The sequence below is a fragment of the Astatotilapia calliptera genome, chromosome 12 (assembly GCF_900246225.1).
Source record: "Astatotilapia calliptera chromosome 12, fAstCal1.2, whole genome shotgun sequence".
Lineage (NCBI taxonomy): Eukaryota > Metazoa > Chordata > Actinopteri > Cichliformes > Cichlidae > Astatotilapia > Astatotilapia calliptera.
Genome location: NC_039313.1, coordinates 2,698,909 through 2,769,271, shown reverse-complemented (window position 1 = coordinate 2,769,271; position 70,363 = coordinate 2,698,909). Strand labels below are relative to the sequence as shown.

The 70,363-nt window shown below is 40.1% G+C and overlaps 5 protein-coding genes and 1 long non-coding RNA gene across 10 annotated transcripts; 2 read left to right on the top strand and 4 right to left on the bottom strand.

The window, feature by feature from the left end:
• Positions 1–4,620: 4,620 nt before the first annotated feature.
• Positions 4,621–5,414, bottom strand: LOC113034378 (transcription factor Adf-1-like). Its single transcript, XM_026188885.1, has 2 exons — positions 5,226–5,414; positions 4,621–5,084 (listed from the first exon to the last, which is right to left on the bottom strand). The coding sequence occupies exons 1-2, from the start codon at positions 5,353–5,355 to the stop codon at positions 4,816–4,818; spliced, it is 399 nt and encodes a 132-aa protein (XP_026044670.1). The 5' UTR covers positions 5,356–5,414; the 3' UTR covers positions 4,621–4,815.
• Positions 5,415–10,920: 5,506 nt separating this feature from the next.
• Positions 10,921–15,428, top strand: trmt2a (tRNA methyltransferase 2A). 3 transcript variants are annotated; one of them, XM_026187158.1, is made up of 12 exons: positions 10,921–11,017; positions 11,394–12,021; positions 12,127–12,235; positions 12,474–12,655; positions 12,871–12,985; positions 13,071–13,186; positions 13,306–13,417; positions 14,140–14,262; positions 14,392–14,467; positions 14,607–14,723; positions 14,807–14,903; positions 14,988–15,428. In XM_026187158.1, exons 2-12 carry the CDS (start codon positions 11,408–11,410, stop codon positions 15,133–15,135), a joined length of 1,809 nt encoding a protein of 602 aa, XP_026042943.1. In that variant the 5' UTR covers positions 10,921–11,017; positions 11,394–11,407; the 3' UTR covers positions 15,136–15,428. The 3 variants fall into 3 exon arrangements, with proteins under 3 accessions (XP_026042943.1, XP_026042942.1, XP_026042944.1); XM_026187157.1 differs by having other exon boundaries at positions 10,921–11,027; XM_026187159.1 differs by lacking the exon at positions 10,921–11,017 and adding an exon at positions 11,034–11,200.
• Positions 15,429–15,481: 53 nt separating this feature from the next.
• Positions 15,482–27,516, bottom strand: dgcr8 (DGCR8 microprocessor complex subunit). Its single transcript, XM_026187156.1, has 14 exons — positions 27,375–27,516; positions 26,089–27,055; positions 25,153–25,315; positions 23,919–24,061; positions 23,025–23,364; positions 22,718–22,915; positions 22,503–22,604; positions 21,988–22,086; positions 21,091–21,173; positions 20,781–20,881; positions 20,044–20,150; positions 18,700–18,827; positions 17,881–17,994; positions 15,482–17,657 (listed from the first exon to the last, which is right to left on the bottom strand). Exons 2-14 carry the CDS (start codon positions 26,773–26,775, stop codon positions 17,574–17,576), a joined length of 2,349 nt encoding a protein of 782 aa, XP_026042941.1. The 5' UTR covers positions 26,776–27,055; positions 27,375–27,516; the 3' UTR covers positions 15,482–17,573.
• Positions 27,517–30,349: 2,833 nt separating this feature from the next.
• LOC113034229 (uncharacterized) lies at positions 30,350–40,239 on the bottom strand. 2 transcript variants are annotated; one of them, XR_003274136.1, is made up of 3 exons: positions 40,176–40,239; positions 39,767–39,809; positions 30,350–31,331 (listed from the first exon to the last, which is right to left on the bottom strand). It is a non-coding gene; the product is annotated as an uncharacterized LOC113034229 (long non-coding RNA). The 2 variants fall into 2 exon arrangements; XR_003274135.1 differs by having other exon boundaries at positions 40,180–40,215.
• On the top strand, positions 35,712–48,934 carry LOC113034227 (glutathione hydrolase 5 proenzyme-like). 2 transcript variants are annotated; one of them, XM_026188627.1, is made up of 12 exons: positions 35,712–36,492; positions 39,390–39,517; positions 39,592–39,699; positions 44,465–44,642; positions 45,029–45,189; positions 45,415–45,561; positions 45,675–45,805; positions 46,260–46,444; positions 46,549–46,640; positions 48,200–48,306; positions 48,483–48,593; positions 48,680–48,934. In XM_026188627.1, exons 1-12 carry the CDS (start codon positions 36,116–36,118, stop codon positions 48,815–48,817), a joined length of 1,863 nt encoding a protein of 620 aa, XP_026044412.1. In that variant the 5' UTR covers positions 35,712–36,115; the 3' UTR covers positions 48,818–48,934. The 2 variants fall into 2 exon arrangements, with proteins under 2 accessions (XP_026044412.1, XP_026044411.1); XM_026188626.1 differs by lacking the exons at positions 48,200–48,306; positions 48,483–48,593; positions 48,680–48,934 and adding an exon at positions 47,516–47,573.
• An 8,981-nt stretch (positions 48,935–57,915) lies between these two features.
• On the bottom strand, positions 57,916–68,376 carry arrdc1a (arrestin domain containing 1a). The gene is made up of 8 exons (XM_026188540.1): positions 68,178–68,376; positions 65,156–65,266; positions 64,855–64,905; positions 62,104–62,258; positions 61,410–61,592; positions 60,675–60,851; positions 59,720–60,254; positions 57,916–58,593 (listed from the first exon to the last, which is right to left on the bottom strand). The coding sequence occupies exons 1-8, from the start codon at positions 68,293–68,295 to the stop codon at positions 58,556–58,558; spliced, it is 1,368 nt and encodes a 455-aa protein (XP_026044325.1). The 5' UTR covers positions 68,296–68,376; the 3' UTR covers positions 57,916–58,555.
• Positions 68,377–70,363: the final 1,987 nt, after the last annotated feature.

Sequence of the window (70,363 nt, the reverse complement as noted above, 5' to 3'; positions counted from 1 at the left end):
GTGTTTGCAATGATAGCATGGCTGTGGTGTCACATCAATGTATGCGCTCGGTGTTTGCTGATATCAAACTGTAGCATTAGGACCACTGAGTTAACCTTTGTAGTGATACTCACTCCTTTATATTTAGACTAGAGATGGACCGATCCGATATTACGTATCGGTATCGGTCCGATACTGACCTAAATTACTGGATCGGATATCGGAGAAAAATAAAAAATGTAATCCGATCCATTAAATATCACGAAAGCACCTCACAAAACTTGCAACACGCCGTAACTCGCCTCAGAACGTCGGAGCAGTATGCATCACGTGATAGAGCAGCTGTGGCATGCGGGACCTGTCGGTGGTCTGGATAGCATTTGGAGCTTCGCTAGCAACCTGGCATTTCATCTCCGACAAAGTTATCCCCGAGAGAAGTAAAGCAAGTGTGTAAGTCCATCTCTGAATGTTTGTAAAGCATTCCCACGTTAAGCTTAACGAGCGACTGCCTCTCGCTCTCCGGCTGCTACTTCAATCGTGAAACTGCTAATGATCAGCTGATCGGCTTTTCTGTTGTGAGTCTCTCTTGTTTGTTTTTGGTCCACTTTGCACCAGAAAGAGCAAACCAGCGGCTGAACAACAGCAGCACGTTTAAGCTTGATAAGCTGTTGTTACAATTTATTTAATATTACTTTCTACACCAGGATCTTTTTCTACGTAGCTGACGGCTGGTAACTGTGCAGGGGCGGATCTAGCAAAGTTTAGCCAGGGGGGCCAATAGGGCATTAACTGGGAAAAGGGGGCACAAAGACATACTTTTCTTTCTTATTCTCATTTAAAATGTCTAGCTTTTAATAAATAATTATCTGACACCCAAAGTTTTAATTTGATGTAAAATGAATAGAAGTCAATTACTGTATATAGTGACTATTAAGTCTAATATATATACCCTAGTAAGCTATAGTACATTTTCCTTTGGGAAGGTACCATCTGTGCAGTCTGCAATTTTGTTGAAGAAAGATGTTGAATCTATTTAATATTTCTTGAAAAATTAATTGATTTCTGTGCATTTTTTTCACACTTCATCAAATTAAGGTTGATTACGTTGATTAAGCATCATGAGGTGGAGCGTGAGGGGTGGTTCCCTATTTTTTATTTATTTATTTTTGTTGTTGCTGGGAGTTGGAACCCTATTAGTTAGGTTGCTTAATATTTACGCTAAGTACTCTTTAAAATACCAGAATAGGGAGGATGGTGTAGGTCTAAGTTTATTAGATTGATCAGTATTGCTGAACTATGAAATATTTTTTTTGTATACAGGTATAACAGAATAGCTTTAGTGTAGTTGTTGTTTTAAACTTGAGTATGAACTTGCAGACTTGCAAAATGCAGCAAGATATTTTAAAAAACAGTTTTGTTGATTAAAAAACACTATATCGGATTCATATCGGTATCGGCAGATATCCAAATTTATGATATCGGTATCGGTATCGGACATAAAAAAGTGGTATCGTGCCATCTCTAATTTAGACCTGGTTTAATTCTGGGATAGTTGAATATTTGTATATAATCCCTGCAACTGTCAGACTCTATAGCAGGGGTCACCAGCCTTTATTAAAACAGAGTTAGATAAAACTGAACAGTTTGGTTCATCTTTAGTTACATGGTTCTATCTTGATAAGCTGTCTTATCACAGATTAATTTTTCAAAAATATTAATGATTTAAGCAAGGAAAGGGCTACATGTCAACATACAACTCTTTATTTCTATTAATGTCTTACTTCATTCCTACCTGATTGACATGTTTAGGGATTATGAGTGATTGGCTCACTGTAGTGGCAAAAGTTGCTACCAATCAAATTATGATATGTTAAAGTTAAAACAAAACACAACTGTTTTAGATATGATCTAATATACATTTTGTAATTATCCTTATAATTACAAAATGTTTTATGTAAGATTTAAGTTTTGTGATTTAAATCTGACATCACAAAAGTATTTTGGAATTTGAATAATGTATTTTGTAACTGCAGTACACATAATACTAATTTTGAACAATTTTGTCCAGGTTCCTTGTCACCGGGGACTCCTTCAGGACCATCGCGTTCAGTTACAGAGTCGGTGTGTCCACGGTGAGCCAGATCACCCCCCAGGCAGCGATGTCCATCTGGGACTGTCTAGTGGACGACTTCATGGCTGTGCCTTCACCTGGAGACTGGCGGTCCATCACAGAGGGATTCCAGGAGCGCTGGAACTTTCCTCTGTGCTGTGCAGCTCTGGATGAGAAGCACGTCCAGACAAAGGCACCCCATATATCATATAGGAGACACACACATTGATATACACTAAATATTTATTTCATTTCTTTTTTCTGGTGCCCAAATTTATGCACCTGCTTGATTTTGTTTAAACAATTATTGCACACTTTCTGTAAATCCAGTAAACTTCTTTTCACTTCTCAAATATCACTGTGTGTGTCTCCTGTATGATATTTAACTGACATTTTTTATTGTAACAACCAACGATTTATACAGGAAAATAATGTCTATTAACAAGGTTGCCCAAACTTCTGCATCCCACTGTATTAGTATATTTGTCATTAGTATAATATGAAATAAATTCTACATGTGTCAAGTCGGGTGCCAATATTTGCTGTGTAGTAGAACAGAGACATTTGTCATTATAAATGTTTATTTGATAAAATATATAAATTCAGTAACAAAAACATAAATATATGAAATTTAACTATTTACAGAGAGACAGGAATAAAAAGGACCCAGCTTGGAGTGGAAGAGCCTCAGGGAGAAGGAGGAGAAGAATAAGAACATTGTTTCTGCCCTGGAGAGCTGCTGCCTCATCAGAAAACTACTGATCATTAGGGTCCAATGTTTCCAAATTTAACACAGCTGTGCTGTTTTCAAAAACTAATTTATAAATTTGAAATTTCACGAATTCTCGTGTCTGAGGCGGCATGCTCTCCAGAGCAGGAACAAGGCTGAGGAGGAAATGCTCTGTTGGAGACGGGCGTGGCCTCTTTAGGGACTCCAGGATAGCCAGCTCCACCACAAAGTAATGAGAAGGCTGCTACTAGATTTTCATTTTCAAAATTGAAAAAAAAAACAGGATATGAACAGATTGGTTGTAGATATTTAGTAAAGGTGATCACAAGGGGATTCAAGCAAGTAACAAGCTATCAGTGCTTGATGTTCATACCTGTGGGTGCAGCAGCAGGAGCTGAGGGACCAGGGACTGGGGAGCCAGGAGAAGCAACAGGGGAGGACTCTGCTGCATGATTACTTGACTCTATCAGGAGAATATTAAATGTTAACAGGCTGAAGACAATAGTCATAGAGAATATTATATACTTATTATTATATACAGTGGTCTCTCATTTATTGCAGCACATGAACAGTAGTCACAGTCAGAGATGGGCAGTAACGCGTTACTGTAATCTGATTACTTTTTTCGAGTAACGAGTAAAGTAAGGGATTACTATTGCAAAAACGGTAATTAGATTACCGTTATTTTCCCGTAGGAACGCTGCGTTACTGCGTTACTAAAACCGTGATTTTTTGCGAGAATGTCTCACGACAGTGACGTAAGCGAGTGCGCCGTTAGTGACAACAGCTGTGTGCAGATCAACAATGGATCACATATCGATTGTGGGAGAGAGTATGAGCGTGCAGCGTGGAAGTACTGACCTTACTTTGAGTTTGATTCCATAAAAAGTGACAAAAACATTAGTGTCCGTTGTGCGTGGGAAGAAAACTTCTTTTTACAGCGAAAAAAACCCTAAACTTCCAACAAGCACCGAGTAGCTACGACGTAATGGGAAACTCACAGAGAAACTGCCGTATCCTTCCACTGACCGCGGCACACCTGCACCAGGGTAAACCTCCGCCTACCGCAGTCCTGCTTTACAGGTGAAAATAGAGCAACAGGACTGCTGAGTCTTTGACTTTATTTATTTTCTGCTGTGTTTTACTTGCATCTATTTGAAAGAGTGAGTGTAAACACAAAAATATTTTATTTTATGTGCTGGAATGTGCAGAAAATAGGTTTAAATGTTAAACTAATTTATTCAACTCAGAGAATGTTGCATATAATTAAAGTTTTGCTTGATGCATAAAGTTAAAAGATTAAAACTGATAAAACAAGTTAAAAAAAGAGACTTTTCCATTTGATTACATTTTGTATGATGGATTATGCAGAAAAAGTAGAATTGGGCTGAAAGATCTATCGCTTTATCACCTCTTCAGGTTGTAAATCGTGTTTTTAAAAAGTAACTAAGTAACTAAGTAATTAATTACTTTTGAAAATAAGTAATCAGTAAAGTAACGGGATTACTTTTTTGGGGAAGTAATCAGTAATTAGTTACTGATTACTTTTTTCAAGTAACTTGACCAACACTGGTCACAGTTCTCACAAGTTGATTCTCAAAGTGCAAACCTTTGTCGATTTTAAAACGTAAAAGTATTATGCTGCGCTTTTTCTCCGTCTGCGGCGCCACTTTTGTGCGCCTTTTTCGCTCCCGGTGCAGGTGTCTATTTCCGAATGAGGGTCATAGTTAAGTGCTGTTTTTTCTATTGGACATGATGGTTATCAAAACCAAACATGATAAGTTTGGCAAGCGCAGGAGACACGACACGGAGGAGATTTGTCATTTGGGCTGCAGAATGCAATGCGCATTGTTGAAAGCTGTACGGTGCAATAAAAAAAAATCAGCGAAAAGGCGAGGCGGTGACGGATGAACAGTGGGACTACTGTATACTGTTTATTAATAAACAAAATATATTCCTGTATGACAACACGCATAAATTAACTGCCTACATTAATTCATTGTAAACATACACCTTCTGACTGACACTCCCCTGCTGCCTCTTTGGGCTGTCCCTGGTCCTCGGGGGAGAAGTTCCCCACGGTCCGCACCATATTTCCGCTAGTCTCCCGCGGGGTGAGGAAGGGGTCCAGAAACCCTATGACCGCGAAGAACTTCCATCTCCTCCCCGATCCTGCTGCAGACCCACTCCTCTTCTCCTTCTCTGTCCTCTTCTCCTTATTATAGGTGTCCCTGAGGCTCTTCCACTTTCTCCTGCAGATGTCCTCTGAATAAACGCATTATCTGGTTAGCGGAAAGGTATTTGTACAACAGTGGGAAAATCGCGGGACAGTAGGTGGGCTTGCTAGCTTTTGTGCGGCTTCATCGGGTCAGTCTGAAAATTAAAAAGAAGAAGGAATGGACTTACCAGGTTGCCCGATCTCCTCACTTATGTGCCTCCAAGCTAGGTCCTTTTTATTCCTGTCTTGGTAGAAATAGTAGCTGGCATCATACAGCTCGGGGTAATTAGCCACAGCACTGATTAGCTTTTCCTCCATACTGAATGAAGAATGAATGGCTTTGGCTGGATCTGCCCCTTTGACCTAGGTCAGAGCCACGTCACCAGGCTCCTGATTGGTTGTCGCGGCGCGATTTGATGCTGGAGTTCAGATTTTCCAACTCGAGCAGTAGACGCGAAACGCGCGTATGCACAAAATGCAACACAAAAACTCACGCGCGTGGTTTTATTCGCGCGTCAAACGCGCCAGATGCGCTACACTGACGCTCGTTTCACGCGTTTTGGCGACGCAAATCTCCTTCCGAATTTTCGCGGGACCCGCAATCGCGCGTCACTGCGCCTTTCCATTGACTTTACATGTAAACCTGACGCTCTATTCGCGTCCATCGCGTTCGGTGTGAACAAACATGCTGTTGACAGCCCCAGTTCACTTGCTGCTGCTGTGTGTGTGTGTGTGTGTGTGTGTGTGTGTGTGTGTGTGTGTGTGTGTGTGTGTGTGTGTGTGTGTCAGACAGAGAGAGAGAGAGAGAGAGAGAGCCTTTTAATGTGATGATCTCATTGTAAGATTCAAATTCAATATATTTAGACTGGTTGACTGAATTGGATCCTGTGTGTGTGTCTCTCTGTGCATGTGTTTCCATATGTGTCCATATTTGTGATTGTGTGGCTGTTATATATTTTTTTGCAGATTTTTGTCATTTAACAAGTATATTTGAGGGACCCTCAGCATGTTCAGCATTTTTTCAGCTGTCCATTTTGCTTTTCCAATTTTTCTGTTTAACTTATTACTATTGTGCTAAATCACACTATTTCTGCTATTTTATAAGATTTGTGCTAAATATAGTATTTCTGCCGAATATAGTATTTCTGATTAATTATAGTTTTTCTACCAAATCATAGTACAGTATTTTTGCTTTTTATAGTATTTGTGCTAAAACATAGTATTTCTACTAAATGTAGTATTTATGCTTAATCATACTATTTCCATATATTACTGCCAGGTCCCCTGGCAGCCAATCCTCTGTGAGGATTGAGACATTCAAATTTACAAATCAGGGCCTGCACGGCTTCACAGCCAGCCAATCATATCTGAGGGCTGAGGCATTCAAATTTGCATATTGAGGCCTTCACGGCTTGTAAGCCAACCAGTCATCCATGTCATATATCTCTAAAAATTCACATTTTTATTTTAAATAGACAACACTTACTTACACTTATTTGTGTGTGTGTGTCTGTGTGTGTGTGAGAGAGAGAGAGCGCCTTTTTATGGGATGATCTCATTGTAAGATTCCAATTCAATATATTTAGACTGGTTGACTGAATTGGATCCTGTGTGTGTGTCTCTCTGTGCATGTGTTTCCATATGTGTCCATATTTGTGATTGTGTGGCTGTTATATATATATATTTTTTCATTTAACAAGTATATTTGAGGGACCCTCAGCATGTTCAGCATTTTTTCAGCTGTCCATTTTGCTTTTCCAATTTTTCTGTTTAAGTTATTACTATTGTGCTAAAATCACACTATTTCTGCTATTTTATAAGATTTGTGCCAAATATAGTATTTCTGTTAAATTGTAGTTTTTCTACCAAATCATAGTACAGTATTTTTGCTTTTTATAGGATTTTTATAGGATATTTATATTGCTTAATATAGTATTTATGCTTTTTAAAGGATTTGTGCTTAATATAGTATTTCTGCTAAATTATAGTATTTCTGCCATTTTATAGTATTTGTGCTAAAACATAGTCTTAATTTAAAATTACAATATTCATAGTTCATCACAGGGTCTCTGGTAAAACACAGTATTTCTGCTCTGTTGTACTATTTTTCTAAATCATAGTGTTTCCATAATGTTTAAGTATTTCTGGCTAAATATATTCTTTCTGTTATCTTATACTATTTCTCCTAAAGTCTTGTATTTTTGAGAAGTTATCATGTTTCTGGTAAGTTACAATATTTCTGCTACGTTCTGCTATGCTATTGTATTTCTGCCAAGTATTATGTTTCCTCTAAGATATTGCAGTTCTGCTAAGTTATTCCATTTTAGCATAGTTCCTTTGCTTCTGCAAAGTTTTTACAATTTCTGCAACTTTTCAGCTTTTTCAGCTAGTTTTTGCATGCAGCTTCAGCTTAAAGCATCCACACTGCATTTTCGCAGGAAATGCAAATTTTTCTAGTTGTTATTGTTTTTTTGGTTTGTGGCCCATGCTGGCGAAATGAGTCGGAATGCACGCAGGCTGATTATCAGAATCGGCGAAAGACAAAAATGTGAGACAGCGAATTGGCCGCAGGAGAAATGTTAACAAGGATAATGCACCACCTGCTAAACGTAGCCGTCGTGGACACTATTACAACATTGTTAAAGTGCTTGCAAAAGCAAAATGACAATGAACTCTTGATTTGTCAAATTTAATGTGTTTCATCCTATTTGAACGCTGTTTTTACACATAATGCTTCTCCAGCTTGATCTTATAGATCAAAGTTATGCCATCTAATGACTAGAAAGCAGTGCACCAGTAAAGGTGCCATCAGCTATGGCTGTTTAAACGTTATTTTTTCCAGCCATCATGATTACTGCATATCATAAGTTCAACATTGGGGATTATTATTAACCTCTTACTGTTATGCTATGAAAGCACATGGCATAACAGTATGTGTGTATCTATCTATCTATCTATCTATCTATCTATCTATCTATCTATCTATACCAGATCCTTATCAAATTATTTTGATATTATGCTTTCCATATAATTATTTAGTAATTATTCGAATTCATCTGTGTGCTGTGTGTGGTTTATGATTTCAGGAATAAACAGAAAAGTCTGGAGGACTACTGTCAGAGAAGAAGTACACCATGCACCCCCCAGGAGGTGGCTGTACTTACTGAGAGCGTCTTAGCTATGATTTTAAAAGACAAGAGACCACTTGCTGTGGGTGAGGGATTCAAAGAAATGCTGACCACCTTCCAACCAGGTTACACTCTGCCGTCTAAGCGTCATTTTACAAGCATGATGGAGAGAAAGTATGAAACTTCAGTGCAGAGACTAAGGAATGAACTAAAAAAAGCCACATCCAAAATCTCCCTTACCACTTATGCTTGGACAAGTCTGGTCACAGAGTCCTACTTAGGGGTAACTTGTCATTTCATTATTTGTTCAAAGACGCCATTGCTACTGTTTGTATATTATTAATTTTTTGCTATGATTTCCTTTATATTTGTTTTGCAAAACATTTAATTTTTTGTTAAAAACAGAAGATTGTAGTACAATGTTATTGTGGATCAGGGCCGTGCAGAGAGGTTTAAAGGGGCGGGTGCTCAAAGCTAAAAAGGGGCACATTGAACCAGGCTGAATAACAACAACACACATTCATCAAGAATCTAATATGGGCAACAAGGCAAACCAAACGTAGCCGATGTTTTACCTGATGGGTACAATGTTGCTGTTGAGGGGTTGCTGTGGATAGTGCTGGAGGGCAGGGCTGTGTTGATCTGAGACTGTAGACATTAAAAAGTCCACAGGAGAGATGGTAGCTGATTAATTAAACAAGTGTCATGAGATAATAACAAAATGCAAAGATTGGTGACAGCGCTTGGAACCATAAGGCAACAAAAAACTGTGAGAAATAAATTAGGCTCTGCCTGTGAATCACTCTTTGCTTCTCTTCTTCCTTCCATCCCATCTTTTCATATATCACTCTCCACTTGCTGTCCATCTGAGAACAAGGCACAACTTGCTATTGCAATAAACTATAATTTAATTATCCACACCTAACAACTCCTGCACTTAATCTATAATAAAATGATGACAGAAAAATGTTATAGCCCTGCTTTTAGTAGCCTCACACAGCTCCTACTGTTTCCTCCTCATGTCCTTACCAGCCATGTCTGCACAATGTTATATCATGAGTAATATTTTTTTTAAAAATCCATCTAAATAAAACACACACATGCACGCACTTATTACATTTTTAAACTGTAGAGATACAATCATTTTACTGCTGTAAAATCCAACTTTTGTCTTATTTAAAATATAAATCTAATATAATCTGCTTCTTAATGTATGTTCTTTAAATTACAGCTTGTGTTTTTAATATATTATAATTATAATAATGCACAATTATGTGGACATGCGTATTAGATCGTTTTTAGTGAAATATAATCCCTCCAGAAAGGCAGGAAAAGCCCGGAAACTTACTTTAAAACTAAATATGTTCCCTAAAACGGTGACAGAGCTACAGATCCATGACAGCCTTACACAGGTAGCCAGCAGCTGTGACCAGCACTACCTGTGCAGTTAATAAAAGGACAGGTAATGTTTGTCGCGCTGTTGCACACACAGCACGCTCGTTTGTTTCAGTTCGTCAGTTGCAACAAGACAACTTACCAACGTGTACGTAATAAGCTAATACTCCTGTGTGCTACACACTACAGTGCACGCTGTGCACCTACTTACTGGGTTTGTCGCATCAGTCTGTGTCTCTGAGTTAACTTGTGTTTCTCCTACAGCTCCGGACTACAAAAAATGCGCGTGCTCTTTGTGAGCTCGTTCCCAGCTCCTAACCAGCGCGTTCTGCCGTCAAGGGCGATCATTGGTTAAATGTGATCATGTGACTGATGCAAGCCAGATCCTTTTATTTGGCAAAACTGTGATTAATAGTTAAATATTATTGTTGAGGGGCACAGACAGGACTCCGCACGCACACACACAAAGAAAATTAAAAAAAAAAAAAAAAAAAAAGTTGCCTCAACAAAAGGGCACTTCAGGCACCCATCAGGAAAGGGGCGGGTGCCCAAGCCCCTCTAGCCCCCCCCCCCCTTCTGCACGTGCCTGGTAGGAGAGCCTGCACTGTAGATACTGGGTTTTATTAAGAGAATGCAATTGCAACAATAACAAATTGAAAAGATTTTTTCATTCCCTGTAATGTATGGCTGCTGAGCAGCCATACCAGACATGCACACAGGGTGACCAGATCACAATAAGCCGCATGTCGGACTTTTCAACTCTTGCTAGGTAAACACCATAAGAATAAAGGGAAGCTTTCACTCTCCCTTGTTATTTCAGCTGCGATTCTGTCTGGTAACAGTCTATAGGTTTGAGTAAGGATGTATCCATAGGTCTTTTTGGAGCACTAGCTGACAATTTATGAATCTTTAGCCAAATATACTGTGTGGCTTCACACCATTTTTTCTCTCATGTGAAACTGAAAAATAACTCTATTTCTCAGTATATCTGTCATCTGCTTTGTGGTATTTTCCACTATATTGCACAGAATGATATATTTGTTCATGATAAAAGCATGACCTAAATATGTACTAAGGAAAATCCAGTGTTTAGAAAGGTGGATGTCCTGCAGAGCCTGTAAAATGTGGGACATTGGTTCAAGATGTGGGAGAGGGGGGAAAGCATAAAAATGCTGTGCAGTCCCCCTTATAGAGGGACATCTGATCCCCCTCCCTGCACAACATGAAGTATGAAGTAACACCAGTAACACAACACCTTAAGGACGTAAACCAATGTGTAGACAGTGATGTGCAAAGCTTTTCTTAACCCTCCTATCTATGAAAGTGACCAAGGTACACAAAGTTAAAGCCGCTGGGATGCCTGTCACTTTAACAAAGTTCATAGTTCAAGCTGCACGTGCTTGAATCAACATGGCGTCGCCTGCTCAATAGAAGTGGAGCAGAAAGTAAATACAGAGGTACGGGAAGGTAAGGAGCTCTCGTGGAATGTTACCGCTAGTCAAAAACAGCGCACTACACAAAGTGTTCCGTTAAGATACCGACGTACTTCCTCTGAAACTGCAAAGAATGTAACTTCCTGCTCGAGCTAACATCAAGTCTTTCAGTTTGCCATATAACCAAAACATAATTACTGAAAAGCAGTAAGTGCATGTACTGTTATGTAGAGTAACAGCATTGTTTTACATAGTCACGGTGACACATTAATTGTAGCAGTTATTTGAAAGTTGCACAATACCCTAAACCAGGCTTGAGAGTAGAGTATGAGACTTTTTTCACGTTTTAACTCCGTGAATGCGAGCTCCTGATAGGCCTACTTATTGTTTGGTGCTTTAGGAATCAGCACAGTGATGGCAGATATCAGCAGCAGCCCAGCGGCCATCACTCCAGCCTCGCTCTCCCTGGAGGAGAAGCCTGATGACCTCTCCAAAAATGATGTTGCCAAGCCTGATGTTCAGGCTGAAGGAGAAAGCCAGGGGGCTCCTGACCCCGGCGTGTACCGCTACATCAAAGAGGACCTGTTCACGTCGGAGATCTACAAAGTGGAGATCAGGAATCTGCCCAGGTTCATAGGCTTCAATGACCTGAAGAAGTTCTTGGCCAAGCATGGCCTCAACCCGCACAAAATCAAGCTGTTTGGCAGGCAGACGTTTGCTTTCGTCACCTTCAAGAACGAGGAGGAGCGCGACAAGGCCATGAAGATGGTGCATGGCATGCAGTGGAAGGGCCAGGTGCTTAGTGTCAAGCTGGCCAAACCCAAGGCAGACCCCATCTTGAGAAAGAGGAAGGAGAATGAGGGGGAGAGCGCGCCCCCATGCAAACGAACAGATGATGGGGACGAGGATGAGGAGCCGCTCAGTGTCCAGATCGCCAACGTCGTGACACCTCTGTGGAACATCTCTTATGACGAGCAGCTGAAGAGGAAGGAACAGGAGGTGGTGGTGGTTCTGCAGAAGCTGGCCAAGTAAGTGTAATATAATACAGATTTGGGGTTATTTATAGGTCATGTTGTACTTTTTATGGGACTTGCTGACATGTCCGTACAAGTTAAACCTTTGTTTTCTTTCAGAGAGATCGGCAGCACCAACAAAGCCATGGTGCCGTGGCTGTTTGCACAGAAAGGGAAATACAACAACATGTGTTGTCCTCTGGAAGCCCTCCGACCGTCTCCTACACAGGTATACTTTGAATAGTTGCTTTTATTTGTCCATAAAAGGCAGGTGGTTATGCAACAGTTAAAAAAAAAAAAACAGGATGGAAAAAAGGCAAAGCACAAAATAAAAAGTAACTAATTAGAGATGGAAAATGACGTACATAAGTTTATTCTGTTTCACGATCTCTCGGCTGTTTTCATGTCTCTAAATATTGTATATAATTTAATATTCATCCTTCTGACCCGGTTTCCGATCGTGACAGACAGAGTACAGAAACAAGTGCGAGTTCCTCATATCGGTGGGTGCAGATGGCGAGGATAAAACCATCGGTTTCCGCCTGGGGAAATACAAGGGAGGGTCCTGTGCTGTGGTGGGGCCGGCTGACACGTGCCACGTGCCGCCAGAGGCCAAGAAGATGGTCAGCGAGTTTCAAAAGTTCATCAGGTATTATTATGTGTGCTCGTGAGGATCTAGGAACAGTTTAGTTTGGGGAACTAAAGCTGCTTGGAAAAAGTAGTTGAACCTAAATAAAAAAATATCAAATTCATAATGTACATGTCATGTTATTTGAGAAATATGATACAAATAAGTGGAAAAAAACAAAGCAAGTTGTCTAAAAGTGACTAATCGCTCAGTCTGGCTGTGATTTTTGCAAACAGAACAACTCCATACTCTGTGTACAGCCCAGAGACATATGAAGGACACTGGAAGCAGCTGACTGTACGTACTACGAGGACCAAACATGCCATGGCCATGGTGTTCTTCAACCCACAGGTGATGAAATGTTGAAACTGAACTAGCGCCCCATGCTGTTAAAGGTCTCCCTTTTGATTCGCTTCATTTGTTTAATGACTCTTAGAAACTTGAAGAAGAGGAACTTGGTGCTTTAAAGAACTCCATGAAGGAGTACTTCACAGAAGGAGAGGGGAAAGACAGCGGCGTGACCTCTCTGTACTTTGTTAGAGAGGGCCAAAGGTAAAACTAAACTACATGCTCAGTAAGTCATAATCTGTATGAATTTAATGACTGAATGTCATCTTAATAATACTCTGACTATTTATGTAACTTCTTGTATTTTTTTTTTGCCTGTTAAGGAAATCTCCAAACCCAGAGGATCTCCCCTGTGAGCTGGTGGTTGGAGAGACCTGCATTCAAGAAGAAATGCTTGGTTTGAAATTCAGGATTTCTCCGCATTCATTCTTCCAGGTGAGGAAGAGCAGAAGCTGCATGTTGTGGAAGTTATGAGGTCTGGTTTGCAACTAGAATATTTCAGGATTTCTTTCTGTGAGGATGAGTGAACACATGTTATCGCAGGCATGGTAATCCTTTTCTGAAGTTCTGATCTCACCATGTTATCCTTCTGCAGATGGGGTGAAATGGTACTCCTCTGGCCAGGGGTGGGCAACTCTTGGCCTCGAGGGCCAGTGTCCTGCAGGTTTTAGATGTGTCCTTGATCCAACACAGCTGATTCAAGTGGCTAAATGACCTCCACAACATGTCTTGTAGTTCTCCAGAGGCCTGGTAATGAACTAATCATTTGATTCAGGTGTGTTGACCCAGGGTGAGATCTAAAACCTGCAGGAGACAGGCCCTCGTGGCCTGGAGTTCCCCACCCCCTAGCTAGGCTCTTCTAAGGCTCATCACAGAGCCTAACAAACAGAAGTAGATCACTGTACTTCACCATGCTTTACCTTTTTTTTGCAGGCATTCCTAAAATGTGGAAACCTCTCCAAATACAGGGCTTAACTCAAAAATATCCCACAAGGCTGGAGTGACTGTGAATTTAATACATTCATCTTATGTTTGTTTGTTTTGTTATTAATCTGTGGCTAGGACACTCGGGTATGGTAGACGATGGTCCCAGTTGTGTTTGCCAGCTTTAACATCAGGTGCTCAGCCTCCATTAACAATCTGTTTCTGTGTGCTAGGTGAATACAGGAGCTGCAGAGGTGCTGTACTCTGCTGTGGGGGAATTGGCCCAGCTGGATCAGGACAGCATAGTACTGGATGTGTGCTGCGGGACAGGAACCATTGGCATCTCTTTGGCTAAGGTAATGGTTTTTTTTTTTTTTGTCAATGTATAGGTGTTGTGTGCATTTTCTCATTAGTCATGAAGCAGGACAAATGCACACTGACTCGGTTTCATGTTGCCTTTTTTTGCCACCCACTTTTATATCTAGAGGGTGAAAAAGGTGATAGGGATTGAGATGTGCCAGGAAGCAGTGGAGGACGCCAAAGTTAATGCAAAGCTGAATGGTAGGCACCACGAACATCATCACTTTTATCTTTTTGTAGCATTTAGTTTGGGTAAAGCGCATAAGTTGTGGTATTGATGTGATTAACTTTAGTAATTGTATGCATGCTGCATCCCTCTCTTATTTTTTGTGTTTTTAAGGTCTCAGTAATGTTGAGTTTCACTGTGGAAAAGCTGAGGATGTGTTCCCCAACATCCTCAATGCTGTCGTTTCATCCAGTGCGACTGCTATCGTAGATCCACCACGAGCAGGCCTACGTGAGTGCACGTTATGATCAAAAGATCTACTCAGGTTAAGATGGTTGTAGTAAGAGATGATTATTTTTTCTTTGTTTCCTTAGACTCAAAGGTGATACTCGCAATCAGGAGAGCAGAGCATTTAAAGAGGCTGGTTTATGTATCATGTAATGCCAAGGCAGCAATGACCAACTTCATTGAGTAAGTGAATTTTGTAGTAGAAAATAAGCCAAAATTAAAAAAATTAAAATGTGACTCCAACTGTGGAATTGTTTTTTCCTTCAGTCTGTGCAGAGCTCCATCAAACAGAGTTCATGGAGCCCCATTCCGTCCAGTGCGATCCATAGCCGTGGATCTGTTCCCTCAAACCATGCATGTTGAGATGATTCTGCTGCTGGAGAGAGTGGACTACAGCGAAGACTCAGTTTTATAGCTGGAGAAATGGGTCTCTGTGCAGTTTGATTGGCAAATTGGGCTTCCTCCTCTATAAATGTATCCACACAGTACTCTGAAGAATTAACATTGTCATTTACATATTTGTAAAGCCAAAAAGTAACACAAGTTAAATCCCAGTTTTCACAGTGAGCGATAACTGTAGTGTCTTTTTGCATGAACCTTTGTTAGCTTTGACCTAAAGTTTAATTTTCAAACTAATACTGTGTTTTCTGTTATTCCAAACAGTATTGCTAAAAGCTTAACCAATAAATTACCACCTCAGCTCACTTCCCCCTTTTTAGTTTTGATCCTTCAATCACTGAATAAACAAAAGCTCTTGTAGCTATTAGTCAAGACATTTTTATTTTGCATAACAAATATCACCAAAGTCATGGAGCTCAGGTTGCAATACATACTTCATAATCTAGGCAGCAACACTTCAAACAAGTCATTGGTACAACTTAACAGCAACGCATGGAAGCAGTATCCCCCCCTCCCCCGACACTTATGGGCTTTGCATGAAAACACATACACAAAGGGAAAGCACATTCGTAAAGTGATCTGTACTATCACAGGAGCCTTGGGTAAACAGATGTGTCCTCTTGTAGAAAAACCGCGGGGCAAACACTTGAGTGCACAGCAGTTTCCATTTTGTTCCAGCAAGTGACGGGTCTATGCATTTTCCTGTTAGTCCATATTCTCTTCAGTTCACAGCAACATTGAGTTTTCTATAAAATGCATAAGACTATAAGCTTTGGTATACACAGTTTCATCAGCTTGTTGGACTGAATGACTTTATCGCTGTTGTTTACATCAGTGCCAACTAAATTTTACAAGTTTGCCTTGAAAGAAAAAAAAAAACAATTTATGGCAAACGTACACAAAATAGTCCATTCAGGTGAATCCTACAAATCTGGATGAGTTGTAGGCATATTTTCTTGAGACGTTTCTTGGCCATTTTTAACTGAAAACACTATCTTAAATTCTTTATCAAGTAAATAGAGATTGGTCTTTCCACTTCCTGCTGAAGGGTGTTTTAGGTCCAATGTACAATATATACTCTTGAGCCCTTCATGAAATGGATTAACTAAGGCAACATGTAACCAACATGATTTTTTTTAAAATAAGAATATAAATGAAAAGCAACTGAAATGCGCTTTGTGGTTAGCAACTGTGCATGGCATTAGCATATGAATAAAAATCCAAGTGCGAACTAAGCGCATAAGTGAAATGATCCCCAACATGTTACAGTACTGTGTCCCTGTGCTTGGGGTATACTGCAGTGTCACCATGTAGCAGGAAGCTCTTGTAGAACCTGACCTTCACCGGCTTAGGCCTAATGTCAGATATTTGTATGGGCACATGTGTGTGCCCTTTTATACTAAAGATAATTTAGAAGTAGTAGCTTGGTATCATTCAGAGATGGTGTCACAGTTTTTTTCCAAACAGTACCTCCAGCTTCACAGCTGGGTTAGTAGTCGGTGAAATTCATTACTTATTAAATGAAGGAGTCCCTTTTTAATAGTCGTATTTAACAAACATGCATTTTTGTTAAGAATATCGACTGACATCACTGAAGTTTCGTATTCCATAAAACAATCTGTACTGGTATCAGCGATGAAGACATCAGGTGGGCTCTAGCTTATGTCTTTTACTGAAACAAATGAAAAAGGCAAGACCCTCAAGAAAAAGTCAGCCCAAATATTCCACTAGGAATTATTCCAGGAATAAAAGCAACAGTCAACAAAAACATCTGACAGGACACGAGTGTGTAACAACAGTGAGCACTTCACACCGCATGTTGCCAACGTGCAAACCAAAGACAGCATCTGTCAATTCTGGGGACAAACAAGACCGCACACAGCTGTAATCATCACTCACCACATCCATAACACCTACCATTAAAATAACAAATAAAATAGGAACTTTGCTTCCAATTAAATGAACGGTATAAATACAAGTATTAGTAGTCCCTTTCAAATACTTTTAGCACAGAGAAAACTATCAGCTGCTGGTACTATGCGCTCATGACTGGTGAAAACAAGCCTTCAAAAATAAAACCAGTGTGTGCAGTGGCTTTCTCCACTTTAAGAGGCATGCAAATCTATTTTGATGTGGTTCATCTTATCAAGTAATGGTCACTTCTCTGGACACTGGGGGGGAGGGGGGTTCTCCTACTGCTGTAATTAGGATGCATCTAGAGAGGTAGACGATATTCGCTCTACAGTCTGTTCAGTCCAACACTTACTTCTACCAGCTTAACCAATTAAAACAAGTGAAGGAAGTAAGCAGTAATATCAGCCTGGTCAACCCTTTACTATATTGCCATTTAGATCTCAGTGATGCATAATTAAGTGGTGGATGGTGGGGTGTGCATGTGTGTGATGTCTGACAGTGACTGGTTTTCAGTGCTGTGGTTCATCAGTGATTTGAGATTTAAACGTCGACAGTGCAGAGGGGTTCACTCCCCGGCTGGGCAGATTCCATTATGGTCATCTTGGGTTTCTTCCTCGTTTCCTCCTGGTAGAGAAAATAATTAAAGTACAACAAGCAAGATAACAAAAACAATTATTCTCAAGTACAAGATTTTGGGTAGTGTACATGCAGTCTGGCCAACCAAAGACTGGAAGTTACACTCCTTTGTTTTGTCTTTTTTATTTACAAAAAAATAAAGCTAAACATTACCCCCCCCCTTTCTTTTTTTTTTTTTTAGAACTAAAATCCCAGTAAGAACCATTCCTACCCTCTGTGCAGCCAGTTTAATCATCTCTTCTTGCAGTTTGTTCAAGATATGAAGGTTTGGCTTGTTCTTTTTGGCATACTGCTGGAGCTCGATCACGCTCTTGTCGGAGCTCTCCTGAGAAGTAAGATCATTTTATAACGACATAGCACATGACACTTCATGATAACACGCTATTCAGCTCATCAACACATGGCAGTACCATTTCAATATGTGCAGAAAACTGGTTCAATTCTACATCCCAGTCATTGGTTTAAAACCCAAAATCAATGACGTAGCAGCCCATCCGCTGTTGACCAACACTCTAGGAGCAGAGCTTTGTCATCACATAAGCTCATTTATTTTATTATGCATAGTAGTGACTTTGGGCTTACGACTGTAATTAACAAAGGATCCAGCTTTATTTAGCTGGACACTTCAAATGTTCCAGCACTGACCCACTCACATCTTTTTTCCTGTCATAGACACCCAGTTCCTAAATAAATTAATAGAAAGCAGCATCTTAAAACGGCATCTTCTTGCTCTTCATCCTGTTTTCAGACCCAAAATGAACTGTGGTTTGAAAAAGATTGACTGCCACTTGCTCCAATTCAGTAGAGCATCCACTGTTTATCAGTGTACTTGAACAGGCGCCCTCTGTATCGGTCACAAAAACTATGATGCACAATGCTGAGTTAAAGCTGGAGATTGCGACTCTGTGGAAAACGGTATCTTCTTATCTAAAGACACTTAAAACCCACAGGAACTATATTAGAGACCAAAACAATTTTCTTCATCTTCAATGCTTTCTCTTAAGACTTTACAGCAGCTGTCAGTCCTTACCTTCTTGACCATCTTATTGCTCTCTCTGCCGTACATGCGCAGCAGTGAGCCCCAGTTCTTGACGTGAGGATGTAGCATCTGCAAGATCTTCTGAGATGCTAGCTGTTTGCCAACCCTCTTGTTCTTGCCTAGTTACAAAGATGACAAATACAAATAACCTGTCACTGAAACTCACATGTTAGTGTCACAGTGAAAATTTGTATTTATCACTTATATTGGTTTTATTCTGATTTTTAGTGTTTTTATTTGCATGATTTTATTCTGTTTGTATTGCATGTTTTTAGTGTGTTATTTGACATTGTTTTAATCCACTGTGGAATGGCTGAAAATGGGATAAATTAGTTGATAGGGATCACCCGCTGAGGTATGGGTGTCTCCAGAGGTGCTGTGTAAAGACCTTTTAAAAGCAGGCTAGCTGAGCCCTGGGAGGACAGAGGCCCCAGATATGAGCAGGCCAGGTGAAAAGAGGGACCCGCTGCCTGACCGTGGGGTGCAACACCTAATCAGGAGACGTGGCGGCGCAGTCCTGACAGCAAGGAACGGCGACAGTGGGAGACAAACGCGTGTGATTAGCAGCAGGGCAGAAGTATACCTCCTGCATTTGTGAGTAGTGTCTCCACTTGTTCGCCAGATGCAGCCGGGTTGGGAGAGGGACGCCATGGCTATAAGCCAGGGACACTTCTGGGACGATTGTTCTGGCCCCTATTTGTTATTTTACAGGGCGCTGATGCGAGGGGAGCCGTGGTGGCATTGCATGATGGACTCCGGTGCAGAACGCAAGCTGGGCTGGGATGCGATGGGCCTAGTGAAGGGATAGGAGGAGGATAGGAGGCTCCTCCTTGTCTGTTGGAGACTAGACTGTTGTGGACTCCGCTCTGGAGAAAGAATTCCTGGCCTGCTGGTGGACCCATAATGAACATGTGGCATGATTACATCAGGGGATTTTAGTGGATGTAGAAAATTGTATTTTTATGGGTTTTAGAATTGTTTTACTATATAGACAACATTTTATTCTGTAGGTTTTTTTATGCTCCCTGGCCTGGTAATAAACTGCTTCCGATCAGACCTGCTTCATCTTTGTGCGCTTGGTGTCTGACTCGCTTGCTCGCCCCCTTGTATTTAAAAGAATCCTTCTCTTCAGCATGAAGTTCTGGCACATCAGCTTTAGTGTCTGCGTTACATTAGCAAAACAGGTCCACTAAAAAAACTAAATAAAAGGAAAATAATTGTAATAATATGGACTTCATTTACAAAGCAATTCTGACAGCTGCTTTGAACTTATCTATAAATAACACCCAGCTATGCTCTCGCCAGATAGAAATGCAAAGATTAGGGTCTACTTACACCAGCCACGCACAGTATGTTTCCCACATGTCATCACATATTCACTCTTCTGGTTCTTCCCCGGGATCACCTCAAATTTAATGCTGGTGTCCCCCATCCCGTGGTTTCTGCAGTAAGGAACAAACATTTGTTTTCACATGGATATTTGAAATCTGTCTGCGTTTTGCACAGACACCCCAATGTCCAATCAGCAGCTGTGAACTTCATTCTCTCATCTTGATGACGAGCAGCTCCACCTTATCATTTGAGTTAAATGCCTTTCCTTGTTTTCTGTCATATATATGTGATAAAGGCTTATATTAAACAGTTACCGATAATAAAACCAGTGTCTGTACAAATAAGCCAAATGATCCATTTCAAACTGATTTTCCCACTTATGTTTCTGGATGATATCCTGAACACTGGCATCTCGGGCACACAGCCAATCAGTTGTTTCAATCCATGTACAAGGAGCAGTCAGTCAGAAGAAAGATGGTGAGGAGGGACTCTAACAGCTTGTTTCAAATAGAGGATGAAATCAAAGACTGCAATAAGGCCAGTAAAAGATAGTAAGGATCATTTTGAAAAGTTAATCATGCAGAGCTGCTCTATTAACAATATGGACGCAGTCGTAGTATAAATCCCACAACAGGTGACATAAAGAGGCCTGAGAGAGAGAGACAGAAGAAAAAAGGACACACACATCGCTTTAACAATAACAGTTTAACAATATTAATAAATACTCAAATCTACTTTACCTTTTAAGGCACTCATGAAGAATCTGATATGGCGATAGTAGTCCTGCTTTGTTGGTCAGCTCATATACTCTTGAATCTTCTATACTGATATGATTAAAATACTGCAGGAGAGAATGCACTGAATGTCACCACTGCTGTGTCATCTTCAACTCTAAAAATATGTGTTTTACATTTGAAGGAAGTATTATATGAAAATCTTGGCTTCAGAATCAGGATTTAGCTTTGCTTCAAGAGTAAACCAAAAAAAAAAAAAAAAAAAGACAAAAAAAGAAATACACACAGAAAAAAATGTCAAAAAACGAAAAAGTACCTCCAGTTCATCGCCTTCGACGGGTTTCTCCTCCGAGGTCTGCTTCACAAAGTCAGGTATGAGGATTTCCAGTGTTGCTCGAGCTGCAAACACCCAGTGAGATTTTACAGCAGGTGAATGTGCAAATATTTACCACATGTAATACAGTGTACTGTTATCTTGCTCCATTGTGGGGAGGTGCAACAAAGAGATTGTTCTTGGAGCTGCAGTGTGTAAGAAAGTGTAACCCCTTGACTTTTCAGAAGACCTCTCTCTCACAAAGCAGATACATCCAACTAAAGCCCCTTTACTATCAGTACCTACTCGAATCGACTCACCACGTTTTCAGGGTTTTCCATTAGGTCATATTACCTGGTACCACGTACTTTTTTAGTACCTTCTCGGCCGGGTCTGAGCAGGTACTAAAATGTGATGTCGTCAGACTCCACTGCCACTGATTGGCTGGTCAATTGCGTCACTTGATGAGTGATGAGAGCCTCTCTCATTCACGAAAATCAAAACCATCATTTTTAAAAAACCCGGCAACGAATGACAGGACCACAAAGAACAACGCCGGGGTCCCCCGAGTCTGCCTCAACGTCCACCTTTGTTGTAGCGTTTGTGGTGCTTTCTAATAACATGCGATGTATTGCTATAACAACGAAAACACACATTAGGTGGCGCTCATTTGCAATGGAAAACCAGTGAATTGGAGTCAAGTCGTGGCTACGTGATGTAGGTACTAATGGAAAAGGGGCTTGACATGTTTTTTAAGGTCATTATGCTGATTTTTTTTTTAATTTATACCAACTCCAAAGGACAACCTCTAATACAACACCATAATTTTTTTATATATTAAGCTGTGACCAATATCAACCACATGATCAAATGTCCAATATTGTAAAGAAGAAGAATTACCAGCTTTATTCTTGGCAAGTTTTTTACTGCTTGCAGTCCCTGTGCCGTATGTGACTCCATCTATAATGACTGACGCTCCAAAGGGTTCACTTGGGTTCTCTGTGGAAAGAATGGCAAATTAAAATGGATATTCCAAAAAGGTCAACATCAAAAACAGGCAAAACACAAAAAAACAAAAACACTTTTACTAGTTTATGCACAAAAAATCCTGATAGAAAATGAGTGGAAGAAGTAATAGCGTACTATGAATTTGACTGTCTGTGCATTAGCTGCTTGATAAAACCAAATCAGAGATCATATATCGGGCTTTCACATTGCTTAATAGCAGTTTTATATGTTAACCCGGTGTTTTTGCTCCAGATCCAACACCAGGTTACAGCTCAGTTGTTGTGTCTATTTAAGATAAGGTAAAAAGAGAGCTACTGACATAGGTAGCTAACCTGCTAATATTGCTTCGTAGTACATCCTTGTAAATTACTGTATTACCTTTGGCCGCTTAAGAAAGAGGAACTTACCACAATCAAAAAAGTTGTAAACAGGGCGAACCTTGAGGATACGCTGCATATATTCATGTAAGATGCAAACTTCAGACTTTCCATTAGGATTTATAACAAATTCTGTGGAAACAAACAATTCATTGCATCAACAAACAAAAACTTAACAGGATATGTTTAATATCTACACCCAAACTGTATGAAATGTACACAGTATGAATCACAGGTACTGGCACCTTTCTTAGTAGGAGCGTCCTGGACTGACAGTGTGATGAGCTTCTGGTTGGCAGGCAGGATAGGTCTTTCCGACTCTGCCTGTTTCCTCTTCATGTCTCTGTTGAACTGTCTTCGCTCAGCCCAGGTGCGAAACTTCTTGACAGTCACTTGTTCAAAGTCAAAGCATTTCTCCAGGTACAGGCGAAATTCTTCAAGTTCTGCAAGGAAGTTTCAAGATGTCAGATGATGTCTTTTACTGTAGCAAAACACAAGCAAACAAACAAAAGAACATTTCAAAAGTCACTGCTAGTGTGGGAAGCTATTTACCGATGGACTCATCCTTGCACACCTCCACTTTGGCCTTGACCTGCCCTAAGGCTCCTTGTGCAGAGTCACAGGGAAGAGACTCTTTATTTTGGATGCTGTTGTCAGTGGTACCTTCTCCATCCCGACCTTCACCAGGGAGACTGGAGGGTGGCATGACATCCTGGTCCTCAGCTGTAGCATCTGATGTGCCTACTTGCTCTCCCCCGTTGGCCTCCTCAGCAGGCTTGACAACAGACTCCTCTGCATCAGGCACCACTTCCCCATTCAGCTCCCTTTCCTCCTGTTCCTTCATTTTCTTGTAGTGTAGGCAGGGGATGCTGCTTACAGGTGGGTCGTGTTTCTGTTTGAACAATATGTTAACAGTGCTGTAAGTTTGAGACTAATTTTAAAATGACCTGGAAAGTGTCCATAGGCTTTAAATAAATAAGGTAAAATCTCTCAAAGTGATGTTTACCCAGCTGTAAAATGTTCAAGATGTAGCTCATCCAGTGCCGATATGCGTTTTGGGGAAAACAGTGTCGTTATGGTTTTCTTTAGGCAAAAACATTTGAGCCTTTGTTTCCTCAAACACTGTCAGTATTGGCAGGGTTCCCAAGCCCTTTAAATCACTAATTTCACACTAACTTGAACAACAAAAATAACACCACATCAAATGTTGTTACTTTTGTATTATGTGAATTAACTCAGATTAATCAGGAACAAACAGACGAGGAACAGTGCAGAGTTTAGGCTTTTGGTGGCAGACTACTTTAGTCCAAACTGAGAGCAGAAGCAAAATCTGTCACTAATCTGTTTAGAGTGTTGACACAGCCAGACGTTTAATGTAAGCAAAGCTAAATTTTATTCCACCAGTTTCATAAACAGAAACAGTTGTGAAATTTATGCCGTTCTTACCCTAATGCTTCCAGTGCCAAGGAAGTACGGTCTGGACCAAGTGACCACTCTGGTCTCTCTGTGCAGGTAGACTGGAATGCCTGAATTATGGAATGTCATTATCCATCCATCAGGGAGAGGCTCAGTGGGCGGACGTCCCCGACCTAGTACATAAGAAAATGCAAATGTAAATGTAAATATAAGTACTACATAGTACACTTTGTGGTATACCTCATTAGTAATACTAAATACTGACATTTCTAGGAGTTGTAATAATCATTCATTCAAAAAACATCGAAGGCATTTTTATTCATTTGCTTCATTTTCCATGTAAATATAATCCAAAACAAATCAAAAAAGCCAGAACAGCAACCATTACTAAGACTTTAACACGTGTGAGGTTTTTGTCAGATATTCAAGGCAAATTAGAAGAATTTATTTTTCTGTAAATATTTTGCTACTTTGAAAAGAAAAGTTCTTTACAGTCTCAGTGTAGGTGCATGATATCCCTCTCACTCTTAGCAGTAATCATTACACTTTAGGTCACCTTGTTGTAAATAAGCACCTTGCTAAAAATCTATGGGAGTTTGTCCCCTGTGAAAAAGACATCGCTTTTTAACTTTGAGACCGAATCATGTTCAGCTCATGGGTATGGGGTGAAGACTGAGAGACTATTTGCTATTCATTACATCAAAACCATCATTAACAGGCCTAAATGCTTCTTAGCTGGGAAAGTGAAGTCTTTTCATTAATTTGCCTTTAAAATGCGACCAATGCAACCACATTAATTTAAAGTTTGGTAAAAGAAAAAGTGAGACACGGTTCTGAAGTTGAAATTAGAAACTTCAAACAATGATTTCTGAAGGAACTTTAAGGAATTTGGAAAATATTTCTGCTTTGTCTTTTAGGATTTCAGACCAGACTTGTTTAGTAGGTCATTCTGTGTAATGCAACAACAACACTCAAAGACAGCAATGACCATGTGCTGTTAGACTGTGTGATCCTTTCAGAGGACTTCTTAGTTGTCTAGTGTATTTATAGAGAGCACATCTACCAAGCAGTGTCTCAAAGGAGAGCAGGTTATTTCCATAGGTCACACACAAAAATATAATATACAAAAGATAAAATAAATTTCCTACAATTTCAGATGGTTTATTTAAACAAAAAAACAAAAGTAACTAATAAGACAAATATGTGGCACATACAAGACAGTATTTGCAGTATACTTCAGACTACAGGCCCCTCCCCAACTCACTCTTCAGGACAGTCTTAATTTTGGTCATCATGGGTTGAACACCTCCTTCACCATCTGACTGATGATCACTGTCCCCACCATATTTATCCTCTGCCGGGCGCATCTTCTTTGGGACTGGCATGCCCTCCTCCAACAGAGCATCGACATCATTGTCAAATTCCTCCTAGAAGAGTGAAGGGTTAAGGCCAGCAGATGATGATTGTTGGGCAGTTCTAGAGAGTACTGAATTCTTTGTAGTCTTTTCTCAGACTGTGTGTTTGTGTGTGTGTAACTCTGTAGAAATATAGAAAAAAACATTACAGCTGCAAAATGGTGCATAAAAGCAATTATGAGTTTAGAAAGAGAGGATATGCCCCTCTGTTAACTAGCCAGGTTTCAAAAAAAAAAAAAAAAATTACCTTGAAAATAGGAAAAGGGCAGGCACGTTAAAAAATGACCAAAGCTCCACAGCTGTGATTTTACTGGCCAATATTTCCTCAAAAGTACCAGCTGGTCCGACCAACCACAGTGAGCTTAAAGCCTGTCAAAATGGATTCTCTAAGGATCTCACCAGAATTCATCCGTCTAACAGTAACTTCTCCTACTAGAAAATCATATGAAGATCTTTTGGGTCAAATGCAGACTCCGCTATTGAAGGTAAAAATTAAAACACTGACCTCTTCCAGCTTCACACTTCACATTTTCAGTGATTTAAAACAAAACAAAAAAACATTGGTTATCAAACATTTACTTAAACATTTGGTCCTGTTTTTATAAATAAAAGCTTGATGCAGAAGAGTGATGAAATATGACATTAAGAAGTGTACTGTACTTGCAGTGACTGTAGTGTTTGTGGTCTGCATTAGTCCTGCATTATTATGTATTTCACAACGAAGGACAAACTCAGTGCAAAGTTGTCACTAAAAGGGGATACTGCAAATAAAAGTCCAGTCATACCTCATAAGAATAAGCCGTGACTTCGTCATATGCCTGTTCCTGCTGAACTATGACGTCAGACTTAAAGCCTCCATGCTCTCCATCGTCGGGCTCCAGGAAGTTCTCGTAGAGGTCATCCAACTCATCCAGGACAGCAAACTCAACCTTATTCTCTAGATCTACCTCTGTGTCCTCTGACTTTCTGCCTGCAGCATTTGCTGCTCCACCAGTCACCTCGGCTACCTCCTGCTCACTAGCCATGTCGTGCAACTCACCATTGAGACTTTCTAAGCCATCCTCGCTCCCTGCCTCCTGCCTCTCACCTGTATATAAAACCTTCCTCTCTTTGCTATTACTGCTTTCAGTGAAGCTCACACTAATCTTAACATCTCTGAGCAGCTTGAGATCTGGCAGAAACTTGGTGACCGGGGGAGCATGGCGGGCTGTTCTGGGGCACGGTGGGGCGGGACTGGCCTCATCTGAGAGATGACTACAGAAAGTCAGTGAGCCCCTGCTGAGGGGCTGCTGTGTCTTGGTTTCCCCGTCCCCTGGGGTGTATGTGTATCCATCACCACCAGAGCTAACGTCCATTACCTCTGCGTCACTGGACGTTTGCAGGGGAGGTGGTGGAGGTGCTCTTCCCTCATCTAGGCCAAAATCATCAGGTGGCTCCAAGGGGAGAGGGGGTAGAACATCATCTATCTCCATTTCCTTATAAATATATAGCTAACTTAAATAGACTGAAATTTTAATTTTAAATTCTTTACTTAGTGAGAGGCTATCTTCTTATCTAAACACAGAATGCATGCAGAAGCACATCCCTGCATAGGCCACGTACCAGAGGTGAATATGCTAAGCTGACTACATTGTTCTTTTCATTAATGTAGACAGCTTTCAGAATCACTGTCTCAATTATTGGAAATCACAATGCATTCAGCTTAATATGGGATCTAGGCACTGATCATCCTCCACTGCGATCTTGTGGAAGCTAGAAAAAAGGGACCAGTGAGAATAATGTCAGAAAGCACAACTTTATTACTATTACAATACGATATTTAACGTAAAAATAGCTTCGACAAATAGACGTGTTTTGGCTTTGAATTTGAATATGTTGTATGCAAACTATACATTTGAATAAAATGGGGAACAACCACTCTTTAGCGCATCTGTTCAGCCCGAAGCTTCACAGTGGGCCCCTGCTAAGGTTAGCATCAATGCTAATGAGCTGAGCTACAGCTCACCGAGCAAACCCGCAAAGGTCAGCAACCCATAAAACAGCCAGATATTTGGGATACAGGCGTACTCACTGATAAATATGACACGGGTATCTCCTCTTGGGCAACTATCTACCTTTCTAAATTAACACAATTCTCGTCGCGCCGCCATCTTGAAGAAAATCCTAGCCGCGGCTCCCAAACTCATGCCCCGCCTTCCTCTACCGGCTTTTTCAGAACCGGATGTTCACATGGCCAATCACTGCATTCTTCAACCGCCATTATTCGGCCAATCAACACGACAGCGTCACACCTCGTGGCCTATCAGCAACATGGCAATGCTTCGTGCTTTTCCCTAAAGCAGGGGACACGGTCCAAATTCGAATGAAACCAACAGTAATTGTAACAACGTCTCCAGCACTCTCATTCCTTTCAGTGGAAATAAATATATTTGGAAAAACCTTTATATTCAAGCATCACCCACCTAAAACAAATGATGGGCATATCCTGAGAAAAGTAAAAGTTCAGTATTTCTCAGTATATATGAATTACAAGAGCTATAAAGGCACATGTAATATTTTGGAAGCTAAAAAAAAGTATTTTACTTCATCATCCAAACAATATGTTGACATCTACCAACACTCTACACAGAGTACTATGGGGGCGCGGTTTGTAAACTGAAACATTAACAGCAACATTTTTCCACATTTAGCTCCAAACCTTGTAAAAACCTGTTGTTGTTTTTTTAGAACATTTATGAAAATATTTGTAACGTTTTTTAATCAAGGTCTTTTCATTGAAAGAAATCATATAATCACAACAATAGCATACTGCTTATAAACTGAAACCCCACTCTCCTGTCTGCCAAAGGAAGGGGGGGGGGGGGGTCAAATTAGGCAGTGTGATGGAAAATTGACATTTATGGACATTTCCACAAATTGTACAGAGGCAACTATCCATCTTTCCATTTGTCAGTAAATGTCAGAGATGGTTGCCAGGTAGTGTAGAAGCTGGACGTAGATCCTTTGAGGGAGCATCTTATCTTTTCCTGTTTAAAATACTGCATAACCTCTATGATCCAATGTGAACATGAAAGGAGTGAGGAGTCTTTCCAATGCAACAGCACCTGTCTCCTGGCTAACAGAGTATAAAAGGCTATCGTTTTCAACTTTATTTGTGTTCAGATGCCTACCCTGTGGGACGGTACCAACTAGTCCAACAAAGGGACATGGCTCAAATGGCTCTCCTAAAACTTTAGAAAGAGTAGAGAAGACTACTTGCCAGAACTGATGATGCACTGAACAAACCCAGAACATATGTAGAAGGGTGGCTGAAGCCTGCTGACATTTATCACAGGTAGGACCCAGATCTGGTCTAAATCTGGACAATTTAGTCATTGACCAGTGTAGTCCATGTACAATTTGTATTTTTCCAACCTTTATTTGATTTGTACATAGCACTGTGCATATACATATATATATATATATATATATATATATATATATATATATATATATATATATATATATATACTGTATATGCATTCAAGTGGCTCCAAAGTGTTTTCTTGAAACAGGACATCTAACAGTTAGGTCCATAGACATATTTGGTCACTGACACAAGTTTAGGTTTGTTTTTGTCGTTGTTGTTTTTTTCCTTGTTTACTGAAACATCTCTTTTTAAAGGGACCAAAGGTAATTGGACAGTTGGCTCAAAGGCTATTCCAGGGGGAAATTTGGGTAATTCCTTCATTCTGTTATTATTGAATGGTCAACCTGATCTTAACCCAACTGAGTGTGAATTTCATATGTTGAAGACTATAGGTCCACAAACAAACAGCAACTAAAAGTCGCTGCAGTAAAGGAGGAAACCAGCATCTGGTGATGTCCATGAGTTCAAGACTTCAGCCTGTCGTTGCAGCGAAGGGTTTTCAACCAAGTATTAGAAATTAAGATTTTATTTTCACTTATTTAATTTGTCCAATTACTTTCTGGCTACCTGAAATGAAGGCTTGTTTTAAAAATGCTTTAGTTGCTCACATTTTTATGCAATCTTTTTGTTCAACCCACTGAATTAAAGCTAAAAATCTGCACTAAACTCCACCTTAGTTGTTTATTTTAAATTCATTGTGGAAATTTACCGAACCAAAATCAGTGAAAAGTTGTCTCTGTCTAAATATTTATGGACTGTATTTGCACATTTAACAATATCCAGAGTATCTTTAAGCTAGAATCACTGCTATGGTTGTTTTGACTCAGCCAAACAGTTCAGTTGTGGTTTACATCCATGTCTGTCCACTCATGATACAGTCAGTTATGGCAAAAACCCACCTTTGGTTATCGACTTGCATTCACTTCATGAATGAATCTGAGTGAACATTTGTCCTAGATTAACACTGTACACCTACAACCTTACAATATAACGTGCTTTGAGACAAGAATTGTTGATTGTTAAGTGGTGCTATATGAATAAAACTGAACAGATCTAAAGAAGGGTTCCTGACATTTAAGTTTATTAGAACAGGACACATGGATGACTGCAGCCCGCTCAGATCAAGGCTTTGACGTTTCAAATATTCCAGTTCATCCAAGAACCTCAGCAGTTTCTGTTAACATGTTGTTGTTTTGCTCCCCCATCTCAACCACTGAGCCTGGTGATTTCTTTAGAGGAAAAGGACAAAAGGGAACAAAAAGACACCGACTGCAGAGATGCTGATCTTCTACACTTTGAAATCACAAAATCACAAATTGACATTTTCTAGAAATCTTAATGTGTTGAGCTGAGCTGTTTAACTTGAACAGTGAACAGTGGTGGAAGAAGTATTTAGATCTGACTGGAGTAAAAATGGCAACATTTCAGCACAAAATACTAAATATAGATAAAATATTTAAGTGAAGCTCCTGGTTTCAAAAAAATAATAATAATTATTATTATTATTGTTATTATTTTTACTAAATTGATGTCAAACTGCAATGGAAAAAGGCATAATATTTGAAACAAATATGTATCAGAGGTTTTTGAACTCAAATCTCTTTAAGATTCAGCTTTAATTTGTTTTTTCTCTTGATATTCCTGTATTCTCTCTAAAGCTTTTGTTTGATCAGCAGCGACAAGACTCACGATCTCCAGTATTACGGCATCACCTCGAATCTGGAGAGCATGGGTACCACGCATGTGTCTGTGCTGACCGAAGATGGATCCGCTGTGTCTGTCACCAGCAGCATCAACCACATGTCAGTGTCTGGATGAAACTGTTTCACTGTTAGGAAGCAGCTATCAAAAATGTGTCTTCCTTTGAAACTGAAAGATTGAAAAGGTTTAAGAGATTATTTTTAGAAGCTGCTTTGCAAAATTTCTGTACTCGTACGTGTTGTCATTCATTTACCGTTTTCTACTTGCAGATTTGCCTCCAAATTCCTGCCTCCAAGCACTGGAATCATCCTTAATGATGTGCTGTTTGACTTCTGCACAATATCTAATTTTGGTAAGGGATCAGCTGGATACATTTTACACTCATTATTAATGAAATACAAGCACAGGGAAGAGCATTGTGGAGATCAGGATGCACAGTGAGGATTGTTCCAAAACTAATGACACAGAGTTTATTTTATTTCCTGCAGTTATTTTCTTAGGGAATGAATAAAGTCTATTTAGAATTAACTCATAAGCAAGGTTTTTGTTACATTCCAACACACATTTCTCAGAGGAAAAAAGTAAAACAAACAACAAACAACATTTCCTTCAGCATTCATCAGTGTCTGATGTAAATGGCACGTGTCCGGGTTGAATAAATGCATCATGATCTGATTCACATCATTCAGAAGCAATTTATATGTGATCATTTTTCTCTTAACAGTGATGAGTGTGGATTGTAGTTTTGTGCTGTCACTCAAGGCTTTTGTTGTATTTCTCAGGAGAGCAGCCTCCCTCCTCTATGGCTCCAGTTCTGCTGAAGTCTCAGTTGAAGACACTGGTGGTTGGATCGACTGGTGGGAGTATGACCAGTACTGGAATGGCTTTGGTACGTGTCCATGGCAATCACACAAATTGCTAAGGAGAGAAAATAATACAGATCCTCTTTAGTGTAAGAGTAAACACTGTAGTCACAGAAGTTTTCACCCTAATCCATCCTCTAATCATCACTTTCCCATCTGAAAGACTGCAATGTATTCTAATATTTCTCTTCAAGGCGCTCATGAACCACCTTTGGTTTGGAAAGAGCCTTAAGGACGCAATTAATGCTCCAGTTGTTTATGTCGACTCTGAAAATGCAGTAAAGTTTGAACCCAACTTTGAAAAAGTACGTGTAAATATTCAGTGTATTTAAATGATGCCACAATAAGAAATTCTGCTTTTGTTCCATCTGAATCTCTTCTCCTCTTTGTACTTCGGGATGTAATTGAGGCTCTTAAGAAAAAGGGACACAATCATCAACCAGCAACAAGATTCTACAACGTAGTTAACGCTGTGGAAAAGGAGGAGAGCTGTATCTCTGCATGGTCTGATGAAAGGAAAAAAGGCAAAGCAGCTGGTTACTGAGGCCAAAAGCCAGGGGTGTTAGTTTAATAGCCTGGCTTTAAGGTTATAGATACTCCCGCAGCCACAAAATCACAAAATTGTAGCCAATAGTGTGCATAGTACTTAAAGATCATTAAACAAGATGCTGATTATTCTCACAGTAAACACTGTCCTAATAAGTTTATAGTTCCAGTTCATAATTTTAACTCTTACTAAATGCATGTTTATTTTGGTCATTTTAACCCCACAATAGTCCAAAAGGATCATAAAGTAGAGTACGCTTAGGGTGGCCTGTCTATATCTGGACTTCTGGTTTCAAAAGAAAGAAAACAAAAACAGTTTTAAAACACATAACAAGATGGCCACAGTCACAATGCTCAGGTTAACACATGTAGTATATGTGAAACACACAATCACAGTTAATTAGGATGAATCCAAAACACCAGGGCTGATGTCGCTGTTACAGCCATGTCACTACAGCAAAGCTTACACACTGTAGAGATTTATTCATAACATTATCTTAAATGGTGATACCACAAGGATGTGTGACATCATCTGTGAGACATCAACCTTAAGATTCAGTGACCTTATATTGTTTTTAGAGAACAAAACTTTTCAGTTTTAATATCTGATTTGTTGTGGTTGTGTGTCTAATAACCTAATCTGGCTTAATTATGGTTGAAATAATATTTTTTTATGACATAACTTTTAGTATCTGAGATATAAACATGAAATCATTCGATTTTATGTTGTAAGATGTGAAAGATTTTGTGCTTTCTGTGCTGTGGTGTTTTTTTCTTCTTCTCTGTTCTCAAACTAGGAGCTCAGCCTGGGAGGGGCTCTTTTTTTCTCCTTCTCTTTCCTCATGTGTTGTGTATTTACAGGTTTTTTTCGTACCTCTCTGTCTTCCCACTGTTATGTTGGCACTTATCCGGCACTATCATGAGCACATGCCGGTTGTCTGGCAGCCTTTAAAACAATTTCCCTCGGGAGAAATAAAGTATCATCAATCAATCAATGATGCCAGTTGTCTACAGTAACTGGCAGTACTTACAATTTTAACTAAAGAAGCATGTTGAAATTCCAAATTTTAACTAGCTTGACCACAGAACAGTTTTCCATTTTGCCTCAGTCCATTTTAAATGATCTGTGGCACAGAGAAGATGCAAGTATTTCTGGATCATGTTTACATATGGCTTGTTCTTTGCATGGCAGCGCTGTAATCTGCATTTTCGGATGGCACATTTATTATCCTGGGTCTGTTTTCCCAGTTATTTTGTTTTGTTTTTTTAGATTTCTAGTTTGTTAATTGAAATATTCTGTGAGGCATCCAATATTGACTTTTAGTGTTGTCCTTTGCACACATATTCTGTGAGTCTTTTGGTGATGTGCTGTACATGATGAGATATACACAAAGTTTTCACAGTTTTAAACTAATAAACATTATTTTGAAATTGATCCATAATATGTTTTTGCAGATTGGTGACCCTCTGTCCGGCATTACTTCTGAGAAACTCTGCCTCTCTAAGTTGCTCTTTTTATGTGCAATCATGTTACTGACTTGTTGCAAATTATCTTAACTTTTAAATGTTCCTCCAGCTGTTTGTTTTTAGTTCCACTTATTATTTAAACATTTTGTTGCCCCGACCTAGCATGTTTGCTCCTGCCATCAAAGTCAAAATGAATTGATATTTTTGATAAAATAGTAAAATGTCACATTTTAAACATTTGATATATTGTCTGTGTTTTACTGTTTTATTATTATTTGTTTTCTATGTATTATTATTTATTATTATTAGTTTTCTCATTATTAGAAAAATAATCGATGAATAGCTACCTTACCGTGGCAGGAGGGTTTGTGTGTCTCGGGGATCTAAGGGATGTTGCTGACAGGCTTTTGTCCCTTCTGAGAGAATAAGCTGGCCAAAGCAGGTGATAGAAGCCACTGACATCTAGACAAGTTTCTTTACCATGTATGAAAGTTTTTTGGGTTAATACCCTATGTTGCCGCTAGAGGTCCCCTGTTTCTGTTTTCTGTATGGTAGGTTTAGGTAAAGGTATTTAAGGTGGACGCACTCAATGGGCGTCAGGTGTGTTGTTAGTCGGAAGAAGACAAACAGTTTGTGACCGCTGCGCTGTTATGTTAAAATAGATAAACATGAACAAGATAAGTACTACTGTATTTCTAAACATTTTGCTCTTACAGTTTTTTACGTACTGCCGAGTGACTGTCTGCTGCTCCTCAAATACATTTCATTGCAATGTTGACCCTGTGCTAACTTGCATATGACAAATAAAACTGAAACTGAACTGGAGTTATTGGGCTGTTTAATGAATGCATGCCAATGTTCTTGATATTTATTTAAAATCACCTCTGTTAATTCTTGATATTTATAATTGAGTGGTCTGTATATAATAGTGCTATTTCTTACATGTGTAAAATCTGTAACATAATGTATTGTTTGGAGTTTAGTCTGTTACTGTTGCTATTTTCACAATTTCTTCTTGGAGCAACTGTAACCTACATAATTTCCTTAGGGATTAATAAAGTATTCTGATTATGATTCTGATTGTTTCAGGATGACCTGCCATGGTCCAATCACACATCTGCTTACTTGTATCTTTTGCACCCCATGACTTTGAACTTTTCCTGTCCATCTTCCATTGGTTTTAATGTTGCACTCCAGTATGAACACCCATCCCCCAACCCGAGGATCACCACAACATAACCTAACAGACCTACACCTTAGTTCACAGATTCACTTTGTCTAGGGTTTATTTCTGGGATTTCGCACAACCCAGGATTCAAATCATGAGTAGATAATGGGCTTGGATTTACAACATTATGAATGAAATGTGCTCTATTTGGAAGCAGCCGGTGCCCTTTCGACAGGTTGTGTGTGAGATTTTAAATCATCAAACTGTAAATTATAAATTTTAAATTGTTATTGATCCCTTTACTCCTGGTCCTAAAGCGTATTTTTATTTTCTTACTCTTCTTATTTTTATTGTTTGTTTACTTGCACTGCTGTAACTGGAGCCTCGTCTCGTCTCTCTATATACTGGACTGCATGTAGCGGAGATGACAATAAAGTTTACTTTGACTTCAGTAGCGAGGGCTCTCGCGCTCACTTTTCGCGTATAGAATTTCGAAAAACGTCGGTTCAAATTACAAGTCTGTATCATGATGTCTGGTGTTTTCGTGTTTTTTGGTTTGCTTTTATTTTGTTTTATTTTGCGAGTTGGTTATTAGATGCTGCTCCAGCCAGCCAGAGAATCCCCCGCAGCCCCGCCCTCTCCTCCCTGTGCCGCAAGCAGCAGGCGCACCTCGCAAACGGAGGGCGCCCTTACTCCCAGCAAATGGGTGATAGAAAACCGATCGGTGCCTGTACCATTCCCAATATGCGCTGGCATGACGTCGGGGCAGCATGAGTACGAGCATTTTTTTTTTTTTTTTTTTTGCCGATGCCCGTGATGCCGCTCCCCACCACGATGCCTCCCCGGGCAACCGCCCGTGTCGCCCGTATCTAAAACCGCTACTGATGATGGTTGTGTTGACAAATTTGTCCAAATCTGAAGCTAACAAAGTACATTTAAGCTAAATACAGTTCACATAGGTTTCAATTTAAATACAAAATATTGTTTCAGTTTTTATTTAACCTCAAGTTTAGTTTTAAATTGCAGTTAACTGCATTTTCGCACTTGAATTTTTATTTCAGTTTTAGACCAAATATATTTCTTCATATTTGAGCAGTGCTGACAGATACCCGAACATTCAGCTGCACTTAATATTAGTCCAACTGAAGATCATAATTTACCACTTCACCACCCACTCTGGTCAGTGAACCAACATCACTGAGAGACTAAAAGTCACAATCTTGATGCAAAGTATTTATGGTTTGGGTGAGGAAGACCAGTGCGTGGCTCATGAACAGCGAACAGTAGGAGGTCGATAAAGCAGCGATAAGAGCCGTCGATGTTATTCGATCCATTTGCAGTGGGACAACGACGTGCACACTATCCCCGGTGGGATCAAGCACATGGAGGAAAAGGCTGAGGTAAGAAAAGTCCACCCAGTGTCTTGCAGAGATGAGCAAAAAACATCAGGGCTACCGGTGTTCTGACAAAACGTCCTACACACCGGGAGCAGCTACCTCTGCTTACCACAAACACACGTCTCCGTTGCGTTGTGCCTATCAGTACCCACACAGCGGATATATGTGCGCAATACATCGCTGTGCTGTCTGGGAAATCAACAAGCGGTTAACTTTTGGAGGAAGTGAATTACCGACGGTTACGCAGAGAAGAAAGCAGCGATGCCTGAGTCAACCGAGCACGTGGAAGAGGCAAATACGTCTCCTATGTGTCCCCCCAACGAGGACATTGAGGACGAGGACGTTGTGGGGGCAAATACCACTCCTATGTGCCCCCCCAACGAGGACATTAAGGACGAGGACGTTGAGAGCGCAAAAACGAGAGCAAAACGAAAACGCCTGGCCAAAGTTCTCCGCGTATTAGTAGCAGTTGGCTTATTTGTAGTTGGTCTAATTGTAGGTGCTCTAGTAGCTGGTCTACTAGCTGATTATTATGGGTATTGGAAGGGTAGAAGTGAGTGTAAGGACACCAGTGCTAATTGCCCTTTCTCAAAAGCTGCTGTGGCCGCAGACTCCTGGAATTGTTCAGAGATTGGACGGTGAGTAACATTTTAAACTTCGGACACATTTTCGTTTTTCGCATTACACATAAAATTATGCACTGTTCCAAATGCAAACTTTAGCGCTAAAACGTCTTTGAAAACTGCATGACAGCGTCTCATCATGGAAGTGTGCGGTTATGTCACCCCCCCCCCCTTTTTTTTAAATAAAAGTCAAAATTCGGTGTGATCTGTATAAAATCTTCATGCCATTTCCCTACTAAATGATTTATTGGTCAAAACGGAGAAAAAGCCGTATTACGTAGAAACTATGATTCTTACAGATGTGGTGTGTATTGTCAACAGACAGTACAGTATAGAGATTAAAAATATCATGCCTCGGATCCCATCATTCACTTCAAAGATCCGGACCTAAGATCTGTTTCGTTCCTAAGTGACAAATTACTATTGTTACTGACATCGTCTGTAATGACAACATAGAGGGGAATAATATTCCAGTATCACGGTAAAGCACGTAATAGATGGTCCAACATGTGGATATCACCCTTTGCCTCTCCTAAGCATTAAATTTAAACGCATACTTAGGTTGCAGTAAGCTGCAGTACCAACAGTGATATTTTATTTCAAGCAAACATGAAAAGAAATGTTTAAAGAGATGGGGGTGGCTGTAGCTCAGGTAGAGCGGGTCACCTACTAACTGGAAGGTTTTTGGTTTGAAATATATATATATATATATATATATATATATATATATATATATATATATATATATATATATATATATATATATATATATATATATATCAAACCAAAAACCAATCTTGACCAATCTTCTTCAGATAGATTTATTCCCTCTCCTTGGACACAATATCTGTATTACAGTGAGGTCTTAATTGGAGACATTTAAAGAAGTAACCCCAGAGGTGGGACCAAGTCATTGTTTTGCAAGTCTCAAGTAAGTCTCAAGTCTTTATCCTCAAGTCTCAAGTCAAGTCTCAAGTAATGTCAGGCAAGTCAGAGTCGAGTCTCAAGTCACTGGTGTAAAAGTCCGAGTCAAGTCTCAAGTCTGAAACTTTGAATTTCAAGTCCTTTCGAGTCTTTAAAAAAAACAAAACGAAAAAATAATGTTGCAGTTATGCTAAATGTAAATATTAGACCATGTAATTTTAAAATCTGTGTTTTTCTCAACACATGACAAAATAGTGAACTTAGAAAATATACACAAATTGTGAAATTGCACCTCTTTAAAATGCAGCTCAATTAAACCTAGCTCCAAGAATAATTTTCACCGACAGTTCTGAGATAAGCTGCATGTTATTCTTGGATGCGGTTGTAGGACCGGCTTTAAAATCGCATGACAAAAATATCATACACATTAAAAAAACTGTATCATCAACGTAGCCTGGACAACATTTGCTAGTTAGATGAAGTCAGCTATCTCATCTTAGCATATTTATATGCATATTTATAATCATACGGTTCTTGGAGTGAGTGCATACACTCATGAAGTTTAGTAACTTCCGGTCACTGCAACAAGCCCAGGTACAGTTTACCGACGGATGGGTGCAGGACCTTGAAATGCACCGTGTAGAACGAAAGACCATCGTACGTATCATAAGTTTACCAGTCTCACAAATCGTCATCATAAATACACATTCATTAACCGTTTATTAATAGGACCTTTGAGCTCAACGGTAATTAATTAGCAGTGGAAATAATTTCTGGTACCCATCACAGAAATGTAGCAGTGACAATAATACTGTATGCTGTAATCGTACTGGGCAATTAGTGATACAAAAAACCTGTTTTATCCTGTGAATAAAAGTATATGTTTTTGTCAATGTACCATAATAACAGAAGCGAAACGCAATATTGTGTCAGGACAATTCACTATTTATGCACAATAAATAAAGGAGCATAGCGCGACAATTTCTGTTCAGCGCCAGACTTGCTTGTAACCTATATCACCAATTATGTTATGAAAATGACGCATTAACTACAACAGCAGACTGACCTTCGTGTAAATGCTTGGAGCAGACTAACCTGTGAGCTGGAGTGTTCTGGGACGTTATATTTGGTCTTTGAATGGCTGCAATCCAGTCGCGTCTTTGTTACTTCGGAAACATGGCTCGAACAATTTCTCTTCAACGACGTAATCCGATAACAACCGATCTCTTTACCCGTCAGCTTCCCGTGGCTGTCATGCGACCGGCTATTGCAGTTAATAATACAACAGCTTCTTGACATTTTTGTGTTTCTTTTTATCGCTGTGTGACTGATTTTAATTGAAAGCCTGCGTGCGCTAGTACCGCTTGCCACGAGTTCCCAGAATCCTTTGCGGTTCTACCCGTGAATGACGTCACATTTTCAATCTCCATATAATATGCATGTTAAATTTTATATTTGGGGTAAAATATCAAGTCTTTTCAAGTAAACCGGTTCAAGTCCAATTCAAGTCCCAAGTCATTGGTGTAAAAGTCCAAGTCAAGTCACAAGTCTTAGAACATTTTTTCAAGTCAAGTCTAAAGTCATAAAATTAATGACTCGAGTCTGACTCGAGTCCAAGTCATGTGACTCGAGTCCACACCTCTGAGTAACCCCTCTCCAGGTTTTAACTGTCTGACATTTGTTGAAAGGTAACCAGGCCTTTTTCAGATGATGCTTTCCAATATGTGGAAATGCCAAAGTTGCACCAATATTTAAACCTACTATCAGTTTTAACAGGGCTGATTTCTGTGTCATATGCTCGCAAGCGTAGTATTCTTGCATCACTTTCAAACATTTTCTTTCTAAGTTCCTGGAACCAGATGCTCAGTGGTACTTTTATGCAGTTGGATACTTTGTTTTAAAAGTGACTGCAATAATGGTTTATCCCCGCGAATAGCCGGGAGCGGGACATGAACTTCAGCCTGATCTATTTCTCTGAACTGTTTCAGGAACATTCTTCAGAAAGGCGGCTCTGCAGTAGATGCTGCCATTGCTGCGCTGTTGTGCACCTCCATCATCAACCCACAGTGCGCGGGCATCGGAGGCGGGGTCATATTCACTGTGATGGACAGCTCTGGTAACAAGACACCCTTGCTCCTCTTAGCTCAACCCCGCTGGGGTTTAACATAATAATATGTCATCTTTTCAAAGGTAAAGTGAAAATCATCAACTCCAGAGAGACTGTCCCCAGAAATGTGAACTCTGACCTGCTTAAGTTGTGTCGTAAAACCACAGAGTGGACCATGGAGTGGCTGGAAGGTGGGTTGTTTTTCTGCCATAATGCTAATATTTATAATGGTTTAGTCTAATCTGCTCTTGGACTCACCTTTATGACACAGCCTCATTCCTCATTCCTCAAGAAAGAGAAACTGGGATAATAAAAAAGAAAAGAAAAAAAGAGATAAAGCAAACCACTACAGAGGGTTTGGCTGTCGGCAGTTATTCAAGACAATGAGTCGGTGTCGTATATGACACTATCAGAATAATCTAGCATAAATTAAAACCATGAAATACATGCTCCTTAGTTTCAGAAGCAACAGAGAGATTGAAGTAGTTTCTTTCTCCAAACAGGTCTTAACAGGTCTTTTTCCAGACTGGTCTTAACAAGTCTTTCTCCAAATTATGCACAAGATGTAACACAAAAGTTCTAAAGGTGTAGCCAGTTATTTGCAGAGGTATTTTTTACATTCTGCACCTTAGTCTGTAAGACAAACTCAAGATGTGAAGGATCATACCTACTTTTTATCATCTGGGATAGGGCTCTTGTCACCAAAGAAGCGAAGGAAAGAGACAGCATGACAGGTATCCGCCTCCTCACCTCTAACCTCATCTCCTGAAATAAAGTCAGGGCTCTAACACACTAAGGAATGCATAACCATTATTATTTAATTACTGTAAGCAGATTAGACATGGAGTGCTTCCAACTCCAGGCAGTCAACGAAAAACCAGCTAAACAACAACAGCTGGTTATAAGCTAACATTAAAGCAGGCTTGAGTTTCCTGTTTATGAAAGTGGGACAAACTGGGACAAAACAGTTGGACAAAAGAACAAAACACTAAAGACAGGACCCTCAGATGAGACAGAGACGGACTGGACACAAAGAAAGTCCTGGGTCCTTTTTGTCATATCTTTCATTTCATGGTGCATCCGATGTGTTTTTTTTTTCTTGGTCAAAGGTTTGAACTGCAGGCAGGTCATTTTAACACCCAGGTACTTCTACTGTGAAACCATGCTATTGTAATAGATACAGTATGCGCGGTCTTGCTGATGTCAACTCGATGGGAGCGTAAGTTGTTCTAAGACCTGTGTACACCTTTCAGCACTGATGGTGCATTGCCAGATGTGCAAGCAGCCAATTCCATAGGCAGTAATGTAATCACCTTCAAATGTTTTGAATTGAGTGGTGATAACAAGCTGCAAAAACAGCAGCACTTGTTAAAGCCCTTTACTGTTTAGCCCAGAGGATGCAGGATCCACATTTTCTAACAAACAAACAAACAAACAAACAAACAAACAAACAAACAAACAAACAAACAAACAAACAAACAAACAAACAAACAAACAAACAAACAAACAAACAAACAAAAAGATTTGTCAGACATTAGAACAGTTCTCCACTTTGCCTCAGTCCTTTTTAAGTGAGCTTTAGCCCAGAGAAGACAGCTGCATTTCTGGATCATGTTCATGTATGACTTTCTTTTTTGCATGATAGAGAATTTAAATTTGTGGATGGCACACTGAACCATGAAAAACTAAGTACATGCTTACTGTTGTGGCGAGGTGGTCAGGGGGTGTTATGATTAAAATGCAACAGCGCCACCTAGGGGAATTTCAACCCTAGGAAATATAAAGAGAGTGTGTTTTCAGACTAAACAAAAGAATTACATAGGCTTGAAGAGACATTGCTGAGGCAAATTGGTTCCAGTATTAAATACATTTGTTAAAAGACAAAAAAAGGGTTAATAAGCAATTGCAGCCCAGAGCACAATGAAAGTTGACTGTGGCACGGCCTCAATAGTGTCCTCAAGTGTCCTATTATTTTACATTTCCACCAAATTATGTGTGTGTGTTTTAACAACAAAGAGAAATATAAAATCAATGATTTCTAAACTCAAAATAACCTGTAACCACACAGCTCTTTACATACTTTAGAATTTAGTCTGTGCAATACTACAAATTTTTGGATTCAAAGATTCAAGAAAGTGTTTATTTTCATGTGTACAGAAGGAATAGCATTTCTATGTGCAAAATGAACTTAGTGTGCAAATTGTCCTTATATGCAAATTGCAGTTGAGGTAGGTCAGCTGTTCAGGTGTCCGACAGCAGTGGAAGAAGGAGTTAGTGAGTCGAGATGTTCTGGATTTCACACTCCTAAACCTTCGTCTCGAGGGCAGAAGTGTGAACAGTCCATGTTGAGGGTGTGTGGGGTCTCTAAGGATGGAGGCAGCTCTCCTCTGGACTCTGCGATGGTAGATGCTCTGCAGAGAGGGCAGCGGGGTCCTGGTGATCTTCTCCGCAGTTGTTATCACTCTCTGCAGGCGCTTGTGGTCCATAGCAGTAGTGCTGCCGTACCATGCAGTGATGCAGCTGGTCAGTGTGCTCTCCACGGTGCAGCTATAGAAGCTGCTGAGGATCTTGGCTAACATCCCAAATTTCCTCAGCCTCCTCAGGAGGCTTCTTGACCAGCTGTGTGGTGTTCAGTGTCCAGGTGAGGTCTTCACTGATGTGAATGCCCAGGTACCTAAAGCTGCTCATCTGCTTTGTTTTATCAGTGTTGAGGGTGAGGTTATTGTCCTCACACCATGACACCAGACCGGCCACCTCTCTCCTATAAGCCGCTTCGTCCCCACCAGTGATGCAACTGATCACTGCAGTGTCATCTGTGAACTTCAGTATGATGTTGTCTTTGTTGGAGGTGGCACAGTTGTGGGTGTACAGGGTGTAGAGGGTGGGGCTGAGGACGCAAACTTGTGGGACGCCAGTGTTTGTGGTAATGCTGACTGAAGTCCTGTTGCCGATCCTGACAGAGGCCTGCCAGTCAAAAAGTCCTGTAGCCAGTCACAGAGTGTGGGGTGCAGGCCGAGTGTAGACAGTTTGTAGATGAGTTTGTGAGGGATGACTGTGTTGAAGGTGGAGCTATAGTCAACAAAGAGTACCCTGATGTAGGAGTTATTATTTTCCAGGTGGGAGAGTGAATAGTGAAGGGCAGCAGCGATGGTGTCTGACGTGGACCTGTTGGCCGGTAGGCATACTGCAGGGGGTCCAGAGTGTCTGGAATATTGCTCTTAATGTGTCCTTGGGCAAGACACTTCACCCTACTGGTGGTGGTCAGAGGGCCCGGTGGCGCCAGTGTCCGGCAGCCTCGCCTCTGTCAGTGCGCCCCAGGGTGGCTGTGGCTACAATGTAGCTGCCATCACCAGTGTGTGAATGTGTGGATGACTGGTTGTGTAAAGCGCTTTGGGGTCCTTAGGGACTAGAAAAGCGCTATACAAATACAGGTCATTTACCATTTAATGTAGGCCAGCACCACTCTCTCAAAACACTTTGCAATGATTGGAGTGAGTGCAACTGGTCTGTAGTCATTTAGGCAGGTGGCTGGGCTTTTCTTGGGGAGATGGATGATAGTTGTGGTCTTGAAGCATGTGGGAACTATGCTCCGACTGAGGGAAAGGTTAAAGATGGAGGTGAGAACATCAGCCAGCTCGTTAGCACATGCTCTAAGGGCCCGTCCAGGGATGTTGTCTGGTCCTGCTGCCTTGCGGTGGTTGATCTTCCTCAGGACCTTGTGCACTTGGTCTATTGAGACCGCTGGCGGGGGAGAGGGTCGGGTAATCTGGGGGTTCTGGAAGGTCTTGGAGGTCTAGAGGTTCTGGGAGATATGGGAGGTGTGGAGGATCTGGGAGGTCTGGGGGGTCTCAAAGCAGGTGTAAAGCGGGTTGAGATCCTCCAGCAGACCACCTGTGGAGCTGATGGTGTTGGTGGTGGCCCTATATTCTGTGATGTGCCTTGCCACATCCGCCTGGGGTCAGCAGAAGAATAGAAGTACTGCCTCTTAGCTGCTGTAATGGCTTTCCTCAGTGTGTACTTCACAGCTTTGTACTCCATCTCATTGCCTGATCTGAATGCAAGAGAGCGAGTACGCAGCATGTGTCGTACCTGACCGTTGATCCAGGACTTCTGGTTGGGGAACTTTCTGATTTGTGTAGACAGCTTGCCAGGATGCTGTCCATCTTTCCCATTTTCTGGTCCCCAGGACAAATCTTAACTTTCCTCACAAGTCCATCTTTATCAGTCATTGTTTCTAATTTGGCTAATCTTCACTCGTTCTGTGGCAGATTATCTGTCTATGGAGGTTAAGCTGGAAATCTTGTGAGATCTTGTGAGGCCAGAGACACAGGCTGCTGTGGATGCACATGTCCCTGTCCCTTATGTTGCTGTCAGCAGAGTACAAAAGACCTTCCTGCATTACTTCCTGATTGTCTATAGTGTGTTGACTTTGACCTATGGGATGGACAGCAATACGAGGAGTATTTATTATAGCAGTTCACTTGTGGCGGACATAAAATAAATAAATAAAGAAAATAGAAATTAAAATATGTGTGAGGTAAATGGATCAAGAAAAGAAAGGGGGCTCCAGACACCATTTATTTATATGGCCCAGAGTTCTGTGCTACACTCCTGCACACAGGCTGCATAAACAGTAAGAAAAGTAAGTATAAGATGCTAAATGCTTCTTTAAGCCAGAAATAGTGTAAATATGTAAATGTAGTGAAATAAACTTAAAATAACTGTAAGATGCAAAATGTTATCTCTAACATAATCAGTTACAAACACACACATATTTAAAAATTACAGTGTTTCCCTCTGAAATGGAGCAGAATAGAATAGAGTATTTACAAAGCACCAAATTATAACAGACATCATCTCAGATCATTAAAGGTCAGGACCTTACAGTTTACTCAAAACACGAGCAAATGTATGTGGGACTTTCCAGCACTGACTACCCATTATCTATCTAACCAGGTAGCAGATGGATTGGGGTTCCTGGGGAAATTCGAGGTTATGAAGCGGCACACCGGCTTTATGGGAAGTTGCCGTGGGCCGACCTCTTTCAGCCGACCATCAAATTAGCCAGAGAAGGATTCCCTATTCCTTACTACCAAGGTCAACACATCCCACGCATTGGTAACACGTCACTACGGTATGAAATACACCCACAATGTGATTTCAAAAATACAAATGAATGTTTTAGGCGATCGTGACTCAAAGAGTTGGCAGTTCGTCTTGTAACCAGAAGGTTGCCGGTTTGAGCCCCAGCTCGGACAGTCTCGGTCGTTGTGTCCTTGGGTAAGACACTTCACCCGTCGCCTACTGGTGTTGGCCAGAGGGGCCGATGGCGCCAGTGTCCGGCAGCCTCGCCTCTGTCAGTCTGCCCCAGGGCGGCTGTGGCTACAATGTAGCTGCCTCCACCAGTGTGTGAATGTGAGAGTGAATGAATAGTGGTGTTGTAAAGCGCTTTGAGGGCCCCGAAAAGCGCTATATAAATGCAATCATTATTATTATTATTTCACTGTCTTTGTCTTTTAGGGAGTTATATTTAGATAAAAATGGGAACCTGCTTAAGACCGGGGATACTGTGAAATTTGAGAAACTGGCTGACACTTTGGAGACGATCGCAAACGAGGGACCAGATGTGTTTTACAACGGAACAATAGCAAAGAATTTAATCAGTGACATACAGAAAGCAGGTATTATCAGACGGGATTCATCCTGCTCTCTTTTCTGAACATTTTCTGTTTGCCAGGCACAATGATCTAATTACAAATTAACAAATCGATTCGTTCTGTAAAAATCTACCATGATCACTGTGTGCTACACTCTGATCTGTCTGGATCCATTCAAAGTCTTGATTATGAAATGCGTTGTGTTCATTTTTGCTCAACAAAATCATTTGTTTTAATGTTTTTGCTCAGGAGGAACACTCACACTGGAGGACTTGGCATCGTATCAAGCTAATGTGACTGATGCGTGGAATATTTCTCTGGGAGATTACTGGATGTACTTCCCTCCGCCTCCTTCAGGAGGAGCCATCCTCAGCCTCATCCTCAACATCATGAAAGGTTCCTGATTGTTGCTTCTAGCATGTAGAGATGATCCTTATCAATCTTTACAAATGTGATACACTAAGAATTGATGTTTTCAATCCAAAACAAACAATTTTTTATATTTTTAGGATACAAAATGGAATCAGAACCTAAGACGACTGATGAAAAGATTTTGTTTTATCACCGTTATATTGAAGCTTTAAAATTTGCCAATGAATTAAAGACAAATATCAGTGATCCAAACTTCAGCTCAGATGAAGTAAGTATCTCAAAATCCTACAGATTTGCACCTGCTTTGTTGCATAAAGAATTATTCTATTTAAGTGACTAAACAATTAAAAGTAACAATACCACATCAGCCTCTGCTCTGCCTGAACCCTGTGCTCCACCCCGCCTGCAGCTCATCCACAAACTACACCCCACCACAGTCAGTTTATGCACACTGATAATGAGTTGAGGTCTGAAGTTTTTTGTAATATCTCTGAGTTTTGCACAGTTGGACTTTAGGTTAATTTGTTGGGTTGAGATTGTGACTTTGCAAGTCGCTGGTTGAAGATGCTTCTGCTATGTCTGTCACCAGCAGCGTCAGTGATGGATCAATGATCAAAATTCTGTTAACATTTGGCTCCAATTTTATAAATTTCTTGACAGCAATGTATTTTCTGTAATGTGCATATTTAATTATGGGTCTTAATTCTCTGTATTTCACACAGATGGCAAAGAAACTGACACAGGATAGCTTTGCAGACAGCAAACGAAGCTTGATCAGCAGCGACAAGACTCACGATCCCCAGTATTACGGCAAAAACTCATATCTGGACAGCATCGGCACCACACATGTATCTGTGCTGGCTGAAGATGGATCTGCTGTGTCTGTCACCAGCAGCATCAACGACGAGTCAGTACCTGCATCATTCTGTTTCACTGCTAGAAACCAGCTGACTTTTCCACAACAGTGTCACAGGGTTTAGACCTAGTTCATTTAATGTTTACTCTTTACAGATTTGGGTCCAACGTCCTCTCTTCAAGCACTGGAATCATCCTCAACAACCATCTAAATGACTTTTGTGGTCGAGCTCATAACATCTTTCATGGTAAGGGATCAGCAGGATTCCTTCTGAATTTAATATTTATTAACAAATATTCTGGACCTCAGTTCTGATTTGTATAGTGCTAATTCGCAGTTGTACTTCATCTTCATCTTTACTTCAACTAACGTGTTTAGCATGGTTAATATCAGCAGTCTCCAACCTTTTTTGCGCCACGAACCGGTTTATGCCCGACAATATTTTCACGGACCGGCCTTTAAGGTGTCGCGGATAAATACAACAAAATAAAACCAGTACCGGTACCGAAAAAAAGAAGATTTATTCATAACACACGTGAAAAGACCCAGGAAAACCGAGTTAACGGTAAAAACAATAACAAAATAACGCTGAAAACCGATAAAAACCCTGAAAACTATACATTTCACACCTGAGCCTCAACTCTCGCGGCCCGGTACCAAACGACTCACGGACCGGTCCAAGGCCCGGGGGTTGGGGACCGCTGGTTAATATAACATATACTTTATAAATATGCATGTTTGCACATGTTAGCATGTTGGGGGGTAAATATAAGAAATTTGAAAGAAAAACAACAACACCTCAGGAAACTGCACACCATGAATTATTAATCTAAGAGTACCAAACAAAAGCACCATTGAGGAAATGAGAGGAGAAAATGGCATTTCATAATTCATTGTGACACCTTGTCATCTGACAATTGATGAAAACAATCAACAAAACTGCCAAACTGAAACACATCATGTGAATTTGGACTAAAATTGCATTTTCTGTTTAATACCATAGCCTGCTAAAATGTTTTGAATGTTCAAGAACAGGCACAGTTGAGCTCTGAGTGAACTTCTATAAACACAAATTACACGAGCTCTCTAAATCTGTCCTGTCTTCCTCACCTCACTCTTCAGCTGGTCACAGCAGATGACTGCCCCTCTGTGAGCCTGGTGCTGTTGGAGGTTTCTTGCTGTTAAAAGTGAGTTTTTCCTTCACACTGTCACCAAGTACTTGCTCATAAAGGGGCTCTTCTTATTGTTGGGGGTTTCTCTCTACTGAAGTGGGTTAACCTTATGATATAAATGTACCATTGTGATTTGACGGTATATGGATATTTATATTCATTTATACTGTATATAGATAGGGCAGCACGGTGGCGCGATGTTGCCTTATAGCAAGAAGGCCCTGAGTTTGATCCCACCTCCTGTGGGGAGCTTGCATGTTCTCCCCATGTTTGTGTGAGTTCTCTCTGGGTACTGCAGCATCCTCCCACAGTCCAAAGACATGCAGTTAGTAGGGTTAGGCTAATTGGTGAATCTAAATTGCCCATAGGTGTGAATGCGAATGGTTGAGTGTCTCTCTGTGTTAGCGCTGCATCCGGCTAGCGACCTGACCTCGGTTTACCCTGCCTCTCGCCCTATGGTAGCTAGGATTGGCTCCACTGCCCCCGCAATCCAGGTATGAAAATACTGCATGAAAATACAGTAACTGATTCGTGTATGAAACATTTGTGTAAATGATTTATGCACAGATATGTGTGTACAGACTGATTTCTGTTTTCTAGTTTTGTCATTCAAGGTCTTTGTTGTATTTCTCAGGGGAGCGGCCTCCCTCCAATATGGCCCCTTCTGTGCTGAAGTCTCCATCGAAGACGCTGGTGATTGGAGGGTCTGGTTCTGAAACGATTCCACCGGCTGTGGCCTCGGTATGTATGCATGGTAAACACACAAAAGTGCCATTACATATTAAATAAAATAAATTGATGTGGACTGATGCTGGTCTTTGCTGTTAAAGCTTGCATCATAGCAACAAGATTCTTCACCCTAATTTATCCTGTAATCATCACTTTCTCATCTCATAGATTTATTTTTTCTCTCCAAGGCGCTCATGAACCACCTTTGGTTTGGAAAGAGCCTTAAGGAGGCAATTATTACGCCTGTTGTTCTTGTAGACTCTAAAAGTGAAGTAAAACCTGAACCCAAGCTTGAAAAGGTAATTTATTCAATGTATTTAAATGATAAATTAATAAGTTCTACTTCTCTTGTTCCATCTGAGTCTCTCTCCTCTTTGCCCTGCAGGATGTAGTTGATGGTCTTGAAGCTCTGGGACATAAAGTAGCAAAATTCTACAACACAGTTAACGCTGTGGAAAAAGCAGGCAACTGTATCTCTGCGTGGTCTGATAAAAGGAAAAATGGTGAAGCAGCTGGTTACTGAGACCAAGAGTCAGTGATGTCAGTTATACAGCATGGTCTTAAGGTTATGATAGCAGAGCTGGACATGGCATATTATGTTTAAGTGGAAGCTAGCGAGCTAACTTCCTGCTAACTTCTAACTCTGTTGAATTTAATAAATTCTGTTTTCATGGATGCCTGGAAGTTAAACTTAATTGTTACACCTGGTAGAGCAGAACACTGATCATCTTATTAAAGATGAAAGAATTTAGACAGTTTGTAACTCTCAGTGATGCCACAGTGATCGTTTGACTGTGGGACCCAGAAACGGTTAATGACGTCAAACTTAAAGACCTGATAACTATTTCAAACTGTTTACAGAACACCAATAGGAAAGGATGGTTTTGTTTCTTGTTTTTTTATAATTTTTGTGCTTTTGAGTGTTTGCCTTAGAAAATGCAGTTTTTACTGTTTCTTCCCTCAGTAAACATAAACAACGATTCAGGAAAAAACATTACATATATTTTTTTATCATGACTCTAGTTTTACGTGGCCTATCAACACAACATACACTTTTAACACAAAAGTGAAGACTCAGGGTTGTCTTGGGTTGTTGCTATGTCATCTTTGGTCATGCGATTGGTTTATCATGGCTATTTTTCCTCAGCAAATCAGCAGCACTTGTGCGATTGTTTCACCCTGGAGACCGCTTCGACTGTCTGAGTTTTGAAAATATTATTTAAATCCCAAATTTAATGCAAAATAGTGCAAAGACAGCATGATAGAATTTTTTTGAGAAATTGATATATCGGCCTTGATTTTATACAGTCAATATGATCTATTATATTCTTTTATCATAGAATATATAAAAACAAGGACACCGCTTTCAGGTTGAAATGTGAAGCCTGTGTCTGTTTCTTCAACCTGCATCAGGCCAGCAGGAAGAGACTGACCGCAGAAATCTTTGGTTATATGAAAGATTGTTGGAAAAAGAGCTACAATTCATATTTTCAAGTCTCATCAAATTCATGTTTACTTTGTAGGTTTTAGCCCACTGGATAGTCCAGAAGGGAGATAAAGTAGGGTACACTTTAGGGCAGCCCTAAGTTATCTATCAATTGATTTGTAGCTTAAACAAATAAACAAAACCAAAAAAGTTTGGAGTCCTACAACAGCAGTGCAGTTACTGTTACAGGCATGTCAGCATTAACAAAACTAGATCTCACAGACTGTTCGAGCCAAACAGAAAGGTCAGGTTTTTATCTGAATATTATACACCACATTTAAATGCTTTTCAATATTAGGTTTTTTTTCTTCAGTTTGCATATTAAGATTCTTTGCTCAGTTCATCCTGCTATTGTTTTGCTCTTATAAAGTGTGGGTAATTCTGCTGATGTGCTCAGGGTAAAAGTTAATCTGACAAGCAGTTTGTGAGGCAACAGTTTTCTTTTTATAGTTGTTTAATGTGTTTTATTGACAGGAATAGATAACCTGGACTTAAACTGAAAATGTTTTATTTTGCCAGTTTTGTGTACAATAAAGTCCTTTCTTCAGTGTTTAATGTCTGCCTAGTTTTCATTATTGGATTTCATCCAGGCTGCCTTTTGGAAATCACGAGTCAGAAACTTTATGTTCTGCGGAGATGACAGAAGCTTATAGAAAAGAATGCCTTTCAAAACACACAGGTCACGTAATTCTGACAAAATCTGAAGTTTTGGTGCACTTCACCCCAGTTCCAACAGGTGGCGCACCTGCGGCTTCAAGGTTCTGCCAGGCGCCAGAATTCACATTTTTATCAACTGGAGTGATTTGTAATAATTTAATCATTACTGCTTTAATTTATTAAACACACATGTGTAAAAGAAAACAATACCCTCTCTCTGACCTGAATTTGAAGCGTAATCAAATCAATATTATATAGATAAATATCCTACTCTGATAATCCTGGCTTACAGATTGGAGAAAGCAAGATACTGCCGGGTGAGCTCCATTCACTCATATAAGCAGAGAGAGAGACACACCAAGCTGCAAACTCATAAAAATATCTTAATAAAAAAATGTCATCCTCACTATATACACACTATATTTGTACTGTAGATAAGAAAAGCTAGAAAAACACATCCATTATTTTCAGGTGATCGATTTCGTAACAGTTTTCATAACAGATTCGTTTTTTCTTTTCTTTTCTTTTAAAGAAAATTCTTGCTGATGCTTCTGGTGTGAATATCCGATAAACAACACAAGGCAGGTTTACTATAACCAAAGCTCAGCACTCACAGTAAACATCATGTCACTGTTACAAGATATACAACATTCACAGCAGTATAAATTTTAAAAAGGTTTCTTCATGTTTCAGAAGTCGCTCAGCAGAGGATGATTCGAGTCAGCATGCATGAAGTGGACTGTTACAACTGATCAGAATTAGTCCATCAAAATATAATACATGTCAACTTTTTATAAAGAAGGAAAACACATTTAGTGTTAAATTGACTAAAAATAAAACCAAATTCTATTCCAGCTTCTAGCTTTGTTCTACTGTGTAAGTAAAGCAAACCTGATGACAGGAACTCCCAGAAAATGTAAAAAAACATGTAGAAGTCAACCAAACACATCCAAATTTTGAGCGCTTTGAGCAAAAAATAAAGCTCAAAACCAACTGTGTGGTTTTTACAGTAAATGTAGTAATGTTACCCACAGATGTATTTGGGGCTCACTTGTGAGGGATGGCAAGGATTCTATTAAATTATAATAGAATCTATCTATAATAATCCTTATGTGTTGGAGTGTAAATGGCACTTTTCTAGTCCCTAAGGACCTCAAAGTGCTTCACACTACATTCAGTCATTCACACACTGGTGATGGCAGCTACATTGTAGCCACAGCTGGGGCGCACTGACAGAGGCGAGGCTGCCGGACACTGGCGCCACCGGGCCCTCTGACCACCACCAGTAGGCAAACAAGGTTAGTATCTTGCCCAAGGATATTTGGCATGCAGTCAGGAGGCAGCCTGGGATCGAACCACCGACCTTCTGATTAGTGGCTGACCTGCTCTGCCACCTGAGCTACAGCCACAGTAGAGTGTATACTGTTGACTTTAAAGAGTTACTGGCAAAGTTACACTAATCATAGCCCAAAAGGTTGATTCTGTTCATCTGGACGTAGCGTTTTCAGTTGGAGAAACATTTTTAGCCTGTCTCACCCTGTCCCTTTCAGAAGATGACATCAAGAATTGGGCAGACTCCACTCCAGTAAAGCTGCTGGCCCTGACGGTGTCAGTCCCAGGGCCCTCAGGTGCTGTGCTTCGCAGCTGTCTGGAGTTCTACATCGGATCTTCAACATGAGTCTGAAACTGCAGAGGGTCCCATCACTCTGGAAGACATCCTGCCTGGTTCCTGTCCCTAAAAAGATTAACCCGTCGACCCCCAGTGACTGCAGGCCAGTGGCTCTGACTTCACATGTCATGAAGACGCTGGAGAGACTCATCCTGAGACATCTGCGTCTGCTGGTGGAGCCTTGGCTGGACCCCCTACAGTTTGCTTATCAACCCCATCATCTACCTGCTGGACCAGGCTTATTCTCACCTGGACATTGTTGGGAGCACTGTGAGGGTCATGTTCTTTGACTTCTCTAGTGCATTTAACACAATCAGACCATCACAGCTGGGGAATAAGCTCACAGAAATGCAGGTGGATGCCCCACTGGTAGCTTGCATCACAGACTACTTAACAAGTTGACCACAGCATGTTCGGCTGAAGGGCTGCCGCTCGGACAACATCCTGAGCAGCACGGGGGCGCTACAGGGGACGGTCCTATCACCCTTCCTCTTCACCCTCTACACGTCTGACTTCAGGTCCAAGTTTCAGTCATGCCATCTGCAGAAACTCTCTGATGACTCTGCCATTGTGGGCTGCATCAGACGGACAGGAGGAGGAGTGCAGGAGTGTGGTGGACAGCTTTGTTGAGTGGTGTGAGCTAAACCATCTACAACTTAACATCACAAAGACAAAGGAAGTGATCATGGACTTTAGGAAGCAGGCTCCTCCTCCTCCCCCTGTCACCATCAGAGGGGCTGATGTAGAGATCCTGGAGGACTACTGGTACCTGGGGGTACACTTGGACTGTAAACTGGACTGGACCAAGAACACCAATGCTGTCTTTAAAAAAGGGCAGAGTCGGCTTTTCCTACTGAGGCGGCTCAGGTCCTTTAATGCTTGTAGGAAAATGCTGACCATGTTTATCACTCTGTGGTAAAGAGTGTTGTGTTCTTTGCAGCTGTGTGCTGGGGCAGTGGGGTGAAGACAGCCGATGCCAACAGGCTGAACAAACCGATTAAAAAGGCTGGTTCTGTCCTGGGTGTCAGACTGGACCTAGAGGAGGTGTCTGAGAGGAGAATGCTAAAAAAGCTTCTTTGTATCATGGACAACCCCGCCCACCACATGCACGCCTCCATGATGAACCATCAGAGCACACGCAGCAAAAGACTCATTGCCCCGAAATGCAGAACTGACCAGTGGTCAATGCAAACAGTGCTGAAGCACCCCCCAAAATGGGCTAAAATCGCCCCTGCCAGGTACCAAAGCAAATAATTCGGTACAAATAATGTAAATATGACGGTGAATCACGAAAGATTGATATCAAACTGATCACTTGACCCATATTACGTTACTTGCTCTTCGAATGAATCAACAAATGGCGAAATGAAAAGCCGAACAACAACAAAGCTGTTTCTTTAGAGAGTCTCAGCTTACATGTGTTTATTTCATATTTTCAGTTGTTTCCCTCCACGGCTAAACAAAGCGTTTCAGTTATGTACTGATGAACACAACAATGGACATAAGGAGCTTCTTTCAAAGAAAAACTCAGGTAGATGTTATTTTATATATTATGCTTTGTATGTTGTTCAGTATATTTCTATGCAAAACAAGAGGAACTTCAACACACAGCAGTATATTCACAGCTGAAACCAGATATTTACACTTTAGGGAAAAAACATAAAACCAATTTTTTTTTACTGTACAACATCAATTTAGAGTAAACTTGTTTTGTTTTAGATAAATAAATATTGAAATAGCTTTCGAATTAGTTAAATGTCAGAATAAAGAGAGACAGAGCTTCTATTTTTATCACTTTCATCAAATTTAGGAGTACATGTACACTAAGTTTAATGTTAATTAATAAGAAAACTGCAGACGATTCCATTCTGAGCTGAAGAAGCTTCTGATAGGTTCGTAGAGTCCATGTGAGTAAACTGGTGGCACAGCTGTGGATGCATATAAGGCAAAACACAGAGCCTGTTTCTGTGACATGGGAACATCAAGAGATGTCAACCAAACACCAGGAAGAGAACTGTGGAGCTCCATAAGTGTGGCTCAGTTTGAATACAATTTGGTGCCATTTACAATTAAGAAATACAGATTTTCTCTCTTTACTCTTAAATTTAACAAATGTTTTTTATATTTATCAATCTAAACAAAAATAAACATTTAGTCTGATTTGATGTTACAATTAAAAAAGTGTTTGTGTTTTGATCTGAAGAGTTTGTAAATATCTGGTTTCCACTGTATATTTGATGATTGTCAGCACAAAGAGGGAGAGAGAGGAACAGAGAGAGATGGAATAAGAGCAGGTGAGGTCAGATGGTTGTTTGCCAAAACTCATCAGAACATGTATCTCGTACCTAGTGTTTCTTTTTAGATACCATTTGTTACTTTTCAAATTCTATATTTATTAAGTTTTGCAGGCTTGTTTGCACAACAAGGATAAATAATTATATAAATTTTTCTCAATCTAAATATTGTACTTTGGTAGAATTAAAAAATAAGTATAGTGCAAGTTTATGATGATTTTAGTGCTGCTATCATCTAGTTCTGATTCTGGTTCGGTCGTGGTTAAATCCTAAGTAGTCCTGATTTTGAACTGTTGTAGTCCTGTTTTAATTCAGGATCAGTTCTGGGTCTGGTTGAATTGGGGTTTAGTCTGCGTGTCTGGATACAGCTCTGATTTTGTTCTGCCTTGCTGCTTAATTAAAAACTAGTTTTACTGCCTTACTTTCAGTTAATGTATTTTGTTTTGCACTATGCATATTTTATATGCCATTAGGTAATTTATTGTGAAAATTCTCATGTAGGAACTATTGTACTGCATGTTGGTTCCACTGGTGCACCTGAGGGAGATGCACGCCCATGTTGATGTGTGAGCATGGCAAGTTGAAGCAAGAGAAGCCAATTTAATTCAGAGAAAGTTGTTTCTTAAAAGTATCTGTAAAGTGCTCATTTCTGCCTCAAAGCATGGCTCAGCCAGCGAGGTATGTTTGTATGTTATATAGATCATTTTATGTCTTTATTTCACTCGTCTTACTATTTCATTGAATTTTATGTTATGTTTTAGTTCGACGGTGGTGTAGTTTGTGATCAAGGTGAAGCTGTAACAACCCCAAGACCTTACAACTAACATTAAAGCCAACTTCATGCCATCAGTAAAAGATGAAGTCATTCTTTTTTAAACAAAACTCAAAACACAGCCACAGTCATTTCTGACCCCCATCCCACATGCATACGACCCTTTAGGGCTAAGCCCCAGGTGTATAAAATGTCTGGCTCTGCCTATGGAGTCAACAGTATCCATGACACACAACGTAACGTTTGATAATGTGTCGTGCGCTAAAGCATCAGCTCTAAGAGCCGTGCTTAGAGAGCGCTTTGTAGTGAATCAGAAGAATAGACTCCCATTGAGCGAGAGCCGGCTCCTCACTTAATTTCCTTTGGCTGCTCAGCTCTCACACAGTGGCTCAGCTATGCTCCAATCCCTTCATATTGTGGCCAATTACATGCGAGGATATAGGATAATATCATTATGTGAAAAACAGAGGGTGAGAGAGAGGAGGGCTGTGCATTGCAAAAATACATAAATATGGCTGACACCCGTAAACGAAGCAGCATCTGGCTGCAGTTTAAAGACTTTTTTGTCTGAGTCTTGGTCTCCATACCCTCTGGTCTTGGTATTGTCTTGGTCTCTTGACTACAAGTCTACTGCTATCACACTCTTTAATTCATCCACTTAGGTCAGATCCACAAATGTGGAACAGAATTAATCACACCACAATGCACCATGTACACCATGACATATTTGAAGACATACTCGTCCTTTTAGATTTATATGTATAGTTATATCTCTATATTTATCTTAATATTTACGTATCATAACTCTGTTTCCACACTCATTTTGTATGAGTGCTTGATGTTTGTTGTATATTTGCTGCTATAACAACTCAATTACCCTCTGGGATTAATAAGGTTTCTCTGATTCTGATTGCACAAAGTGGATGGGATAGGAGGATGACTACCTTGTTATTCCTCAACTTCACTCCAAATCAGTAACTATAGTTAGAACTTGGACACAACTGGAGGTTCCAACAGAATAATGATCCCAAACACAAATCAAAACTGGTTTATTTAACATTAAGATTCTGCAATGGCTTCAAAGCTCCAACCTCAGCTGCATTGAAAAGTTGTGGACTGCTCTCCAAATCTGTGCCTCAAAACTACCCAAGAGTGGTCAAATATCTGTTCGAAATTTTACCAGAAGCTTGTTAATGGCAACAAGAAGGGTTAGGTCGAGATGGACATTTAACCAAATATTAGTGGTTAACATTTGGTTAAATGTTAAACATTATTTGAGCCTGTATGTACAATTTTGACAAAATGAAATTCTTTTTTCCCGAAGTTATTAAAAATAGAGGCTTTATTCCACCCTGTAAAAAGATTCATCTCCAATATACTTCAATAAAGTAATTGAAGATGGATGACAAAAAAAAAAAACTGGGGTCAACCATCCAATGAACAGTTCACAAGAGTTGAAGTAAACGTGTGCAGTTAGGGTGGGGATTGGGTTGAGTTGAATGTCAGGGGTTATTTGTGACAGAAGGCTATCAGCTAGAGAGAAAGGAAAAGCTTACAAGATGGTAGTGAGACCTGCTATGGTATAGTTTAGAGATGATGGAAGTTCTTGGGAGTTACAAGATTAGAAATGAGTATCAAAGGAACGGCTTGGGTTGAGTGGGTTAAAGACAAAGCTAAAGAAGAAAGGTTGTACATGTCCAAACAATCCTAAAGGATAGGGTTGGTGTGATAGAAGATTCTAGAGATGGGGTGAAAATTAGCCGGTCTCACTACCATCTTGTAAGCCTTTCCTGTAGTAATTCTTAAAGAGAGCAGCCAAAAGAAGATTTTAAACTATAAAATAATATTAAAGTTACAAAGAGGTTTCAAGGCATCTGTTGAGCAGTTAGTGGTTGAGCCCTTCCTGATTTTCTTGTTTGCCACATTTTAGATCATTAAACAAATGTAAATATTAGACAAAGATAACAAAGAAAACCAACTGGTTCGTAACCTCAAGCTGAACCACACTTGGTTTTTTTTTACAGCAGAACAATGATCCAAAACACACCAGCAAGTCCACCTCTGAATGGCTCAAAAACCAAATGAAGACTGGAGTGGCCAAAATTCCTCCACAGAACTGTAAAAGACTCATTGCCAGTTATTGCAGTTTAGGGGGCACACAGGGGTTTCGATTTGTCCCCTTAATGTTAATTACATTCATTTGAAAACTGCATTTTGGGTTCACTTGTGTTATTTCGATTTATTTTTGGGGGGCCTTGGGTCAGACTGGGTCATCTGCTCACCCACTGAGCTAAACTGAAACTAAATGTGTTTAATGATCTGAAATATGTAAATGTGACAAACATGCATAAAAATATCAGTAAGGGGACAAACACTTTCACACCACTGTATATTAAGAATCATGAAACACACACACACACACACACACACACACACACACAAAAAAAAAAAAAAAACAAAAAAAAAAACCTTTACAAAGTGTTCCCAAAAACCTTCAGTGGCACATGAAACTCCAGGTTTTTGGCAGCCAGTAATAACAAAAACAAAAAGCAATGGGACATGCTCACTCTGCCTCACACTCTACACTGCACTTAGGCAAAAAACAAACAGATGGACTCTGTCAGGCTTTTAGCAGGAATATAGGCAAGTTAGCAAGTGGTGGGTGAAAATGACCGGCTAGTGTAACTGCATTCCTTTAAAAAAAGGTCTTAAAAATGCTTAATGAGTCTTAAGTATGACACAATTTATGGGTTTCACAGGTTTATTAGAATCCAAACAGTAGTTGGAAGTTGGAACAATAAATAAATGGGCTTTCAGCATGCTCAAGTGATTCAACAAAGATATATGAAGACAAATCTCAAGTGTTATTCATTATGAAGGCCCAAATATAGCATCAGGTCACACCTGCCTTATTGTGGAACAACTAAAAGGCACATACAGAACCAACATATAATGTAGGTGACATACATGCAGTAGTGAAAAAGAAGGAATACACAACCCCATTGGTCATTTACTTCTATGTCCTACAGCACAAGACATGAAAGTAAATGCCTCAACAGATGGAGATCTGGCTAAACGCCACCATATCATGTCCTCACAGAGCTACATGTAGACCGCTTACAAAAGGAAGTGCTCGTTTAACACAATCACACATCAGCAAACTGATTAAAAGCATATTAAAACAAAACCCTTTCTGAACAAAGCATTTCAAGAAAATAAGGCGACATCTGTTTCATTTCAAATCCTACAGTTTAAATTTGGAATGACATCAACATAATTAAATTCTGGACTTGTTTTCAATTATTATATTCTAAAAAACTAACATGACATCACAGATGCTATTTAATTGTTAGTCGTTCCTGGTTTCTTCTTCTTTGTCCATCTCATGTGTTGCAGCTCGCATTGTAAGAAGGAGGAGCCTCTGAAACACACACACCATCAATCCAACTGGTTAATATTTAAACACTGTTAAATACCACACTTTATATATTGCCACAAAACAAGCAGTATGAGCTAGGTCCTTGTATTCCAGTTGACTTTGTTCAATCGGAATACACTCTTGTTTGGACCACATTAGTAGCTGTGGTTCTTCTGATGGATCAAATTACTGCACCTATTTTCACAGCATGAAGCTAGTTGGGTAACTAGACTTTATCCCGCAACTGGACTTTCCTATATGTGAATTTGTAGAGCCAATCAATCTCCTATTAATTTCCTTAAGAGTACTGCTGTGGGGGAGAGCTGCATTGATTCTGCAAAGAGCCACACCCATGGGATTGCTGAGCAACACCACTAACACCTTGCAGTGACTGTATCACACCAGAAACTTTTACTGAACTAAGTTGGGGTTCATGAGACTCTGTTGTTTCTGGTGAACAGGGATGAGCTGATGATACTTTACAATTAGTAAGCCATTGCATTCCACCAACATGAATTCCTGTTCCAAAGAATTCCATGCAGATTGAGATTTTAAACTGGCTGCCATGCTGCACAAAGGTACAAAACATTCCTACAGACTATCACATAATATGAAGCATGGTGGAGGGATCATCATGGTTTGGGCTGCTTTGCTACCCAGTCTTTCAATCATTAAGGGAACAATAAATTCAAAACTGCAGCAAGAGGTTTTGAAGGCCCCAGAATATCCAGACCAGTTGCTGGTAAAATCATCATACAGCCATCTATTTATGCTTGCCATGACGGCACAGGTAGCCACTGTAGTATTCTCCCAAAAGATAAGCCTTGCTATTGAAACCTCCACATCAATGCTGATATAGGGGAAGAAACCAAAACTGGATGTCAGAGTCCTGCCTTAACCATTAGTGCTGCATGGCCTAGGACTGTTAAATCGAGTCCAAAGTCTAATAAGCAGCTACAGGAACCATTACTTAAGGAACTTCTAGGAATAACTAAGGGTTCATTAAAGTTGTTGCAGTCGATACTGTGAGTAATTACTCAGCGATGAGGCTTGAACCATCGCTGAAGTTTTTAAAAAGTAGAGTCTACTGATTTCTAGAGCAACAGTGGTAGATTGTGTGGCAACTCACCTTTTGGATAATCTGAAGTGCTGTAGTCTGGAGGCAGGATCTGTGGTGTTGCCACTGAAGTGGTACCATTCAAAGAGGGGTAAAGACTTGTGGTCCCTGTGGACCCACTAAATTCAGGCCCGTTGGGTGCTGCAGCTGGTCCGACTGGCTGCTGGTTTTGAGGAAAAAAGAGGCCTGGTGCATAACTAAATGCATTGGGTGACACCAGTTGAGACTGCCGCTTGTTTTGGAAGTCCTCATTCATCAAGGCCCCTCCCTCTGCTCCTGGGTGGTAGTCAGCTGGAGGAGCGCTGGGGGAATTGTGGGAGGATCCCCTAGAGCGAGGGGCAAGACGAGGAGCAGGTTTTGGGGCTGGACGAGGGGGCAAGGTGGGCGAGGAGGCAGAAATGGATGTGTCTAGTGTTGAGTCAGAGGCTGGCGTATCCTCAGTGGAAGGAGCAGATGCTTTTTTGGAAGGCCGTTGTTTTTTGTCTAATGAGACGTTCCCAATGTGGATGGGTAGTGTCAGCATGACATCAGGAGACTTCAGACACACCTGGTTCATCAGCAGAACAAAAAAGAATGTCGGGTGGTGGAATAGACTCTGATTTTCATTCTTTGTCAATATTAGTGGATGTAAATCTGCTTTGTCAGCTGGTCAAAAGTTTAAATCAGCACAAAAAAAATAAATAAATAAATAAATCACCTTTTTTAGACTATGGGAGCTCTTGGCTCTTAGGGATTACTAGAAATTGCTTGTCACTGACCTGATTATTCAAAACCTTGGCTAAACATTGGGATCATCATTTAAACTCTGTGTGTGTGTGTGTGTGTGTGTATACACACACACATAAATAAATAATATAGGTTCTTGCAGCCATCCTCATGCTTACAGTATTGCACATACTACTCATAATTTTTCAGACAGGTAGAAAAGCAATACTGAGTATGTATCAGAGAAGGAATATGAACCTACTTTGACAAAATATTCGATCTTTATAAGCTCACAGCCAGCGAGGGAGGACTGAGGCAGGGGAGGAACAATGATCTGCTCCTTCCACTCCACCTCTTTGCCAGCTTTCACCACGCCTCCCTCCACCTTCGCTATTATTCTCAGATCATAGGTCGGCTTCTTCGTCTCATAGGTCACTCTCTGAAAACATACGACTATGGATAGTCAAAAACTGTGATCAGTGTGTTTTGACTGCAAAATACAGCCCAAAGTCAGCGTGTGATCTCACAAATAGGCTTCTGGAAGAATAGTCAAAATTCTCATAAGCACACTTTCAAACATTGTGGAAAGCCTTCCCAGAAGAATTGAAGCTGTAATAGCTACAAAGCCTAGGCCAACATCATATTAGAACCCTATTCATTAAGAATGGTATGTCAGTTAAGTTAAGTAATGCATGCAAAGACAGATGAACAAATACTTTTGACATTCAATTAACTTATAGAAGAAAATGCCAGAAGGGCCAGTCCTGCTAAATGTGAGCAGGACTGCTAGTAGCTAGCAATAGTAAATTTAGAAACTGTTATTCCTATAGTGTCAGACTCAAGTTTGGTCTTCTGTTGGGTTTATCGACGCAGCAATCATATTTAGAAGATATAGAAAATAAGTTTAAAACATGGATTGTAAATGTAAAAACATAACACTAAAAGTGAGAAAACTAATACCAGAAGGTAACCAGAGTTAAGGAGATAAAGTTCCAACCTGCATCAGACTGGCTGCCATGTTGCCAGTGTTCTTCCCAGATTGGTTGTGGATGTTGGCGGTCACCTGAATGATCTCTCCTGGTGTGTAACCCTTCATGTGCGTCTGAGCCCTCAAGACTATTGTGCCAGTTTTCATCAACATGTAGGTGAACTGCTGAGTCACTGCAGATGAGCAGGTTCCCTATATGGGTCATGGCAAAAGACACTTTGAATAGTATAATTGACTTTAAATTAATTTGGTGAATCTAAATGCCAGTAAGTACAAAACAAAGCAAATAACACTCAAACAGTTTCTTGTCTAGTTATTCAAAGGATTAGAATTAACGGTTCACACAAATGCAGAACTCTAGATTCCCCATTTATTGCATTTAGTTGACAACTGCACACCTGCTCTTCATCAGACTCTACCTCCTCCCTGTCCCATTGTTTTCAGCTCTGCACCTGCCCCATGGGATGAGGAAGATGTGCAAGTTCTCTTGTGTTCTTTGTCCACTTATCCAAAAATCTAGAGTTTGTGGATTCATTGGAACTATTTCTGATAAACAGCAAAGTGTTAGGGTTGGTCCAAGCTCCAAATCAAAAAAACAAAAAAACTTGGCTGTTGTGTGTTTGAACTCTGAAGACTAATTAACTCAATGTTTAGGACCAACCATTCAGGGACTGAATACAGACATACAGCTACAATGTCTCACCCATATATCTGGCACTTCATTCAGGTTCAGAAGGCTTAGCAGGAAGAAAGCTTTCTCTGTGGTGTAGTCCTTGGAAAATCGTGGTGTGTCAATAAAAGCCCTCACTCTGTAAATGATCCTTCCATAGATGCCTTCAAAAGACGTTGGAGCAGTGGCTGTGGGGAAGAAGTGAACTGTGTTAGTTTGTAGTTATACAGTAGTGTGAACTACAGTTTTTAAAAGAGTTACAGTTTTTGCAGAAAGAGTGAAGAGCACCCAGGAGCAGGGATATTTTTTCCTCAGGCGGCCACAATATTAGTAATCTGTCATTTTAGATTTAAATCCTTTTAATGTCTGGAAGGGATGTTTGAGTAACTCCTCTAAAATGTGTTAACCCTCAAGTAACACACTTATTGAACATGAAGACTATAAAGACTTGTTGAAGAATGTAGGGACCAAAAGAAAACATTGTGAGAATAAATACTCAAGTAAAATACAGATACCTCAGAACAAAGTAATTGTACTTTGTGCTGTGTTTAATTAACCTACATGTACAGCTGTGCTTTAAAACATTGTAAAAATGTAACCAACTCTGCTTTCTGTTTGTGTTTTTGTCTATAACAAAGTAGTATAAGACATGGTTTCAGTCAACACTAACTCCAGTCCTTTAACTCATTCACTGCCAGCCATTGGCAGTGAATGAGTTAAACCCATTGACTCATTCACTGCCATTGACGGCTATAGACGTCAATGGCAGTGAATGAGTGAAGCTGTATAGTTCTGATACTGTGTGCATGAACAGTAATAACAGTAATATTGGTAGTAGCATAACTTGCAGGGAAAAAAACTAACTACCTATTTTGGGGCACCAACATTTGAAATAGCTTTCACTGGATTTGACTGACACAGTCCAGGGAGTTTTTATGTCCGAGCCGCTGAACTGAATTTAAAGCTATAATCCATCCAGATTAATTCCAAAATAGCTGCTGAGTTTTGACACCTTTTCCCAAAAGAACTATGATATTAATTTATAAAGTATAGAGCTCTTCTCTTTATTAACCTTCCAAATCTTGACAAATACAGAAACAAACCAAAAAACAAACAAACAAAAACTTGGTAGGCACCTGCCAGCACTCTAGGAGTGAAAGCAAACAAGCTTAATGATTCATATCAGATTCACAAAAACTGGCTTGACTGGTTCTGAGTTTCTGTGATCCTAGCTACATTACATAAAAGGCTTCTTGTCTTGTCTGCATGTCATCTTGCAGACATGCACCTACACAATGACTAAACACTGTTGCCTGTGTTCTATTGTGTGACAGCCAAAACAAATCAAGACAATGTATAGAAAGGAAGTCAAGTATTTTATTTCAGGCAACAGTTTTGGCACTGAATAAAAAGTTAACAAGTCTTCAAATGGTGATACTAAAATATTTCCTCATTATTCAACTGTCTCGTCATCTTTATGCACAGTTATCTTAAGAGTCCATAACAATTAATGGTGTAACCAGGGAGTTCTCTCAAAGATTGCATTGTTATGAGTCAGTGGAACACACTGTATACTGCTGACGTCACAGTAACCATTACAGGGATGGTAGTGGAAAGCATCCACCAGTCTCTTCTTAGTTAGACACCATCATGGCACCTCATTCAACTCATGTATACGCTCTGCAATTGTGGCCCGTTCCAGAGAAAAGATGACTGATGGCAGGTTATAAGGGCCAAATTATCTGTTGTGGTGGCCCCAAAACGAGAACTGTTGCAATTGCCTTATCACTACTGATGGACAAAATTCTGACAGCGCCAAAGATTTAGAGTGACCTTATCTCACAGCGTCAGTGCTGCCCAGCATACCTATGTCAGTGACGCAGTCAAGACTCACGACTACACTGTTGTTTTTCAACACAACACTGAAAAATGAACAACCCAAAGCCTTGCTGAAGATCAAATAGTCAGGCAAAAATGTAAAAACAGAAGAAAAGGCTAATAAAAGGAACAAATTTCTGAGCAGGTTGTAAACAAAGAATCAATTTGATCTCTTAACCACTTTATCTGGAGGTTAAACTAAAACCACCCCAACCATCATGAGAAATAACCCTTCACTAGCGGTGTGCGGATTGATATTGAAATATCGATTCTTCCAATACCAGTAATTTATGCTCTAAAATAGATTCTCATATTAAAATATCACCATTTTAGTACTTTGGGGTAAATTTGTAGTTTTTCATTAACAGGAACACAGTGGAAAGCAACTACATCATTGGGATTATCTAAATTGGAAGGAACTACCTCCTCTTACGCATTTCACAGTCATATGTGAAATACGGCTGAATAAATGTGTCGCAGCCTCTGGTGGCGCACTCACAATGGCTGAGCGTAAACAAAGTCATGTGTGGACGTATTTTACCTCCACAAACAGCCAAGACGCGATGATGATACATGTGGCAAGAAAGTGAGGTGCTGTGGCAACGCCACTAACCTCGTCAAACATGTCAGAGTAAATCATATCACAGAATATGACGAGCGTATGTTGAGGCGAACTGACGAGACAACAAAAGCATGCATATTGTGTGTGTGTGTGTGTGTGTGTGTGTGTGTGTGTGTGTGTGTGTGTGTGTGTGTGTGTGTGTGTACACACACATATATTTTTAACATTTTGGGAGGAAAAGAAAATCAGTCCCATCCTCACAACATGCCAGAACATGTCTGACAGACTGGGAAATGAAAGGGGAAAATAAACACATGCAAAAATATCCCATCAACTTCACCTACCTGGTATGAGAAACTTGAAGGGAAATGTGTGCATTCCCTCTTTCAGGGTACCTATTTGGGACACAAAGCACAAATAAAATCCTTTGATGGAAACAGTAACAGTTGCTCTGTTGTTTCCAAACAGTCAGATATGCCTCAAGGCTGCAGTGGAAAATGAGAAGTTGTAATCTTCACATATTGTCACATTGACCAGTTCCATTTGCAAATTTGTCTCAATTATCACAACAAACCATCTCACAAGGAAGTATTTTGTGGACACTGGACATTTGCACACAGTTTTAATTAGCATTTGGAAGCACACCTTTGTCTGCCACTGAGATCGTGCTGTTGAAGTACTGCTCCTCCATCGTCCATGCTGTGTCATTGAACTTATTGGTGATGCCGCAGAAACCATTGCAGTTCGCTTTGATAGCTGCAGATAAGAAAATACACAAGTTTAACTACAGACGATTCGTAGTAGCCACAGCAGGAAACACTTTTCGTAATCAGTCTTTTCCTCAAGGGTGTGTTATTGGTCTGTTTAATGGCATATTGCTCCAGATTTATACAACATCAATATGTGCAAAAGACCTGTAATAAACACCCTTCAGGAGAGTTTAGGATGCATTATTTGATTTGGGAAATAGCCTAAGCCAGCTAATGTTTTGTAACAAAAACAGACCAAAAACAAATTACTGGTCAAAAGTATAAAGAAAGCTTGACTTTATACTGAAAACCATAAAATGCTTGAACCAGATTTTCACCAGATTAGGAAAGGCAGCCAAATATTCCACAACATTGTATTGTTCCTACAGTCTACTGTTGGTCAAAGTCTGAAGGTTATTCAACTAGTCTGAATGCTTTATTACTGTTTTAATGTAATCCTTCATTAACAGAAACAAAGGTAACCATTACATAAAATCCAGGTCCTACATTCTATGAACATAAAAAAATACCCCAGCTTTACAGCTACAATGTTAGACAAATTTGTTTCCATTTTGTTCATACATCATTACTTATTTAAGCCGTTTTGTGCTGTTGGTGCCTTTGGAGAACCATCTCGATTGAAAAATGATCTAACAAGTAATATGGTTTGTTAAAATAATGACTTACCAAGAAGTTTGGGCTTCAGCTTTTGTGATTAAAGTTTTAGAATTGAGTTATGGTGTCTATTACTGAATGCCAATTAAATTTCACGTGTTTCAGCATATGCTCAAAATAAAGGCACATCTACCTCTGAAAGAACATACCAGCAACAATAATACCTGCTAATAATGTCCAGGACCTACAATGTGGTGATGTTTGTCCAGAAATTAAATGGTTGACATCAAGGTAAGAATGTCCATCTTTTCAATACAGTCTGTGGTCCAAATACATGTTGTTATATTCCCAATTTTAAGTCACATAAAAATGTTCAAAATGTTCTCAGTAACACATTTGAGTTAACAGCAATAGAAGAAAGCACACTGCTATAATGATGGCATCACATGAACAGAATGAAGAGCGCCAAAAACGTTTAGAATACTAAACACAACCTTTACCAGTCTCAAGAAATCCCAAAACAGAACAAAACATATGAAAAGTTGTTTGTAGGTTCTTCAATAAACTGGCTGTTTAAGTGAATAGTGGTGAGTGAAACTAAGATTTTTATTGCAGTGTTAATATTTTTCAGTGGCACGTCTCATCACAGTACTTAAAAATAGTTTAATAATACCATTAGTATTTTAAACGGTGAAACTGTAGCATGTAGCATAAGAGATCTTGAGCCGACAGTCCGACCAGCTTTACCTGAAGAGGAATGTAAACAGACCAGAGGCCTCGCAAGCATTCAAAGTAACAAAACACAAAGACGCCACTCAGCAGGTTGAGAGCTACAAAGAGTAGAAGAAACCTTTCCCTTGCAATCTGCATTCAAATGTGTTACCTTTTATTGTCCTTGTTGACACAGTAGAACCTTTGAGATGTTAAATATCCCAAATAAGAAGAATGAATAAGTGCATTCAGATGGATGAGATGTTGCTTTTACAGCAATCTGGACAATGACACTCAGTTTTCCTGTTTCAAGTTTCATTTTGGTCTCTTGATGACAGTCTTAAGTATGTTTAAATGTACAGTCTGACTATACAACACTACAAAATAAATAAAACAGCAGAACCAATTAGACACTGCTCAACGCCAGTGCATTACTTTAGAGCAGGGGTGTCAAACTCAAATACACAGTGGGCCAAAATTCAAAACTGGAACAAAGTCGCGGGCTAACATTAATATTTACTGAAATATATTTATTCCTCCAGATATAAGAATGAATCTTTTCTTATGGACTCAAACACGTTTTGCTGAAAAACTGAATATGGAACAAGCAAAGCTTAATACTAAACAATATATATATTAGCTGTATAATAGTAGGCCAGCTCTGATAGTAATTTGGTATGGCTTCGTGGGCCAAATGTAATTAGGCTGCGGGCCAAATTTGGCCCGCGGGCCAGAGTTTGACACCTATGCTTTAGAGGGTCCCTTCAGAGAAGGGGGCCTTGACACAGAGCCAAAACTGGAATAAGGCAGCAAAGTGATAGAGTATTTAGTACAGTCGCCTCACAAAAATGTCCCTGGTTAAAATCCTGGCTGGTGCTTTTCTTTGGGGACTCTGATGCCTGTGTGGGTTTCCTCAAGTTAGTTTTCACCAAAGCCAAGCATGTTAGGTTAATTAGTCATTTTAGATTGAATATGAATGTCGGGTAGGTAAAGAGAGGTGTATAGAATACAGTGCTGCAATAATGTATAATATAAACTCATTTTCTGAGCTAATCTTTCAACTTTTAACTAAACTTAATCTACACGTAACATAAAAACAGTAGGAAATCTATGCTTATAAAGCTGAGTAGGACTGAGGAGTTGAACTAAGAATCATGTTAAACAAATTATAAACTATCAAAACAGAATATTTACATAGTCCAAAATCCAGGTATTTTGCTGTAATTTAATGAAAGACCGTCAATTTGTGTTTTGGATAGTTTGGGAAATTGGGATAAAACATTGAACCAAGTGTTACAAAACACAGAAGCAAATTTCCCATTAGGCCTCATTAAACATTTTCCATTGAATCAGTGTGCAGAGCTACACCGCGGTAAACGGCCAATGAAAAATCATATGCAAGTTTTAGAACCACAAACACAGAACACCACAGGATGGCTTTTCAACCTCTGAGTGATCTTCAAATAGGAGAAGTTATTTCTAAAACCAGGCGTGGGAACAGTGTAGGAATTACGACTCGTTACCAAATCAACTCACTTCCTCGTTTCTCGAGGTCGACGTTTTCCCACCTGCTGAGCGCAGATGGCTCTTACCTTTACACTGCAGCTGTTGGCCCAGTTTTACTGTCACGGTTCCAGAGATGGACTCTCCCGGACTGTACACTTCTTTGTTTTTCTCAAAGGCAATCTTAAACTCCTGAAGCTTTCCCATTTTCTCACCCGACGTAATGCGAAACAAGACTGAAAATCACCTGTGCGCACAGGCGACAGCACACACTTTTACCTCCTCGTCCCCACCCCTTTTAGTGACGTCATGTTCACCGGACAAACGTTACATAAAAGACTGCTTTTTCAGGCGTATTAATAACGAAGTTGTCTCTTAGCATATCTCTTAGCATAAAACAAGTAAAGTTTTCCAATGTTTCATTTTCTTTGCCTAGTATCATATGCCTGAAAATATCTACATGCATAAAAACCCATTACACTTACCTGCAGCACTCACAGCCTCTGTATTCTCATCGTAGATCAACTCCCAGAACTTAATGGCTGAAGGAGAAGGACCGCCTCACAACCATTAGCAATTCCAGAGTGTTTTTCCCCAGAAACTGGGAAGCAGAATTGACGACGACACACCACATACACCATCAGACCAACTGGTGAGCACTTAAACACTGTTAAATTAGGGATTACTTTATTAATCCCTCAGGTGCGGTTCCTCCGGGAAATTCAGTGGTGTCATTAAAAATGACACTTTTTACATTAACACAGCTGAATGAAGCATGAGCCAGCTGAGGGCAACTGTAACATTTAAGATATTTAAGTATTCTCGGTGATATTAAGGTTAGCAGTGAGCAAACTAAAATTAACCCATCAATTAACCGCCTTGAGGCAACTTTTGTTGTGATTTGGCGCTATATAAATAAAATTGAATTGAATTGAAACCAACAATATTTTCTCCAGACTGTTTTTTTTTTTTTTTTAATTAAACGTAACTCAGCTGCATCCCCAGAAGGTCTCTTGTTTGGTGGGTTTCCATAACAGGTTAATATCAAATGAGCTTAGTTGCATTTGGATGAAGCTTATTAATAAAACCACGAGGTTGTATTACCGCATACTTACCTTGTTCTTATGTTAAAACAGTTAAGTATGTCAAAGACAATTAATTATCAATGATACCAACATTGTCTTTAGATAGTGACATTTATGCAATGTAGTATAATGTGCTGATGTCATTAGGGAGTGCTCTTGCAGATTACATTCTTATGACTTAATGGAACAAAGTAACAGCTGCTGGATTGCATTAGGAACTGTTTCTAAACCTGTTCTTGTTTTCAGTGGTGAAAAATAGGGTGACAGATGAGGTTAGGCATCGGTCCCTGTAGACTTCGATGCTTGCATACAACATTGTGATCTGTAGAGAGGTGGCCCAGGTGGCAGAGAATTTGGAAATGGAAAAAGTATGCACTGCAGAGAAGGGAAATCTAGTAGGTAGCAAGACAGATCAGAATCAGAATACTTTAATAATCCCTAAGGAAATTATTTATTCAGATTACCCAACCCTCATCCCCAATCAGTCGTGGCAGATGGCTCAGGCTCAGCCTGATAAAGAAGAGTGCAAGAGACAAGTGTTGGGGAAAATTGTGACAGAGGGATTGCAAAAAGAGTGAAAGGGAACATTTACAAACTAGTGAGACCTTTCTCCAACAGTGATAGGATGAAGAGTACAGTCATTCAAATGGGCACAGAAGAGAGCCACTAGTCCTCCACATCAAAAAGAGCCAGTCGAGGCAGTTTGAGCATCTGACTAGGATGCCTCCTAGGTTCGTCCTGGGTGAGGTATTCTGGGCATATCCTACTGGGGGGAAAGATATTAATAGACTTGTCTTTTTCACCTCTGATATTTGTTTTTGGGCTGCTTACAAGACAGGTAGACTTACCTGGTGAAGAGGCAAAAGGTTTAACCAAAACATCTTTAACCAAACCATATTGCTCAGACAAGGAGGAGAGAGAGGTGTTGTTTTGTCTTGCTTCCCCCGAGTTAGCCAGGGAGCCGTTTATTAGCATTCAACAACAACGACACAACAGCACTCTCTCACCCCACACAGAAAAACATGGTCGCAGAGAGAGCGCGTCACGTGGTAACCGTGGGAACATAAAGCTGCCGCCTGAAACAACCGAATACAGCTGCCAAATAAAACCCAAACAGCCCTGACCCGCTACATAGCCCCCACCTAAGGGGTCAGTCATCCCCGACAACCCCATTACCCAACACAAAGTCC

Excerpts from the sequence above, each read along its gene's own strand:
- LOC113034378 (XM_026188885.1), bottom strand. The coding sequence starts at position 5,355 with ATGGAGGAAAAGCTAATCAGTGCTGTGGCTAATTACCCCGAGCTGTAT. Across the intron at positions 5,085-5,225 it reads TGAGGAGATCGGGCAACCTG|AGGACATCTGCAGGAGAAAG; the intron begins GTAAGTCCATTC and ends GCGTTTATTCAG.
- trmt2a (XM_026187158.1), top strand. The coding sequence starts at position 11,408 with ATGGCAGATATCAGCAGCAGCCCAGCGGCCATCACTCCAGCCTCGCTC. Across the intron at positions 14,724-14,806 it reads TCCACCACGAGCAGGCCTAC|ACTCAAAGGTGATACTCGCA; the intron begins GTGAGTGCACGT and ends TTGTTTCCTTAG. Across the intron at positions 14,904-14,987 it reads GCAATGACCAACTTCATTGA|TCTGTGCAGAGCTCCATCAA; the intron begins GTAAGTGAATTT and ends TTTTTCCTTCAG.
- dgcr8 (XM_026187156.1), bottom strand. The coding sequence starts at position 26,775 with ATGGAGATAGATGATGTTCTACCCCCTCTCCCCTTGGAGCCACCTGAT. Across the intron at positions 22,605-22,717 it reads GGACGCTCCTACTAAGAAAG|AATTTGTTATAAATCCTAAT; the intron begins GTGCCAGTACCT and ends TTGTTTCCACAG. Across the intron at positions 18,828-20,043 it reads ACATACTGTGCGTGGCTGGT|GCAAGAACAAGAGGGTTGGC; the intron begins GTAAGTAGACCC and ends CTTTGTAACTAG.
- LOC113034227 (XM_026188627.1), top strand. The coding sequence starts at position 36,116 with ATGCCTGAGTCAACCGAGCACGTGGAAGAGGCAAATACGTCTCCTATG. Across the intron at positions 45,190-45,414 it reads CAGTGACATACAGAAAGCAG|GAGGAACACTCACACTGGAG; the intron begins GTATTATCAGAC and ends GTTTTTGCTCAG. Across the intron at positions 45,806-46,259 it reads CAAACTTCAGCTCAGATGAA|ATGGCAAAGAAACTGACACA; the intron begins GTAAGTATCTCA and ends TATTTCACACAG.
- arrdc1a (XM_026188540.1), bottom strand. The coding sequence starts at position 68,295 with ATGGGAAAGCTTCAGGAGTTTAAGATTGCCTTTGAGAAAAACAAAGAA. Across the intron at positions 62,259-64,854 it reads CTTCAAGTTTCTCATACCAG|CCACTGCTCCAACGTCTTTT; the intron begins GTAGGTGAAGTT and ends TCTTCCCCACAG. Across the intron at positions 58,594-59,719 it reads CACTTCAGATTATCCAAAAG|AGGCTCCTCCTTCTTACAAT; the intron begins GTGAGTTGCCAC and ends TGTGTGTTTCAG.